Source organism: Coffea arabica, chromosome 8c (genome assembly GCF_036785885.1).
Source record: "Coffea arabica cultivar ET-39 chromosome 8c, Coffea Arabica ET-39 HiFi, whole genome shotgun sequence".
Taxonomy (NCBI): Eukaryota; Viridiplantae; Streptophyta; class Magnoliopsida; order Gentianales; family Rubiaceae; genus Coffea; species Coffea arabica.
In genome coordinates this window covers 41154656-41217479 of record NC_092325.1, presented here as the reverse complement: position 1 = coordinate 41217479, position 62824 = coordinate 41154656, and the positions used below count along the sequence as shown (strand labels likewise).

General features: G+C 34.9%; 4 protein-coding genes and 2 long non-coding RNA genes across 7 annotated transcripts; 5 read left to right on the top strand and 1 right to left on the bottom strand.

Moving 5' to 3' along the window:
* Positions 1-21204: 21204 nt before the first annotated feature.
* Positions 21205-25239, top strand: LOC113706293 (eukaryotic initiation factor 4A-14). The gene is made up of 5 exons (XM_027228165.2): positions 21205-21446; positions 22628-22697; positions 22916-23025; positions 23672-24102; positions 24343-25239. Exons 2-5 carry the CDS (start codon positions 22630-22632, stop codon positions 24976-24978), a joined length of 1245 nt encoding a protein of 414 aa, XP_027083966.1. The 5' UTR covers positions 21205-21446; positions 22628-22629; the 3' UTR covers positions 24979-25239.
* An 11234-nt stretch (positions 25240-36473) lies between these two features.
* Positions 36474-44076, top strand: LOC113707424 (probable magnesium transporter NIPA9). Its single transcript, XM_027229754.2, has 9 exons — positions 36474-36723; positions 38835-38933; positions 39139-39268; positions 40170-40258; positions 41758-41814; positions 41925-41983; positions 42814-42934; positions 43251-43399; positions 43653-44076. Exons 1-9 carry the CDS (start codon positions 36613-36615, stop codon positions 43867-43869), a joined length of 1032 nt encoding a protein of 343 aa, XP_027085555.2. The 5' UTR covers positions 36474-36612; the 3' UTR covers positions 43870-44076.
* LOC140013637 (uncharacterized) lies at positions 40271-41266 on the top strand. The gene is made up of 2 exons (XR_011820458.1): positions 40271-40750; positions 40804-41266. It is a non-coding gene; the product is annotated as an uncharacterized lncRNA (long non-coding RNA).
* Positions 44077-44944: 868 nt separating the features above from the next.
* Positions 44945-48330, top strand: LOC113706161 (uncharacterized). Its single transcript, XM_027228054.1, has 3 exons — positions 44945-45069; positions 45593-45648; positions 47495-48330. Exons 1-3 carry the CDS (start codon positions 44945-44947, stop codon positions 48328-48330), a joined length of 1017 nt encoding a protein of 338 aa, XP_027083855.1.
* Positions 48331-54292: 5962 nt separating this feature from the next.
* LOC113706286 (cytokinin riboside 5'-monophosphate phosphoribohydrolase LOG8) lies at positions 54293-57441 on the bottom strand. 2 transcript variants are annotated; one of them, XM_027228155.2, is made up of 7 exons: positions 56788-57441; positions 56199-56296; positions 56047-56080; positions 55627-55726; positions 55477-55547; positions 55250-55393; positions 54293-54694 (listed from the first exon to the last, which is right to left on the bottom strand). In XM_027228155.2, the coding sequence occupies exons 1-7, from the start codon at positions 56899-56901 to the stop codon at positions 54605-54607; spliced, it is 651 nt and encodes a 216-aa protein (XP_027083956.1). In that variant the 5' UTR covers positions 56902-57441; the 3' UTR covers positions 54293-54604. The 2 variants fall into 2 exon arrangements, with proteins under 2 accessions (XP_027083956.1, XP_027083957.1); XM_027228156.2 differs by having other exon boundaries at positions 56047-56077; positions 56788-57435.
* A 2818-nt stretch (positions 57442-60259) lies between these two features.
* LOC140013819 (uncharacterized) lies at positions 60260-61561 on the top strand. Its single transcript, XR_011820635.1, has 2 exons — positions 60260-60367; positions 60901-61561. It is a non-coding gene; the product is annotated as an uncharacterized lncRNA (long non-coding RNA).
* Positions 61562-62824: the final 1263 nt, after the last annotated feature.

Below are 62824 nucleotides of genomic sequence, written 5' to 3'. Positions count from 1 at the left end.
GAAATTTTTGTATGGTTTAATTCCAAGTTTAAATTTGTTACTGTATGGTTCATATATATGCTGTATTTTGATTCTGAACTCCATATTTTATTTAGACACAAGGGTAGTTTTTTTCTTAAATAATCTTAAAAACATCCTTTTGTTGTAAAATATTTTGTTATGCTTCTGAATCTTCTTTTGAGTACGTACGTTAGTGAACTAGCAATGTTCTGTCTATTTAATTGAAATTACACACTGTAGGATTGAAAAGACAATTTAGACCTTAGAAGACTGTGGATTGGCCTATATTCAAACATGAAAAGGAAAATCAAACAGATCATAATTTGTACATGGTCCTACCATATGCTAAATAGGATCGAGTGAAGATGTTTTTTTTCTTTTTTAAAAATAATGAATATTTTAATCACTACTCCACCAACCCTACTTATCACAATTTTGCTAGCTCTAATCCAATGCACCAGTTCAATAAAATTATATTGCATACCCTAATCCTATTCAATCAATTAATATATAGGTGATCAATTAACCTGTGAAACAGAATCGAATACATAGGAAAACCTAACCCTTTTCTATTGAAAAGAAAAAAAGTGAATCAGATTAACAAAGAAAATAATAAAAAAAAAATATGCCCAAATCAAATAAGAGTATCCAATCATAAACTCTAGAAATCCACCAATAGAATACATAATTAAAACATTACAAATCAAAACACATTATATATATAAAAAAAAACACTTATTATTCCAAACGTCTATTTTTGTCTTCTTCACTTCTTAAAAGCTATCATCAGCTCATTGTTCAATAGTGATAATGGGGTCCTCCACAGCCAAATATGAAAGTTTTAAAATTTTGAAAAACAAAAATTAGTAGATTATGTTGAGGAAGAACATTAAGAAAACAAGTGAAGAAAAACATAGATTTTATGAGCAAGGAAAAATAAATTTGGGGCAAAGAGAGCGATATAGGAATGGAATATATGAGGTCAACGTAGTGATTGAGAAAAGGTGCAGAGGAGTTAGGATTATCCGATTAAGTGTATAAGTCGTAAATAAAAATATGTATGTTTAATAGGTTTTCTAATCTAATTTACTATAAAATGCTAAATAATTATGAATTAAATCATGACTACTTATTACTTTAAGCAATCCTACACATATATAGGTTCGGGTAATTATAATTTTTAAAAATAAAAAATCATACCCTAGCCTTTTTTTTTTTTAGAATGTTCGAGTAATTTTGCCATTTACAAAATTTTTCTATTGGTCAAATTTTACCAGCTAGGTTTTTTTTTTTTTTTTTGCAGTTATCCTTTTTTTTGTGGTTCTTTTGTTTTTCTTCTAACACTACTACTAGTTGCATATCTGATTAGGCTTGGTTTTGATAAAGGGAAAAAAAAAATTGAAGATGAATCAAATAGTGACGTTTGACAGACTTTGTATAAGAGAAATCAGAGCCAAAAAAAAAATTCATGGATTTGAATCCCATAATATGCCACATACTTCTCTTCCAAACAAACGAGAAGAAATAAAAAAAAACAATTATATTGTAGATTTACTCGTTTATATTCAATTCTTATTGATCGAAAAAAGGTGGAACACTGATGACTAAATGTGGAACTCACTACTTAGCAAGCCTTTTCGACCAATACAAATGCTCCAAATAAAATTATAGAATTCACTAATTTCACATAATCATATATTTATTTATTTGTATATGTGTGTGTGTGTGTTTGTGTGTGTCTATATATATATATGGTGAATAGAGTATGTGGTCATACGATGTTCCAAAACTTAAGTGGTGCCATCACCTAGGTCAAGTGGTGGGAACAATTGACAACATACTCTCATAATATGATTGTGTAAGTGTATTGTAAGTCGAAAGGTTACAAAACTTTGATGATGGAATAAAAATTATGTGGAAAAAATGAAGTGCAAGAAGATGAGGTAAATGAAAATAAAAATGACTTTCCTATAATTAGTAATATTTTTTTTAATTTAATTTTTCTGCCAACTAGACATGCACAAAAGAAAAAATAACTAACTTATCTTTACTTTTCTATAGTTTATCTTTGCAACCAAACATTACCTTAGTATCTATTTGAATAGAGGAAAAGTCATCTGAGAAAGTGAAATTTGGGAAAGCGTGGTAAAGGAAAATAAAATATCTTTTGGAAAAACGTTTGTTTACCAAAAACATTGAGAGAAAATTAGAAGTTAATGATACTTAGTTGTAGTTCTTAAAATTTTTGCTTCTAAATAACCATTTTTTCTCAAAATTCTACAAAATTTTTACAAGACACAAAGTGCAGGAAAATTTTCTTATTTTCTTGCTAAGCAAACACACACACACACACACACACACACACAAATAATAATAACTAGTGCTAAATGCACACTCAATGTGTGTGTAATAAAAAAATACATATCACGTATGGTTATATATTTTATATAAAATTTTTATTTGCCTCATCTTTTAAATCTTTTTCATAAAATAAATTTGTGTTGGTAATTATAATGATTAGGAATAATTATGTTGAAAACATATGTTTTAATAGTTTTAACTTAAAATTAGTTATAGATAGTTATCTTGATAACATATGTATAAATAAAAGTAGTTTTATAAGGACAAAAATGGATGTTCATATAGTGACTTTTAATGCTCACCTCAAACCCCTTCCTCCTCTGTAGAGGTGTCAAAATTGATGACTTTGGGCGGGTTTGGGTTGGGTAAAATAGGTAATGGGTATAAATGAGTCAACCCATTTATATCCATTTAATTAGATGAGTATAAATGGGTAAGTCAAAAAATGAATTGGGTAACCCAATTACCCATTTATAACCCATTTATTTTAACTTTTGTAAACTCATTTAAATTCATTTTTGCAAACTAAGTTATCAATTTATACCGCTTTTTGCATCCATCATTAGTTTTAAATATGTAGTTATAATGTTCAATAAGCCTAATTATCAATTTTTTTCCTATCCGTACTTTATGTCGCAAAATTACATGCTATTTAATAATTAAATAATAAGAATATAAAAATTTGAACTAAGCACTATAAAAGTTAACATAAAAACTTAATCCAAAAATTTTGAACCCCTAACATTTTTTTCATGTATAAATTAAAATTTTGATTTTGGAAAGATAGGAAAAGAGGTTAAAACTTATCATAAATTAGTAATGCTGAAAAATGAGCAAGTTAACAAACTAAGAGAAAATAAAATGATTAGATAAAACCAACAAATAATAATAATAATGAAACAAAAGTAGTTAACATCATGACAAAATGAAAATTTTGAAAAAAAAAAATGGGTGAGGGAAGAGAGGAGACTTGGAGAAAGACAATTTTAAATGGGTTAATTGAGTTTGATGGGTTACCCATTTATACCCATATACAAAATTTTAAAATACCCATACCCATTTATATAAATATGATATGAGGCCTATAAATTTTGAGTTAAAAAAATTAACTTTGGAGCAAATTTCTATTTTGCTTCAGTATATCTAGATTACTCTTTCGTTTAATTAAGATTGGGTTTGTCTAACGCTAAGATATATTTCAGGTGTCATATTTTTAGAAATGCAAAATTAATTATGAAAAGTAAATAAATATAATGGATGGTAAGTAAGATTAAATAGGAAAAGTATATAAATGTAAGGGATGGTAATAATTATTAATATATGTATATACATGCTAAATTAAGTAAATTTTAAATGTGTTAACGAGTACCTATTGAGCAAGAAAAAGTCATTACGATTTTGTAGATATGAATTAATAGGGCAGCATATTGCTCCAACTTTTCTTGAGCCTGCTCTCATGCTTGACTCTTTGGGAATTATTCAATAAAAACTCAAGACTTCCATCACTAAAAAAAATAAAAATAAAAACATCTCGTCATCATTTATGTCATGTTTTAACCTGGATAACTTCCATTTTCATTTCTGGAAGGCGTCTACTCATGTGGTGTTTCTCGTTCATGTGATTAAATTTACACCATTAGTGATTAGTAACTTGATTAGTCTGTAATAATTGGAAAGTTTTGAGTGGAAAATTTTTCCAGGACAAACTTTGGAAAGTAAACTTGAGTAGTCCCAAAATACTGTTATCCTTTTCTTTCTTTTTTTTTTTTCTATGGGGGTAAAGCAAGAAGAATTTTTATTCGTTTAAGTCACTAGCATTAAGCACAGTGGGAGGGAAATTAATACACTCTTTTTGAGATTTTTTTTTTTATTTTTACAGTTTCATAGTTGAGGACATGAGGTAATATATAAGTTTGTCTTCATTTCGCATAATCAGCAAAAAGCCATTCACAATGGTTCATAATCTCTAAGCCTGCGAGAAAATTTTTCGATTACGTTGTTAGTTCACATCATTGAATCTTTTAACCAATTGAGTGAAGTAAACTTTTTTCCTTCTTTTTATAATCTCATAGTGGTTCACCCGTAGTTAATTGTGGCCAAGGTTTAAAAAAAAAAAAAAAAAATTTCTTGTGCAAGATCTTTGGTTCCATGAATTATAGATTTATGCACCCAGATTGTTACTCATCAATCCCAGCAAAAGTAAAGTTATACATTATTGCCCGAAAAAAGAAAAGGGAAAAGCCTATTGAATGTGGGGACTTCTGCAGTCTCTTGTATGTATTGTACCGATAAAATTAAATGTACTATTGGATATAGAATAAAAATTATCAATCCTTATGTTATTTCGAGAATTTAAATTACTATATGATATGTCAAGATATAAGTGCATTAGAATAATGGATTTGGTTTTTCTCCAATGGATTCTCTCTCCAAATCCTAACCCTTGGTAATAAATAAAAACACGTGTCATACATCCAGATATGTATTGTGAAAAAAAGGGACGAAATCTACCGGAGATGAGCAAAGTTCTAAAATCAGGTATCACATCCAAAGGGACTATAGCATTTTCCTTTGAATCTTGGGTTGTTGGACAATTAAGTTGAAAAATATCATGTGACTATAAATTCTAAGGTAGTATTTGTTTGCAACTTGCAAGGAAAAGTGTGGCAAAGTAAAGGAAAGTTAATTTTCTATAGTATACTATATATAAATGCAGAGGCGGCATATAGGTAGCAAATCAACCGATTTAATTAAATGTACCCATAGATCCACAACAAAAAATAGTGATATTTGCTAGCAAAGCAGCTTAAAGTGGATCCTGGTCTACCGGAAAGAGGAACTGTTAGAAGGATTGAGAATGCGGGAGGGGAACTAGAAGGAGAGAGTCAGCCCGGATCGGGGGGCGCGCTAAGCTTACCCACAAGTTCAAAGATATGGAATTCTGTTTGGCAAGAACGGAAAAAATTTAATCAGCCATTTAGTCAAAAGATTAGGTTGCAAACTTCACAAGAATGTAAAAAAGTTTGACCAAAATAAAAAGAGAAAAGAAAAGAAGTATTTTATGTTTCTGAACTTGGGATGAAAAATCTGCATCAGTAGTGGTCCCAAACTCCAGTCCTGGTTTTTTTGCTACCAACTAATTTGACTGTATCAATCTTTTGAGGAATAATAGTCAAGCTTCCAAGTAACAATGCACTGCTAATACTTACATGCGTGCTCACTTAAATCCTAAAATTTGGAAACTCATTATATTTATGTCGTTTTCTTTTCCATAATAACTTTCACAAAATGGACACTTTTTGCGTAATGGATTTTCTGTGGTTCCGATTGTTGTAATTGAGTAAGTTCTTGTGTATAATTTTTTTTTTTTTACAATAGCATGTTTAGATCATGCCAAATAACATGAATTTAAATTTGAAATTCAAATCATGCAAATATAACATACATCTATAGCTGCTAATGCAAAAAAATTATTACACTGTCAGTGCATAAAAAGTTAAATCAATAATTTTATAATCATTAACGAATCATGGCTCCTCTCCCAAGTCCTTTCAAGTTTCAAATTCCCCAATTGTTGTTCTTCACTTTTTTAGCCAGTGCCGGATATATGCTTCTTGAGCTAGCATGGATTTGATTCCAATTGAAAAGCACGTCAGAATTTGAGTTTTTGGAGCTACATTTAGTTTCTGATTTAAGAAAATCAATATTTTGATATTCTCAGCTAATTTTTCTTTGAAATTTTGACTTTTTTTAATTAAAACCCAGGAAAAAACTTGAGTCAAAAGCTACAAAAAATACTTGTGATTTTAGATTTAGATTTTAGTTTTTCAAAAAAATCAGTTGAGAACAAGTCAGTGCATCCCTATATATAGTTGTATCTGCACATGTTGTGCTTCAGATATTCCTTTGTTTATATGCATGCATTGGTGATGAAGAAAGGAAGAAGTCAAGGGCATTGAACTGAAAAGAAACAGAGAATCATGAGGGAAGGGCCCCTTTCTTTGGACAAAGATAAAGAAAAAGAATTAAAGATAAAGGCGTATAATTATTTATAAATTGATGAACCAATGAAAGTTGAACAGGGCCTCAACCGCATGAACCCACGCCAAGATCTTCTACGGCGCTAAAGCAGCTTAAAGTATATATGCTTTGTATAAATTACCTGTAATTAGTGCAAAAGAATCATTCACATTAATGCTCGAAATAATCAGTACAAAAGCGGGATTTGCAGGGCGTCACACCCTGTATAGATTGTGGTTCGATTTAGTAAACCGTGATTAGGACTATAAAGTATAGCTAAAGTCTTATTAATCAATAAAGAAACCCTTAAATCCCTTAGTTGTTAGAGCATAAGCATTTCTTTAATCATGCATGCGTGCCATATAAGGTAGGGATTACATCATTTGGGGAGCACATCAATTAAGATCTTCGTTTGGGGACAAATTGACATTGTTCTTAGTGTTCGTGTCTCATGGCTTTTGCTGCTTGGATAATTATATTTAATGAGTAGGGTTTGTCTTAGCTTCCTAGGCTGAGGAGTTATCAACTTCACTAGGGAGATCGATCTTTTAATTTTTTTTTTTGTAAGGTAATTAAGGAATCTGACTATGTGGAATGTATTTCATGTTTAGTTCAGTGGTGGGAGAATGACTTTGTGACGATCATCATCCAATTTTCAAGCATCATTTCATTCTCTTCTATCCACTTTACATGTGTTTAATTTGCTGTTGTTACTAGTTGAAAAATCTTCTTTACGGGTGTTATTTCACCTAATTAATTAAAGGGCCCTTGGCTAGCTATTTGAGTAATTAATTTCTTTTTGTTGTCAAGCAGGTGTGTATATATAGTAGCTAGGCCTCCATGGTAAAATCAAATGATCGAGGAGCCTCACAATTGAATGTTTAACTAGGGTTTTCGTTAATGAGTGCTCGTTAATGAGTGATCGTTAAATCGTACCGAAGAGAAATATATGCGAATACATACATTTACATAATAAATTGTGTATAATTTAAACGTGTCAACGATTGTCAAAATTCGTGACTGCAATCACCAAAGCAGCCACAGCCCTTGAAATGCCTCAAATTGGTTGAAAATGGGAAAGGCGGTAAGTCTAGCTATATGTAGAGTGGAATGATTTTGCGATAACTAAGCAGTTTTTGCGAACTTATATGTGCCACTCAATTGTAATTTCTTCTGGTCGGAGATGCACAGTTACGTAGTTGTAGAATGGAATTGCTTAAAATTAAATCCCAAATGCACAACCGCAAAGCTGCCCAACAAACTAATTTCATGGCAAAAGGGCCACATAATTAAGTAGGCACATCGCAAGACACGATTTCTTGTCAAAAAAGCATGACAATCATCGTGATTAAATGATTGAACGATACTACTTAGGGTTGCGCGAGGAATTAATTAGCAAAGCTATAAGGTCTAATCACCAAATCTAGCCAGCAAGTAATAGCAGAAGTACTTGCTAACTGATCCCCAAAGTAGTCTTGCTAATACTCTTGCTGCAATGATGACAAGGAGTGGATACAAAAGAATGATTAAAAATACTTTCCCTTTACGGAAGTGGGAATTTCTTTACGATGGAGTTGAATTCTCTGGACTTTCCCTTTTCAGGAGTGGAGGATGAGAAGATTGCTTACATACAACTGCACGAGTTGGATTCTCTTCTTTCATGTTACAATGATCTGAAACATTTTTTTGGTTAAAATATCCAAAATGGGCATCCACTAGGACTATTGATGATAAGCATCTTCTGGCAAATGAATCTGTGAATGGCTGGTTAATAGTCCATCTGGCTTACTGATTGGTCTGCCATGTTCTCACCCTATCTTCTTTCTTCCTTTCTTCCTTCTTTGACAAAGAGGCATTATAGACTAACTTTTTGGTGGCTTTGCCCTATCCACATATAAGCGTTCTATTTATTTTTAACTTGGTCACTAGTTTGTAATGTTCATACATAGTTGACTATGTACCTCCTACATGCTGAGATTGTTTCTACGATCAAATCAGACTGATAGAGATACCTATGGAAGCTCTTAATACGTTAATTTGCTTTCCTCACAGCAGTTGAAATAGTCGAAAATAATTGAGAGTGAAATGGAAGGGGGATGGCGGGGTCCGGGAGATTCTCTATTTTCTTCTTGTCCTCTAACGCACGCGTGAATAAGATCGATGTATTTCAGCCATTGGATTGTACTAGTATATGATAGATAGGTTTGGAAAGAACTCCAAGGGAAGTTGAAGCATCTAGTTTTGTTACGCAACGGATCTCTGTCAAACCGCAACGGATTTTCTGTCCCACATTCTGTGTCACTTTTTATTATATTGCTATTTCTCCTCCATAAACATCATCTTTTAGTTCTTTTTTGTTTCCTTAAGATCCAATAACTATTAATTCAGTAATACACAAAATTTATCAAACTCAAAAAATCAAAATGCATAAAAAATGAAATTTTTTATAAATTTTCTACTGTATTTTTTAATTTTCTATTATATATTACTTTTTTGAAGCTGTTGTATTTATTTTTTACTGAATTAATAGTTATTAGATCTTAAGGAAACAAAAAAGAACTAAAACATGATGTTTATATAGGAGAAATAGAAATATAATAAAAAGTGGAACAGAGAGTAACACAAAGTGTGGGATAGAAGATCCGTTGCGGTTTAGTTCTCACCAATAATTGTTAGGTCAAGTAATAAGAAACTTCATAGTATCTTGTAAGCAAGGTTTCATGTTCGAATCTTGCGAATAGAAAAAAACGCATTGGAAGAGCCATTCTCCTAAAAGGGATTTAACAGTGCTCGATTCCAAGTTAATATGCTCTAAATCGAGAGATTTATATGAAAAAAAAAAAATTTCTAGTTTAGTTCTCACATGTCAACGTTAAGAGCCCGCTTTTTATCCAGCGTGACTCTAGAAACATAGAAGAAAAGCAATTGAAGCCTAAAATTAATTGCTATCCATGTTGTGGCAGGATAATCTCAATTTCGTAAAATTGAAAGAAAGAATAAATCTATTTCTTTTTAAGTAGGAAGAAGAAATCTTAGTGAGAAAATAAGGATAAATCCTTTTGAATTTAGTGTAAGCAAATAGGAGGCTTCTTTATTGTTGTTGTGAATAAAAAAGGAAAAGAAAATTAACCCTAAAAATTTTCACGTGAAATACCATTATCTATAATAGAAGAAACGTTCTCCTGAAACATAATTTTCATGCCGTATTAATTTATTATGTGAACATCCATCCTTTATTCACCCTTCTTTGAATTGAAAATTGTGTGTACATTCATGATCTCGATAAGGATGTAAAATTGTTTAACTTGTAATCATGATGGGAAGACAAAAGGGAAAAAGCTCACTTCTCCTAAATAGGGATGGCAACGGGGCGGGGTTGGAGCGGGGGACCTCTCCCCCATCCCCCGCCCCGCTACCTACAAACTCCCCCCGCCCCATCCCCCGCCTCCAACTCCCCCTGCCCCGCCCCGCCCCGCTTCCCCTGCGGGGGCACCCGCGGGGTTAATAAAATTTTTCCCACTAGGTTAATAAAATTTTATTATAGTTAAATTTTAATAAATAATCAAATACTAAAATATCAACACATTATCAAGTTATTATTCATTTTAATTTTACAATTGAAACTCATAAAAACAATCAAACAAAAATTATTTGAATACAATCCAACATGATGAAATAAATACAACTAAAATAGTTAAGTTTTCACTTTTGGTACAAATACAATCACTAATTCATTATTGTGTTTGTGCTTTTTTTTTTATAGAAAAAAGTGTTATTCTATTAAGTATAATTAGAAATTTAGTATAAATGTATTAGTAAATTTAGTAAAACTAATTAATAAATTCTATTAGTAGACATGTCTAATTATTCGTATAATTGATAATATTAATTATATTACATGCACTAATATACATTATATAATACATCTAACTAATAATATCATTATCATAAGTTTATAACTAATTAAATTACATATTATATATAATTATATATATAATTTTTTTTTGCGGGTGGCGGGGCGGGGGATGGGGCGGGGGCATACTCCCCCGCCCCGTTTCTAAACGGGGGGAAAAAATTCCCCCCCGCCCCGAGAGTCCCCCGCGGGGACCCACCTCCATTGCCATCCCTACTCCTAAACAAACATATAAAGAATTCATATTGTAATTTTCAAAAGAGAACCTAAAGATTTATGCAGATAGACAAATACAATTCAAATTGGCATACAGGTTGAGTTTGTCCAAGTAACTTGTATTTAGTAATAAGGTTTTGACTTCTCTTGCATATGGAAATTCTTTGATCTTTATTCTTTTCCTTTTGAAAAAGACTCTCAAAGAGAAACAATTGCTTTATATTCTTTTTTTTAGATAGAAAACATTGAGAACGTTGAATTTAATGGTCCATTAAAAATGGGGATAATTTTACAAACCTCCCCTGAGGATTCTAATAATTACAGAGAGCTTCCCTTAAGTTTTAAAAATTACATATACCTCCCCCATTTTTATTGTTTAATAACAATGTAGATCCAACAAGTTAAATTTTCTTTCACAACTCCTAAATTGCCCTTTATACAAAACTAAGAAAGAAAATATAGTATACGCAATTATTTTCTTCCATACTTTGCATAAATCAAAAAGTGTAATTTTTAACAACAATCCAAATATAAGATCTAAAATCAAGTAGCAGTCCAAAAAATCCCAAATTACACATACATTATTAATACTTGCTATGATAAAAAAAAAACACATAAAACCCCATTGAAAACCAATTTTGTATCCCCAAATTAAATATCAATGCTCAAATACCTTTTCAATATAACCTAATCTGACCTAGAACCACCATTACAACCCTCCTATGGATTTAAAAATATTAATATCTCAAAATTAGAGAATAAATTCTACCTCTATAATAAAATCATAATAAAAAATTTCTAATCCAATGAAAGAAATCCTTATATAATTATTGATATTTTATAAAAGTTTTTCTTGACAACAAACAAAACATGATAAATTCTACATCTTTAGTTCTTCTTTCTATTTCAATCATCAATTTCATTATTTATTTCTTTATTACTGTGAGTCTTTTCATTTTCTTTTAGTTTCACACATAATCTACTCCTTTTGTAGATTTTATAATTTCAAATGGCTAATATTCACAAAATCGAGAAGATAATAAAAAAAGGTTATATTAATTGAAAAATAGACAAGAGACAGAAAAATAGATTTTTTTTAAGTTTTGTAAATTTATTGCCTTAAATTTAAAATTGTCTACTAAGTGGAAGATATTATAGGTATTTTACTACGTCAAGGGAGGTAAGTGTAATTTCTTAAACCTAAGAGGAGCCAAGTAAAACTGTTAGAAACCTCAAGGGAGGTTTTTGAAATTATCCCTTAAAAATGGCATGAAAAAATATCTAGGTGTACCTAAACACAGCACATGTTTAGGTACCTAAATACAAACTATATTTCCTAATTTTTTCCCTCTACTTGCATAACTAAATGTAGGTGCAACAATACAGGGGAAAAGAAGATTGAAGATCCAATGATTTCAGATCTCCACAAGGAATATTTTGTTGCTCTTCTTATTATGGAAAAAAGTTTCAAAAACATTTTTTTCTAAAGAACAAGGTTACCATATTGTATGAATACACTAGGAGGGGAATGCCCGTGCATCGCGCGGGTATTTGGTGCCTGTGGTTAAAAAAGATTTTACGGTAATTCAAGTGAATATCAAAAAACTCACACATATTGAATAACACAATGAAGTAATAAAATATCTAATGTATACTGGGAGATGGAGAAGGAAATCATGCATGCTATCTTGCTCAGTTCATATATTTTGAAACAAACACTTGTAGACAAGCTTTTCATTAACAAGACTAAACGAACTTTAAACAGATATCCAAACAATTCAGATAATGGCAATAAACAAAGTGATTATCCACTTAAAGATGCATCTACATAACATTCTTGTTAATGAAAGTAGCCAACTATGGTGGAGGCTTTTTGATCATAGTAGCCAACATTATTTTTTATCAAAGTAGCCAACATTCTTGTTGATCGAAACCTATTCCAACAAAACCACACCATTTAAATTATATAGAACAACTAACTTTGTGGGGAAACAATAATATCAACATTAAATTGTGCTAACAAAGTATCCAATTTTGAAATGAAAGCATTTAGCTAACAATAGAAATTGAGATTTTACAAAGCAAATCATACCATTAAAAAAAAAATGAAACCTCACCTCAAGTTCAACCACCAAGAATAACTTCACCAGAGAAACATATTGAAATCCAGAGTACAATGACAATACAAATAAGTATTTACCGGAAAACGAAAGGAACATAACAGAAAAATGTGAAGGGGCAGACATTTGAAGAATTGAAGTTGAAACTAATGCTCAATCATAAATTCCTTAATAAACCACATTGTCCTTGCTTTAATTGAGATGAAAATGACGTTTGAAATTCTTCAAGTTATAATAGCAAAGTAATAATAATAATTGATACAAACCAAAATGAATGTCTCTATAAGGACATTTAAGTAATTACACCAATAAAGAAGCTATTATGGGTTGTATCCATTATAGAAAAAATGATCAAATAATCTCACATTCCCAAACTACCCAAACATTTGAACAAATCATCACTGTATCTTTTATAATACAAGGACATTTCAGTAAACACAATAATACACATGCTATCTAAAGTAGTACCCAATATTATAACTACACTTAAAACAATCTCACAATCCCAAAATACCCCTATTCTTGCGGTTGAAATTCAAAGCCATTCTTTGACCCAAACTCATTCTTATATAGTACTCCCTCCGTCCCGTTTTGTTAGTCTTGGTTTTTTTTTCACACAGATTAAGAAAGTGTAATTAATTTGGTTGGAAACATAAATTTAGATTAATAATTTCCTAAAATACCCTTATGCTAATCACGAAGAGTGCCAATTAATACCAGTTACAGCTAATGTGTTAGTATTGTAAAAACTCAATGTATTTAATGTAGTGGGTTAGTATTTAATAACAATGTATTAATAACAAGATATTTAATAAGGATATTTTAGACAATTTGAAAGATTACTACATTTCTTAATGGAAAAGTGGACTACAATTTGGGACAGACGAAAAAGGAAAACAAGACTATCAAAGTGGGACGGAGGGAGTATAAGGATACAAAATGCAGGTTATCCAATCTTTCAGGAAATCAGAACATTTGGCATCTAACAAAAAATTCCTCTTTATATACACGATAGCTTAGCTTTTGTGGATATAAAATTTGTAGAATACTATTGTTCATAAAGCAGTGCTTGCATGGATAACAAACACTGAAAAACTTACTCCTCAAGCTAAAGAGCAGCTGTTGAGACCATGTCACTTAACTCTTGTTAGTGCTTTGATAGTAGGTATCGTGTGTGAAGTATGGTAGCAAGATCGATCAGTCTGGGAGGTGCGTGCAGAATTTGTGATGTCAACCATACAATAAAAGTAATGGCACTCTTTTCTCTAGCTTTTTTTTTTCCTCACTGATTTTGCTTTTGAATATTTAACTTTAGTTTCTATATATACCATAGTGATTTGATGTATATAAATTGAAAGGTGATTGAAAATGTAGCAAGGAATATTTTCACAAGTTCTCTGCAAAAAAAACTGGCAATCTAATCATCAGAGACTTCCACTTCGAGTCACTTTGACCAAATTGATATTACAGACTACAAAGTGAACTCTTCCTGGACTAAGCAACTAACCTAATTAAGAGAATATACAACCATTATTGTGAACATCTGTTATCGTCAATGTGACAATTGTTAAGAAAAAAGTTAAAAGAATATGCAACATTTATTTTGTTGTCTAGGGAGTGAACAATTATTTTGCTGTATCCCATAAGCGAACAACTTCAGGTGCTGTAAATCATCTGAACGATTCTTTGCGCCAACTTGAAATGTTAAATTTCATCCAGGAAAAAAAAGGACTTGTTTGAAATGTTGAAGATTTCTGAATATCTATGGGCAAACTTGAAGCATCTCTCTAGACTTCAGTAACTCTTTGCCATTATTGGATAAGATTGACGAGATTTCTCAAGTAGTGGAATTAGGTCGAAGATATCATCATCGAATGTAACAAGTCTATGGTGGGCTATCTTCAGTGGACTAGCCGATCAGTCATAAGCACATTTTCTTTGCTTTTCAGAAATTCGCTTTTAGCCTTTGGATCCTATCTCTCAAGTGTGATTGTAATCGAATCGAATCCAACTCGAATTTGAGTATTATTAAATTTGAACTCGAATTCGATCCTAAGTAGATATACTCAAACTTGAGTTCATCGAGTATGTATTTTCTTGACTCGAGGCATATTTAAACTTGAGTTCAAACTCAAGTTGAACAGTCCAATTTTTCAAATCCATACTTCAAAAGCTAGAAATGTCGGTAAAATATTTTTCTAATCAACTTCCAAAACAAAAATGTATAAAATTTGTATTTTCACATCCTTCAAAAAATCAAGAAATTCATCCTTATGCAATTTTTCAAAAGAACTGACCAAAAATTAATATTCAAATAGCAAAAGAAACAAATTTACCATGTTCAAGTGGAAGTGACTATTACTCATCCGGATTAATTGTCACTTTGAATCTGAAGCCTTTTGCAATCTGTTCTTTTGATCGAGATAAAAAGGTTACTAACCTTGTCTAAATAGACTAAACCATCTCGAGTGATTACATGGAGGGAGAGAGGTGGACACTGATATATAGAGAGAGGCGGGGAAGCGGCTTGGGAGCGATGATAAGAGGATTAACGAAAGAAAAAGAAAAATGATGTAAGAAACATAATTGGCGGAAAAATATACGAGAGCCTAGTATATATAAATACATGATAAGGCTCATGACTGCTTAAGCCTAGTATATTTTGTTACTCAAGCTAATCAAGTTCGAACTCGAAATGAACCTAGTATATTGGAACTTGAACTCGATTGGATTTTGTTAGTCAAGCTAATTGAGTTTGAAAATTGAGTTGAATCTACCTTTTTTCAAGTCTAGAATAGTTTGATTTTTTTTTTTAAATTGTAAGTGGGAGGGTTCGAATCCAAAAATTCTGATTTACACTCCCTCTCTCCAAATTATTCAACCTATCCAACTCCCCGAGAATAGTTCGATTTGCTTACACTCTTACTCTCAAATCTCTTCTACCAGTTAGGAGAAACTTCAAATGTTAAACGAATTTTTTTTTGGGGTCAATTGTCATATCCTACTCCTTTTTCTTTTTTCTAACCTTTTTTTTTTTTGTTGATCATCATATTCTACTCCTACTCTAACTTATATTAGGTAAGGATCTAACTGGTTTTGGGGGGAGAATGGGGGAGAGATTAGAGGAAGAAAATTCCTCCTCTAGACCACAGGAGTAAGAGAGAGAATCCCACATTTAGACCAAAAGAGTGCACTATTACACGCCTTTTAGATTTTATTGTAGGAGCAGAGACCTACACTTTATATTTCACGTGGTGGCCTGCTCGTCTAAAGAGAGTTGATTTGCTAAGAAAAATCTCAAATATTAAATTTTTGCAAAAGTGAATCTTATCTGAGGAAGTATAATAAATATGGATGAGTATATGCAAATGAAAAATTAGTTAGGTGTAGTTTAGGTAATCAACAACACGGGTATCCGTTCGAAAAATTTTATATAATCCCAAATATTTGGCGTTTATCTGGATTCGGAATATGTTAGCGTTTCACACGGTAGTCTTTATTGTATTCTAGATTTATTAGTTCTCGTGGGTTTTTAGATTTAATTATTTTACCTATGACATCTTCCATGTATTTTCTACTGTTAGGGCACATCTCATGTAGCGAAATTGTGTCTTTTATTTTAGTGCATTTTGGCAACGTAACGCTTGCCATAGCCGTATCTGTGCTTCTGAGCGTGGGGTGGGACTTTAAAGGGCAGGGAAGATGGGTAGGAGGATGATGGCAGATGGCTCATCGCTATCTGCAACGAGAGGAGAGCATATGCAAAGCGATGGGATAGACGAAGGGCCATCATCAACCCAAAGCTCCTACCAATCACACATCCTTTTTTTTTTTTTTTGGAAGGAACCAATCACACATTAGATGAAGTTGAAGTGACAAATCCAAGGACAGCAAGCATAAGAATTAGACATCCCCTAGGATCTCTTTCAATGAAAAATTCAATGATTTGTGTCAAGTGTTTCGCCACATTATATTTGAGGAAATTTTGCCATCCAAACAAACACTTTTCATGATTCAAGGGTCATGTGTTCAGCTTTTTCTCATATATGACACTCTATTCTCCTATGGAATGTTCAATTATAGTCAAATAAATCTAGAGAAAAATTCTGCTAGTTAACCTCGGAAAGTTAAAATGATCCATAACAAAAATGACCTGTTGATTCAATACTTTTTTTTTTTTTTGGACAAATCCTCATATTATATTCCTGCTTCTATTCTAATCGGATTCCAGCACGAGCAGTTGCCAGGTCAACCATATTTGCTAGCTTTGTCCAATTGTACGAGATATACATTCATTTCTTCATAATGTAACTCATTTTAAACACAAAAATAAATATAGAACAATTTTTTTGTGGATGGCGTTAAAAATAACGCATATACAGTGATCTGAATCTTTTTTTTTTTTTATCAATCATGACCATGAACCTTTCGAGAACACTGATGATCGACCCTACCCCAAGGCTTATTCATCTGTACTAAGAGAGGGCCCAATTAGGCTAACAGAAGTTAAAGGAAAATAATCCCACCTCTAAATCAAAGGATTGCATTATCGCTCATCATTTGGACTTTAACGCATATGCAGAGGTTTGAACCCTAAACCTGCGATGCTGTATTTCATGTTTCATGTGGTTCATTTTAAGTTATCTAACACGTTAAAATTGCTTCATGTGTAACTTTTTTTTTTTTTTTTTAATTACCTACCTTCTTTTTCTTAAGATAGTGATAACTATAAGATGTACACTTCTTGGAAGGACCACAAAATTCATTGTTTTGGTAATCATTCTGCCCTTTATTAATCCTAGAACTAGCTGATACGAGTTGAATTGAATAATTAACGTACTAACAACCATCAAATGTCTTCTACTCTATGTGTATAAAAAATAAATGTCATCCTCTTTTATTTTTGTTTTTATTTTTTGGGACCTTGAATTTTTAATATGAAATTGGAAATAGAAAAATTGCATCAATCATCCCTCACATATCACTGATGTGAAAATATAATACCTTAAAATGAAAACGAGTAATTTTAATCCCTCGTATATAAATTGTGGTCGTATTTTTAGTCCTTCGATACTTTTTCGGACTAATTTTAGTTAGGATGAGCCATAGTATCACTGCTTTATATTTAAAGAGTAAATTTGGCAAATCACTTATTCCATTGACCTAAATGTAAAGAACCAAATGGCTAGTATACCTATGGCACTTTAAAAAATTAGGCTTATATACCTATGGCTAGTCTTTTTACACATTAACGTAATGCCCAACCAAGTCAAATAATAAATATTGGACCAATACATATAAAATTACCGATTTAGAATCCAATACCTAAACGTCCTTTTAAAAAATCTAGATCACATAGCTTTCTCTTTTTCTGCTAATCAAAGTTATACAAAACTCTCCACTCCTAAATAAAAAATTTTGCAGTTGCAGCACACCAAAATTTCAAATTCAAACAGTAAATTCATATTTACCCAAAGGCAGACTATTTCCATGGCAACGGAACTTGGCTGAGTTCGTTTATTCCTTCCAAGGAATTTTCAATTGCTTTTGTGGGTGGCCATGATGACAATGGGCGGCAGCAGCATGAGACAGAGGTGTGGAAATGGAATTCGTAGAAGGGTTTTAGAAGAATATTTCAATTGAAAAATCAGGTCATGGAAAAGGGAAATTTGGGCGGATACAGCAAAATCACAGGGTCAAAAAAATTGTCTTTAGTAGCTTGTTACTTGAGAATCCAAAGGAAGAATTCAATGGAGAATGTGAGGAAAAGTCTACAATTGGATGTTCCTCTAATTACTTGCGAATCAAAAAACCTCAGCTTTCCTTTATGGTATGTAGGAGAAAGAATGTAAGTGAAAAATTTCGAATCTAAAAAAAAATTCAAATAAATGGCATGGTTGTTTATTGTCCATGATATCTACCATCAGTCCTTTTACATTTGATTCAACGCAATAAATGATTTCTCAAGTTTATCCTTTAAATACGGAGCACGTGATAGGTCAGTAGCTCATTTCAAATAAAAATAGCTTGAAAAGGCGTTGAGGGCAAAAAATAAGTACATTTATATGTTAGGAATTAAAATTGCTCATTTTTTGTTCCGAATGACTAAGGGGGTGCTTGTTTCATAGATTGGAATCGGAAATGGAAATGGAATCATAGACTCTGGTTTTCGAATTAAACTTTTCATTCCAATATTTAACTTGGTTCACATATTAGAATTAGCATCATTCCAATCCCTGATGCTTGGTTTGATGAGTGTTTCGAAATTAAATGCAATTAAATTCCAAATTTACCCCTGATATAACAATTCTTATAAAACAAAGGGATAATTGCAGGAACCTCCCTTATAAGAACAGAGTACCCATTTTTCCATAAACAAATTTATTTATCGGATAAAATAAAAATAAATCCGTTTTTCAATAAAACACCAGTTCTTTATGGCTTTTCTCCATAATAAGAACAGAGTACCCATTTTTTCATAAATAAATTTATTTATCGGATAAAATAAGAATAAACCCGTTCTCCAATAAAACACCAACTCTTTATGGCTTTCCTCCATTATAAGAACAGAGTACCCATTTTCTCATAAATAAATTTATTTATCGGATAAAATAAAAATAAACTCGTTCTCCAATAAAACACCAGTTCTTTATGGCTTTCCTCCATAAATTGTCCATTTTCCCATTTTTCCATAAGCTAATTTATTAGTTGGATAAAATCAGAATAATGTTAAATCACAAAGCCTACAAAGTCTTGGATTTGGGTTTCCAATCTGTAATTGTAGATTTATTGCAGATTTGAGTTTCCCATTCTTATCTAATGACATAACCCATTACTCAAACGACTGCTTCATGTTATTCCAACTATGTGACATCATCCAATCGGCGAAAAGATCCATCAATCCTTGAACATTCAGGGTATGCGATAGCGCTTGCAATCGAGAACCCGCCTATTGGTTGAAAATCCCCAGCGGCATTAGGGAGGAGGAATTCTCATTGAGGGATGGCGGGTAAGGGTTCCGCTAGTTCTGATTGTAAAGCGGATTGCCGGAGGCCAGGTTAGGAGGCAACGACATCGCAATGGTGATGGTTTGTGACGAAGATATTAGCGGAGGTGGTTCGGCAAATTGAGCTTCCTGGGAAAGAAACGGAAAAATGGAATTGGTTTTGATTATGGTGAAGTCATGGTGATGGAGAGAAAGAGAGGGTAGAGGAGTCATAAATGTTGTCCTTGGGAATAAGTTGAGGGTTTTGTCCAAAACCTCCCAATTTGCTTGGGAATGATTTTTTAGAAATGATTCCAAAAATTGTATTCCAATAGACTTAACCCAAGCAACAAATAAGGGATTTATTCCATTCTTTGATTCCCAGACCCTTTAACCAAGCAGCCTAAATTTTCACATCATTTACGTGATGGAATGGACAATTGGTTCAATTTTTCCATCGGAATTCTCCACCAAATCATGGCGTTGAATTTGATGTTTTTTATCTAATCCCCTAGGAGTTACGATATAGGGCTCTAGTAAACTGGACATATCTGTTCTCGCCCTGTTAAACAATTCATTAAGCTGTTCTTGAGAGATGTTTTGGCCCAAGTTAAATGCTCACTGTGGGCCTACTCCATTTAGCCGACGGTAGGAATACATGCTATTGCAAGAAATATAGACCTATGGCTTTTGTGCAAAATCAGTGTCAGATAATGTTCAAGTCCATTTTCAATAGTAGTAAGATTTGGGAGTTTTTTTTTTTTTAAAAAAAAACCCTTTGGGAATTTAACTCGGCATTAGCAAAATCCTAATGATAAAGAGGAACATCACTTACATGTTTTTTTTTAAGCACCATCTTCTTGAACTTACATGAAGATTTTTAGTAGCTGTTTCTTTTTTCTTTTCAAAGTGGTCTCTCTCTCTTTTTGTATAATCTTTTTTTTTTGTTTCACGAAGATCGTGGATTAAGCGATTTTCAAATACGAAACACAATTCCATCATAATTTACATGTAAAATTTCCCAAACTAAAATATATCCTCAGGTGTTGTAACTTGGCCTTTTCTTGCACCTTTAGCTTATCTTACAATAATATTTTTATTTCTTGTTCAACAATAGCTCATCACACTTCAAGAAAGCCTATGTTGGAAAACTTCAACTTTTATAAAAAATAATAATGTCCTTTGACTTTCTCCCCCCCCCCAACAAATTTGTGCTTCCTTGCAGATCAAGAAGTCAAAAAGCTGAGGCACGTTGAATAGGTTGAACCTGTCTTTGTCAACCAACTGTTTCTTGGGTTAGGAGAGCCCAGATTTGCCAATGGAATTACCCAAGGGCCCAATCATCAGACCCATAAACTTTCCACCCCGAGACGCATATAAGAACCCACAGCCCAATCACGGTGACTCCAAGCGTCACAGGTTTTAACCAGCCCAATCAAAACGACATCGTTCACACCATAAATCACTCAAACCGACATCGTTCAGAGCAACCCTGAGTGGCAAAATTGGAAATTGACAAGAAGAAGACAAAGCACCAGGGCAGCAAATCCAAATCCCTAAAGGCTTTTGTGCTTTTCCTCCCCCCTCTTTTTCCCCTTTCAGCGTCCCCGCAGCCCACCGCCACTTCAAGGCATAAAAATAAACAAAGCAGCAGTCTTTGTTTTCCCTCTTTTCATCCGTTCACAATTTCTTTCTTTTCCTTAACTCCGCGGCGTAGATCCGAGGAGTTTCGGAAACAAAATCACAGCTTTAGCAAAACCCTATTTCGGCCTTCTTTCGCAAACCTTTCCTTTTCTCTTCAGATCTTCATCTCATCGCTACTATTTGCGAGGTATTCATCACATCGCTGTGTTTCTTTATCTATTTATTTGTTGTTTTATTATGTGTAGCTCTTCTCTTTTATTTTGCGGGCTTATTTAGACTTGATTTACTAGATTTGTGGAAGATTGGATTTTGATGACCTTTCTGAGATTGCATATGATGGTCCGTATGGGTTTTCTTCATGTTTTGATGGGTTCGTCTTGTTTTAGTCGTTAAGTTTCGTGATTTCTTTTTTTTGGGTCTCCGTTGATTGAAGATCTATTTGCTTAAGATGTTTTTTGTTCAAAATTTTTTGTGCTTTTTGTGTTTGTATTGTACCTGTTGATGCGTCTTGTTGCTTTTTATATGTCAAATAAAAGATGAGTCCTTTGTGGTGGTTTTTTCGTTGAAGATGGATTGTTTTGGCGCATGTGTCTCTTCGTATGCTTCTATAATGAAGGGTTGTCGTTCATTATGGTGGGTCCGACTTTTTTCTTTTCTTATTTCAGCTTTTTGCTCTTGGTGGAATGTTTAAGGGGTGTGTCTATGTTTCGTTCTTTGAAGAGTCAGAAGATTCAAAAATAGTTGCTTGTAAATTTAATTAGGGTCATTGTGTAGATATTCTGCAGAAGCTAGCTTAAGAATTGCAGTGTGGAGCGTGGGATGTTAATCCATTGACGTAGATTCTCATCCTACCGTCTGCATGGAGATACCCAATTCTATTAAGAAGCTACCAACTTTTTGTCCTGTTTGTTTTTTTTGGGTTGCTTTTTTTCTTGTTGAGTTAGATGGTTATGAGATGATTCTGTTGGTGTGATTGTTCTCTATGCACTACAATGTTTGGTAGACTTGGCTTACGTTTTCCCCTTGTTTTCTGGATCATTGGTTTGTAAGAATTGGCTTTGTGGTTTTCCCAGTAATCCATGAATACCAAATCATGACCCTTTGTGTCTAATAAGTGAATTAGGTGACTGGAGCTAAAGTATGATATTGTGATAGATCTCATGATTTAAGGAGATGCAACATGAGCTGTTGATGCACTGGACTTGAACTGTATTTCTGTAAATGGATATATGAATTTTTCTTACGTGGAAGCGTCTTTCTGCAAGAACTAAATACATAGCTCTTTATTTCTTGAATTGTATCTCTAACAATTGGAATATTCATGTTATTGCTTTTTACTCAATTGATACTTGGTTGTTAATAATGCAGTCATGGCTGGCCTTGCACCGGAGGGATCTCAATTTGATGCGCGTCAATATGATGCTAAAATGACCGAGTTGTATGTCCTTCCTGGCATTTGTCTCCTCTCATAAGAACAAAATCAAAATTGAAAATTTTTGGATTCCTAGTTATGTATTTTTATATGTTCGTTTAAAATACACCACTATGTAGTTCTACATCCCATTAATTTATTTGTGCTTGAGACTGATTAGCCTATGATTTGGTTATGATGTTTTAGTCTATTTCTTATTGTTGATTTTTGTTTCATCTGCATAGGCTTGGTACTGATGGTGGTCAGGAGTTCTTCACTTCTTATGATGAGGTTTATGACAGTTTTGATTCAATGGGGTTGCAAGAGAACCTTCTCAGGGGCATTTATGCTTATGGTAAGCTGTGGCTGGGAATCGCTGTTTGCCTAGTCAATCATGTGGCATAGGCCTAAATTTAATCCCTTGCAGATTGGTTAGCTTGTCATAGTTGGTTAAGAAAATTTGTGTAACATGTGGCATATTGGTATCGAGTACAGCTACAATAATATATCCTAATAAGATTGAAAAAATAAAATCTGTTGATCACCAATAAGGGTTCTTGAATAAAGTTTTAAGCAGATACATGTGTAAATTAGTATACGATTGACGTAGATCTGATTTAAGATTATTTATGTTAGCGGTTATGTGAATGGTTAGATGCTTCTATCTGCCCCATAATCTTCTGGATTACTGCCTTAGCGTTGTGAGGCACTCTACTTACTCAAGTTGCCATCTGTTTTGGTTTCCTTCACATCAAGCTAATGCTTCTTTGGTTTTGTGATGACAGTTTTGTTTTCTATTGCTCAATATGTTACTAGGCTGCTAATTTTTTCCATTCTTAACTGATTTTGTTTGTCATTGTGATTTTATGTTTTTGATATGCTATACATGCCTCCTTGTACATTTTGTTTGTTATGTTTTCTGCTATGAACTTTTTAGTTTGGCTATTTTGATAGTTTTTCTAAAAATATTGACTAATAAATTCTGGATTTTTAATTCAAAGGTTTTGAGAAGCCCTCTGCTATTCAACAAAGGGGAATTGTTCCTTTTTGCAAGGGACTGGATGTTATTCAGCAGGCACAGTCTGGAACCGGAAAGACTGCAACTTTCTGTTCAGGAATCCTCCAGCAGCTAGACTACAGTGTGGTTGAGTGTCAGGCTCTTGTTCTTGCCCCCACCCGTGAGCTCGCGCAGCAAATTGAGAAGGTTATGCGTGCTCTTGGTGACTACCTTGGTGTGAAGGTTCACGCTTGCGTGGGAGGTACTAGTGTCCGTGAGGATCAGCGCATTCTTTCCAGTGGGGTTCATGTTGTAGTTGGTACTCCTGGTCGTGTATTTGACATGTTGAGGAGACAGTCACTTCGCCCTGATTACATCAAGATGTTTGTGCTGGATGAAGCTGATGAAATGCTTTCCAGAGGTTTCAAGGATCAGGTTCTCATTTTTGAATAGTGTAGTTTTGTTGGCTTCTGCAGCTAGGTTTACATAATCATATTTGTCATTTCCACCTTTTGTGTTGTGCATGTATATGTTGGAAAAGTTGCCTCTCTCAGCCTTTTAAGAGAGGTTGTGTGTGTCATGTGTGCATATTTCTAGATTTCTTGAAAGACTGTTGCGGGTTGCAGATAATTTCAATATAAACTGCCTCTGATAAATTTACTTTCTTTATTTCAGATTTATGATATTTTCCAGCTCTTGCCGCCCAAGATTCAGGTTGGTGTATTCTCAGCTACAATGCCACCTGAGGCACTTGAAATCACAAGGAAGTTCATGAACAAACCGGTAAGGATTCTTGTGAAGCGTGATGAGCTTACTCTTGAAGGTATCAAGCAATTCTATGTCAATGTTGAAAAGGAGGAATGGAAGCTTGAAACACTTTGCGATCTTTATGAGACCCTTGCCATTACCCAGAGCGTCATCTTTGTTAACACCAGGCGTAAGGTGGACTGGCTCACTGATAAAATGCGTAGCCGCGACCACACAGTCTCAGCCACCCACGGGGACATGGACCAGAACACCAGAGACATCATCATGCGGGAATTCCGCTCTGGTTCTTCTCGTGTGCTTATCACAACTGATCTTCTGGCCCGTGGTATTGATGTCCAACAAGTCTCACTTGTTATCAACTATGATCTCCCAACTCAGCCAGAAAATTACCTCCATCGTATTGGTCGTAGTGGACGATTTGGAAGGAAGGGTGTTGCTATCAACTTTGTTACTCGTGATGACGAGCGCATGCTCTTTGACATACAGAAGTTTTATAATGTTGTAATTGAGGAGCTGCCAGCCAATGTTGCTGATCTCCTTTGAAGAGGTTTTGGTAAGGGCAAGGTAAATTTTTCCTTGTTTGGAGTAATTTTATATCTTATTTCGTAGGTTTAGCTAAAAAAGTGTACCAGACTTGAAATTGGGAGGTGCGGGTGCAATGATTTACCAAGGGCACTTGCATGTCTCAGTTTGGTTTAAAATCAGAACCTGTTCTTGGAAATTTTGTTGGTTGTCTTTGTATTGTAAGTGCTCAAAATAACTGCTGATTTGGAGTTGTTTGAATATTATTGAGTTCTACAGTTAGCTTGTCTTTGTGTTTGACCGTATATATGCTGTTCACAATTTGGTAGGAATTGTTCTTTGATGTTAGCATGCACGATGGTACGTTATTTTTAAGCAATGTGCTTGTTATTAGACCTGCTTTGTGCATTGACCAACCAATTGGCCGTAGGATGAGCCTGCTGGAATTCTTTGTTGATTGCTTGGGCTGCTGGGTGAACTAATGTTAGTTAACATGGTGGTCTATGTTTTGATCGGAGGCCACAGGGTCCTCTTGCAGCTTTTGGTGAATTACCACAAATGTACGTGGCGTGTTCACGGGGAAAGCTAGAATTTTGGACATAGTTGGCAAGGTCTTTTTTGAGCAGCGGTGGCGGAGCTCAGTTATGAATTTCCCCTTTTTTTTTTTTTGTGGTGGGGGTTTGGGGGAGGGGGTTGATGAGATGATGAAAAATTGGACATGATTTGTGGTATAGGGACAAATACATGCAATTGTGCCCCTTGAAAGAATTACATACGCTTCAATGGTGATTTTTGATCCTCATTGTCTAGGGAGGCTTCTGGCCGGCCTATATGCAGTCGCCTAAATTATTCATTTGGTTAATGATTTGAAGTTCGTTAGTTTTTCGAATTTGAATTCAAGGAAATTCGTACCATGTTTCAAGCCATTCTTTCCAAGAAATGTGGAAGAGGCTGCAAGGGTTTTGAACCAGCAACTTTTTTTTTTTGGGGACGCATTGGTGGCGTTAATTGCGGTAAAAATTTATCCTCGTCCGTATGGTTCATTTTCTCAAGCGCTGTGGTGAGTGAGACCTTGCCAGGCCAATTGAGCCGGGGGAGTTGGGGGACGAGTAATCTACCGATTGATTGAAGAAATAGTTTGAAAATAATGCAGCAAGTACAAAAACGCCAGTATAGATTGGTCCCATTCAGCTCAACGACGTTTTGTTCATTCTGGCTTGATTGTGTGTGTCATAGCTCCATCCATAATTTGGATGTAGATTCATCGTTGGATGAACTGCATTGCTGAAATTGAAGTGAAAAAACAGACGGTAGGCACAGCTACGAGTAGCAAACCATGGCATGGTAGAAATTCATAATCATCAGGTGTAAAAAAGTATAGAACAATTGTTCCATCCGTAGGACTTTCTTGAAGACCCTAAGAAGAAGGAAGGGGTAGTAGGAGTAGAAGATCGGGAGGACGAGTGGGACAGATTGATTTTTTTTTGTGTTTCAATCGATAACAAAAGGGACAGATTGATTGGTAGCAAGACTTTTTAGCAGCAAGAGCACATGCATGAGGAGTGAAATGGACTTTTGTGAAACCCTCATCATTCCAGCCCTCCTGCTTCATCTTTCACCCGAATATGGCCAAAGATTTCTCTTGGATTTCATGGAAGACTCTATTCGCTATGATGATTATACTCCACAAACCCAACCCCACCCCACCCCACAGCTAGGCATGGCCATGGTTCCACTTGGAACCGGGAACCGGACCGGAACCGAACCGTTTGGAACCGGACCAGAACCGGAACCAGAACCGTGGAACCAGAACCGTAGTAGAACCTTGGATAAAGGTTCCGGTTCTGGTTCTCTAAAAAATAGAACCAGAACCAGAACCGCCGGTTCCAGAACCGTTAAAAAATTTAAAAATAATTAATATAAAAAATAATAAAAGTAGAGGCATCATGATGACCAAGGTCATCATGATGCCACCACAATTTTTGCTCTCAATTTTTGCTCTCGGGGGCTCCTCCTGACTTGCACAAAGGTCCTCAGGCTCTCAACGGAAGAAAGAAACAAAGCAAAGGATAGAAAAAAAACAAGAAAGGTGGCTGCCTGCTAAATTTGACAAATTGGGGGTTAGGGTGAATTACAAGTTTACAACGTTACAATTCAACGTTGTAATTTTGTCCAAATTTTCAATACAACGTTACAAATTTGGAACGTTACAATACAACGTTCCAAATTTTTAATTTCATTTTGTCCTATAAATAAGACTTGAAATTTTATTTTCTACTACACCAAAATCAATCTTCTCTCTTCCATCTCTAAACTACTCTCAATTTCTTCATCTATTATCTATTTATTATTTCGTACTTTGTAGAATAATAATAAAATTAAAATATGATATTTATTTTGTATTTATTTTTTTACATTTTATTTAAAATTTTAAATATATTGTTATATTCGTATTAAAATTGGTAAGGATAAGAAATTAAATAAAATTGTATATAACCATACGGAACCGGAACCGGAACCAGAACCAGAACCGGAACCATAAGGAATCGAAATCAGAACTATGCGGTTCTGGTTCTACCTTTTTGAAGAACCAGAACCGCCGGTTCTGGAACCAGAACCAGAACCATCTTATATGGTGCGGTTCTGGTTCTACCTCTTTGAAGAACCAGAACCGGCGGTTCTGGAACCAGAACCGTTGGTTCTGGAACCGTGGCCATGCCTACCCACAGCTGTTAGTTAATTGATGCTTCTGGGCATGCCGGAAAAAGCAGCTCATGGCCATAAGAGAGGCGGCCCCAAAACCCCTTATCCTGCTGAAAGGCTTGAGTGGGGAATGGCACGGTTCCGCTGATACCTGTACAAACACCCAAAAATAATTAGGCAGCCACCCCATCATAGCTGTGATTTGAAAGAACCTTCACATTCGTTGTCGTTCCTCATTTATGCATAGGCTTTTTGTGTGATGCGCCCTTCAAAGTCCTTTTCTTGTATTGAAATGTTTAGCTCAAGAGTTCATGTGCAATCAACTTGAAATGTTTTGTTTGAGCATTGAGCCATAATCGAGTGGCTTTAATCAAAATTACCAAGACACAACTATTGTGTTTGACAGTCTTTTATATAGTTTTTGGAGCAAAATATCTCTCGGTTTTTTTTTTTATATTAGCCAACAAAGTACGGAGTACTGTTTATTTGTCCCACCAAAATGCACAGGTTAACATCTGACTCGTTTCTTTGCTTCTCAAAATTTTGCCCTTGTTTTTTGTATTCTTACCTTTATTATTATTATTATTATTATCGTTTTTTATATTCTCAAAAAGTATGGATTACTGTTTTTGTATTCTCAAAATTCAAACTATTCATGTTTTCCGATCGGTAGTTGGTTACAGAAATACGGCACGTATAGAATAAGAACAAACCCGTGTCAGAGGTGCATTTGGCGGATGTTTTTTTTTTTTTACCTATCATCTAAGCAATTAGCCAAATATTACTTGGTACACAATTTATTCAAATGGCAACATTCTTCTATGATGAGATTGGTATTTAAGTACATTCAGATGCTCGTTATCGTCAACGGTACTTTCTTATATATAAGTCGAAGTACATCAATCGTTAATCAACTGATAAAGAAGGATGGATGGACAAATCAGATAGATAGTTAATGGATGTAATTAGCAAATGCATGAGGATTTTTTTTTTTTAACAAGTGTTCAATATGCACTCATTAACACACCTAAATTCCGTCTAAACTATCATGTATACACACATGCTTACAATTACTACATACCCTTACATTTACATGTTTCCCCTGATTAATCTTATTTTTCAAGAAATCTAACGCCTGAAACACATTTTCACGAGTGTTCAATCAACATCCGACTTTCTATCAAGTTAAGTAAAAGGGGGGAAAAAGGATAAACCTTTTTTGAGAAATGGTTCGTGTAACATGTGGTACCAGTGAAGATACCAGGGAAAGATTATGTAAAAATGCATGTCTGGATATTCTTTTATGCCTTCCTAATATTAGATGCTAGCTAATGTGTCTCTTTCTCGTCCTATGAACACGTCAAAAAAGAAAAAACGCTGAAGATAAAGAAGGAAACGGTGGAACGAAAGCAACATTCATTCGGCAACATAAAAACGCAGTAGAGCAACGTTTCTTTGTATGTCCTTTGCTGGATTTAAGTACGTATGTTTACTTCAGGTACGTCAATGGGACAGATTTTACTCAAATTCAATCTAGATCCAATATATTTTGGTGGGATTTGAATTTAATTTCTGAAATCCATATCCAAATCCTAGAAGAGAGTTATGGATCTGGGTAAGGTTTGATTTTTCGTGATCCATACCCAAATCTAGACCCGTGTATAAATAATTCAATAGAGTAAATTTCATATACACCGTCAATGTGTATGCTCTCATGGTTGGATAGATGATACATGAGCAAATTTTAAATTTGAAATTCAAATTTTACGTATGTGTCATTTATTTAATAGTGATAGTGTATACACTGATAGTGTATATAAGATTAATCCAATTCAATAGTATATACATACATACATACATACATACTAGTAAATTTATAATTTAATATTCTATGGTCATTAAATCGAACATAATAAGATTTCATGATTGTTTTCTTTTTCAAACTAATTGCAATGGCCATTATAATTGGTACAAACTTTTTTTAGAAAAAAGAGAAAAATAAAGACAAACAAACGAAAGATTGGACATGGATACAGAATTTTGACATTAAATAGAAATAGTCAATAATAATTCTTTTTTTTTGTTCATCATATAGCATTCAACTTACTGAATATTAATTTCATTATTCTAAAGTATAAATTGGATGGTATTTCTATTATTTTTAAATTATATATATTTTTACTTTAATATGTTTAGAAAAATACAACGGATGTCTATTGAATATCCAGATCCACAAGGGTCTGGATCTAAATTTATTTTTTTTAGACTTATAAGGATCAGGGTCTAGTTTGAATTTAATTAAATTTAATGGGTCTGAATCTAGATTAAATGAATATAACCCAAACACTATTAATTGACGTGCCTAGTTTACTTGTTGAAGTAACTGCCACGTTGGTCAATCAAAATTTTCAGAAGAAAGAAAAAGTTGCTTTTGACTATTTTTGGTTTCTTTCAAGTTTCAATTTTTCATACAATTTCAATGATAAATTTTCAAAAGTTGAGGCGCCTTGTGTTTTTTTTTTTCACTCAATGAGCCAACTAGCCGGCGGTATATATCCAGAAAATTCTAGTGAATGCAATTAGATGTTGTACTTCGTGCCATTCTCGTCAATAACTGTCAGTCACAAATTTTGAATTCTAAATTGGTTAGTGGGAAATATACTTAGAAGCTACTAGTATTAGTATCAGTGTATTAATGTATAGTAGCATCAATCCCTATTGATCATGTCAACAGAATTTTTTTTAAAATAATGAAAAATACACTAATCTTACTTTTTTGAAATATCAAATTTACAAGATTTTATTGAAAATTTTTCTTTAACAATGATAAGAGTACTTGGTTTCACATGGTAAGGGACCATTTTCAAGTTAAACACTCCCAGACACTACCTAATATTCACAAGGCAATTAGGCAACACAACCAACCGTCATCAGGTGGATCGCTTCTGAGCTGTTAATGGTCAATATTTGACATCAAAAAATTATACGGTTCAGATCATTTCATGTATTTCGTTTTTAATAATGTGCGTGGAGTCCATAAAAATTTGTTCTAAAGTTATACGTCATGCAAAATGCACATAACCGTTAGGAACGGTTGCATCCCTGATCCCAACCTTAGGAGATATTGAAAAAAAAAAAAAAAAAAAACTGCACCAATGGTTTCTAACAATTGCAAATTTTTCCTTTCATATTTAAAACGTTGCACTCATTCCTCCCTCAATCAAACCAACTTTTCATGTGCATATTTTTCAAGTTGCATGGAAAGTTTTGCATTCCAATTTTGCTACTCTAACTTCTTGCTTGGTACTCAGTCTTCGGACGAAAATGCCTCCTTTTTCTTATGGTGACAAAGAAGTAATAATTAATAAATGGGATTTAGATACTTGAATACAACTCTTTTACATGTTAAAAAAACAACTACTGTTTTAATAGTATAAAGGACCAATAAAAGAGAAATATATTTCCATACAACCCCACAAAGTTAAGCTGGTAGTATTAGGTAACTTTTAAATATAGAGATAAAATTATTATTAGCAATGCGACTACCGAAAAAGACCTTGAGCAACTCGATAAAACGGCCTGATTGACTGGTCTTCAGTTCAGATTTCGAATGATTTCCATAAAAAATAAAAAATAAAAAATAAAAATTACGCAATCAAGAATCACCCATGCCTGCCAAATTCAAACATAAACAATGCTCCACTTGCTACTATTATCCACCACCATCCTCCACTTTCTATAGGCAACAACCAGCCCCAGTATTTTCTTGTTCTCTCTGTCCATTTTTTTCCTGTAAAAGCAGGCAGGATTCTTTGCTGCCTGCTTTTACTAGTAGGATTTGTCAAAGGGTCCATAGTCAAAACTCAAAAAACTGATCATACTTTTCTCCTTCATCCATCCATCCATCCATCCATCCCCATGGCAGACTATAATTATAACAGATCAAAATCCTACTCTTATTCGAGCCATCACAGGAATAATAATATGCAGATGGACAACTACTACAACTATGGATCATCATATGATGGACCAACGTCCATTTCTGCGTATCCTAATAATAATCCTCCTCATGACTTCAGGTCTTACAGCGTTTCATATTCTTCTTCCTATGATGCACCGCCGCCTCCTCTGCCGCTGCCGCCTCCTCCTCCTGGACCGGCCCAGGTGAAGGACTGGAAGCTCAAGAAAGGCAAGAGCATGGGTGGGTCAGCTTCAAAATCTTGGAGCTTTAATGATCCAGAGTTCCAGAGGAAGAAAAGGGTTGCTAGCTATAAAGTCTACTCTGTCGAAGGCAAAGTCAAAGGGTCTTTTAGGAGGAGCTTTAGGTGGCTTAAAGACAAGTATACACAAGTTCTTTATGGTTGGTGGTGATTTATACTTATTTTGCTTGTTTTTCTGCTCTTCTCAATCAAAAGAAACTACTCCTATGTGATTTGAAACGCAAGAGCTTGTGTTTTTTTTTTTTTTCTATTTCCCCTCTGTGATCAAACATAAAATTTCACAAAATTGGACTTAATTTTCTTGATGTCTGTTTATTTCCTGCTGTAAATTTGGTTCTGCAACAACTTTTTTTTTTCTTCTTTCTTCTGGGCTCTGTTATTATTAAATGCCTCCCTTTCTGGAGTAATCTAGCAGTACTACTTTACTTGATCCTGGTACGCTTCATTATTCTCCATTATGATCTGATTTTACTTTTTTCTTCTGTACCATGCTTGCGTGATTAGGTATGCTTTGTTTATGTAATAGTTGCTTGCGTGATCAGGTATGCTTTGTTTATGTAGTTGCTTGTGTGATTAGGTATGCTTTGTTTATGTAGTTTAAATAGTCCCTATTTTTCTAAGATTCCGCCAGCCAATCACAACCCATTGTCTGCTAAGCGGATGCAAAATCGAAGGAAATGCAATTTTTGTGGTTATTTGTCCTTGTTGGTCATGGAAGCTGAAAAGCTTCTATCTGAAAATTCTTCACATTCAGAATTAGAAGTTGTTAGTGAAGATGTTGGTACTGTTAGCTTAACTGGCTTGATAAATGACAGACATCTCTGTAATCTGCATCGGAATGGAGAATTTACAACTGGCAAGATTTTGTTTTTAAGGATATTTGGAATTTTGGGTAGTACTTGTCAATTTGTCAACATGGAATTAGTTAATCTTTTAATCAGCATTGATAAACTAAGATCAATCTTGTGCAGTTGGCTATCAGGCATGAGATTTGTCCTTACAGAATACATGTATCCAATATGGTATATTAACTTCTGTGTTTTAAATTCCTGGACTCAACCAAGTTGGGCATCTTCTGGGTTTCAATTTTCACCATCAACTAATTCCTCTTTTGGGTTGCATACTTGGAGTTGGTTGCTTCTGCAATTTGGGGATTGAGTTCTGCTTGGGACATGGTTGATCTTGTGCACATTCTCTTCTGAATTCTTGCTCTTTCAGTGTTTTCTTTTCCAAATGCCAAATAGAGAGAGAGAGAGAGAGAGTATTTGGAAACAGGTTGGAAGAAAGGGAGATTGATGGAGTGATCTGGATTAAAAATCCTTGTGAACTCGATGATATCGATGACTGATCTTCGTTTATTTGCTTGCCAAATTGGTCCATAACTCGCTTAAGATTTTTGTACCCTGTCAAAACTCATAATGTTGTGGACATCCTGCATCCAATCTGGTTCTAAATATTACTCTGTCTTGGATTCTTGAATGTGTAGTCATTTGGGATCGTCAGATGCGAATTGTTTATGCTTTCATCTGCAATCAACACAATGCAATCTAATTGAGCGGCTTAAAATGTCAAGGCTGGTGAGCTGATGATTTAGCTTACTACTTTTGATTCCTATTAGAACTATACATAACTGTTGGATGACTTGTATCATCACTAGTCCTTGATTTTATCAGCCGCCAAAGTTGTAAAGAAAGGACGTCTTTTGATTCAGGTCAGAAAATGTTGTGATTCTCTCAATGTGAATGCTTGAAATTTTGCAGTCTTCGTTGAATGATCTGAAGCCTGATCATGATATGATGCATTCAGCTGTGAATTTGTTGATGTTTCACACTTCCCTTTTTTTTTTTTTTTTGTTGCGTTGAAGGTTTTAGACTAATAACTTGAAGTTTCAAGAACCATTCTCTTGTGCAAAGGACCCATTTTATTAGTTTCAAAGAGAAATTAAAGTATTTAAGGGTCGTCAAAAGATGCTTGGAATGATAACGCTTCACCTGTAATCATTAGCCACACGTTCTTATCAAGGGATAGTTACAGGTTTGAGTCATCAATCAATTGAGAATCGCTATCCATCCTTTTTAAACAAGAAGCCAAAAAAAAAAAAAAATCAAAAGGTCTTTGCAATGTCCAAGTTTACTGAGTCAAGGAAAGTTATCTCGAATTGCATCGAGGGATGAATTTAATATCTTGAAAAAGGGTACTGTGCCTGGAAAGGTCAAAGAATTAAGGGGCGAATTTTGTCTTGTTGGATTTTATCAAGCAAATAACTCACGGCACCGGTGTTATCTCCAAGGTCCAATGCAAAATCATACGTAGAAGCGCAGGGTGTTGTGAGAGAAAAGCACTACCATTTAGTAGTATCTACTAATCTAATTAAGGTATTGTTTGGATAGCCATTTTTCGGTGAAAAATGGTCTTGTTTTCCGTGAACACATTTTCCTATCACCTTTTTACCTCACATACATCAAATCGCTACAGTAATTTTCCAACGAAAAATTTATGAAAAATGCAATCCAAACACAACCTTCTCATTTAGTCGTGATATTCCATAATAGTGACAACGTTTGATCTTTCCAATGTCTTTCTAACTTGAAATTACGGTAAAAGGGTTTTTCTAGCGTGTGTCCCTCATTAACGCATCTAGTATTCATCTAGCATATCATATATATATATATATATATATATATATATATAATTATAATCCTTTCTTATGTATTTTTTTCTATTTAATTTTATCTATCCTCCTTTATATATTATTATTTTTTCTAATTAATTTTATATTTTTAAAAATATAACACTTGATATATATTTTAACAGGTGCCCTAGACGAACCAACGGTAAACTTGGGAGGATTGTGGATGTGTAGAGTTAATGGTTGAATCACTGAAATGAATTTAAAAGAGGGGAAGTGCACTTGAATATTCAAGAAACGGTTCAACTTGCTGTGCCTAAATTCCATCTCTTAGTTTTAGGGGCAAGTTGGTTTGTCGCAGCGGTGAGCCATCGTCGTTGGTTGAATACAAGTTCAACTAATCGGGGACTAAATATGAGAAATACAGTAGAGAATAGGGTGAAGTGAGATTGGATATGAAAAAATTACTTCAAAAAAATTACCTTTTGTATTTATTTTTTTAATTATATATATATTTTTTCTTCTCTCTCTCCTCTCACTTTTTTCCGTGACACAGAACAATTAATCTCTTGTAGCAATATACCAAGTTGACAAAATTGCCTTGCCACTTAAAAGAGAGAGTTGGATTCGATAATAAAGCGAAAAAAATTATAAATTTAAATTCTCTCGCTTATTAAAAAAAAAAAAATCACTCAAAAGCGACACGGTCTCGGTCAAACCTCTAACAAATGGACAGTGCAGCCCAACTTAAAACTTAAAAGCCGTTTGTTTGAGAGAAGGATCTGAAAATTTTGGGAAAAAAAGAAAAAGAAAAGGAGAGAAAAAAAGAAAAAAGAAAAAGAGCCACTTGAAAGAAGGATCTGTATAATTGAAAGGGAAAAAGGAGAAAGAACAAATAATCGCATACATTGCCGAGTAACTCCTTTGCATTATTTACTACTATATTCTTATCTAACTTTAATCTTTTTAAATAAATATATATTTTGACTTTCAACCAAGTGGTGGCTTAGTGCTGTTTGAATACTCACCACCAGACATATCCTTCAGGAATTGTACTCATAAATTTCTGCCCACTCGAGACAAGGGTTCAAACCTTGCTTCCCCACCGTTATCACATTATGTGGTTCTTCTAAAAAATTTAAATGGATATGTAATGCACCTGTTTGGTCCCGTGGTGATTCTGTCCCTATCGGTCTCTCGTAGATTCAATTCGGCTTTCCCTTAGTTAAATTAAAATAGAGTAGGATATAGATAAAAAAAAAGTGATGATTGACAAAAAAAAAAAAAAAAAAAATTTCTGCCCACTTAACTATTAAAATTTTCAAATAATTCCCTGAATTATCAAAATAAGACTATTAAAATTTTCAAATAACTCCTTAACTCCTAAAATTATATACTATTATTCATTTTTTTCTATCTTCACTGTTAATTTTCTTTATTTCTTTAAGTTTTAGGAAAGTCTTTGTATAGGCATAAATGCCTTTCAATTTATCTAATTTAAATAAATTGAACTGCAGAAGTAAAAATAGACATAATTGAACCACTAAATAAATTGAACTGTTAAGATAGACAGAATAACGATTAATTAACACAATTAAGGATTTGCAAACTATTTGAAACTTTTAATTATTGAATGACTGCAAACTTACAATAAAAATAATTAGCTGCCTCCAAAATTTGACTATACTTTTTAAATTTTGGTTTGATTTTTCATTGCAAGCAAAATTTGGATAAGTCTCTCACCTGCAAAATTATATGACAAAAATTATAATAAATAGTCCAAGAAATAGAACTCAAGATTAGAAACAGTAAATTAATGATTTTAACGAGGCTTTAATCTGTTAGATAAAAAACTAAAAACTAAAAACACAAATTGAGGTTACTGTCTTTTTTTTTTAGCGCGGGGGTTTGGTTGTTTGGGTTGATTTGTAATTAGTTGTAATAAAAACTTAAAAAAGGAAAGCAGCTGAAGAGACCTTTGAAAGCAAAAGCCTTGGGAACGTATTGATAACAGGAAATCCCACCGGCCACCTCATTAAATCTGGCAAGTACAAGTATAACCCAGTTCCCTGGTGTGCTCGGGAAAAGATTGGCCGCGAAAAGATGTGGGAATCGATCTGCCTAACCATAGCAGCTACCGCCGGTAACAACATCGGCAAAGTTCTTCAGAAAAAGGGCACCCTTATTCTTCCCCCTATTTCCTTCAAGCTCAAGGTATATCTGAATATTCTCCCTGGGCCTTTTCTTTCCCTTTCTTTTATTTTAATAAACATTTTCTGTGTTTCCAGTGCTAGCTGCATTTTTCTTTCGAATTCCTCTATGCTTTGAATTGAGTTTTCTATCTAATGTTTTATTTATTGGTGAGTCTTGGTTGATCCCATTTCACATTCTGAGGTTCTGTATTCAAAATGCCCATTTATTTGAAGGTTTGGTTGTGTGGAAGACTGGAACGTTACATGATTAGAATCTTGTATTGGGTTATCTGATGATTTCGGTTTATTTTGCTTGTTGATATACTGTGTGGGTAATATTAAGTATAAGAATTGTACTGTACCTTAGTAAAATCAAGAAGGGTATAGATGGTACAATGGTGCTTGTCAAAGAGTCCTGAGACAGAGGCCGAGCTCTGAAGCCTCCCAATGTAACCTTATCAAATGATATAGTGTGGGTGGATATGCCTAGCATTTGGATTTTCACAGATTGTATTTTGGAGGGACCATTGTTTCTTGTTAGCAAATGCTTAAGCTTGTAAGAGTCTGATGACTTGTTACCAATTCTCGAAACAAAATAATGGCCTATTTGGATTCTTTTATTTTACTTTTTGGTTTTAGAGTATGATTTTTGGTTCTAATTTTTTCCTTGAACGTTGGGGTACTAATTCTATTTTCATAAAAGTGATTCAGTGCAATTGTGCCACCACACGCAACAACATGTATGGTATAGTAATTTGTCAATAAGGACTAAGAAAAGTAGGGTATTTGAAAGTATTTTGCAAGTGATATTTATGCTGACTCGAATTCTGATTAACTAACTTGATGCTGCCAATAGTAGTAATATTTTTTTCTAATGACTAATTATCTCGCAAATAACTCCGTCATTATCAATTTTTTTTCTTTGACTTAGGTTATCCTGTTTGTAATGCACATGAAACATTTCCTCTGTACAATTTATTTAACAAATTAAAAAAAGGCTGCTTGGATGAAAATTCTTTTGTTTGGATCAAAAGATTTCTTGTTACTGACTTCTCCTATGAGTTACATTGACTTAAGTGTACTTATCAGAAATTTGCTGATTTTTTTTTTAAAAATATTTCGGAAATTTATGTTTACTCTCTTTAACAGGCTTAAGAGTTATTTTTTCGTGAAATGCTTGATTCGGATTGGAGTAGATATAAATGACAGATGGAGAAGGATATATGTAGATCCATAACTTCTACACTGAGATATCGTCAGCTTCACTAGTTAGAAAATTTTTAAGATTTTGTGGCTATCTGGTGGAATTTGAAAGTCTTTTGTTTACACTGTGCATATAATTCATTTTTGTTTCTCTTAAATGGCAAATCTCCCAACATGCCAATGCTTCTTTTAGTTCTATGTGGTTAGACTGTTACTACATTTTTATCAATGACAACTATACTTACATGTAGCAATAAATCACTCCAACACTATGTGCCTTACTAGCTTTTCTGTCAAACTTACATTCGCTATGTCAAAAGGCAAGGTTTTGAAAGTCAACTGATTATCATAGATGTAATTGTAAGTTATACTTAATGAATTGCAAATTAATTTTTGCTTTTAAACAAATCTTATGCTTGAGATAATGTTTATCGTTAATAGGGTGGAGGGGCGAGAGAGTTGTTTAGAAAAGTTGGTATTGGTTCACTGTCATAGTTATATGTTTGCAGTCATGGAAATGCCTAATGTTAACTTTTAAGATGTTTAAAGCAGACAAATTGAATATGTTACTGAATGGGAACCGAGTTTCGAACTTATTTGTCTCTATCTCTTGCTTTCTTTGCAAATTTCCATACTCTTAAGATAAACGTAATTATGCTCGGTGGAAGCCACCCTTTTCGGCTTCCTTTTGCATCTGTGGAGGACAATTGTAAGGAACAAACATATGACTCAGTTCAGTAGATAGATTAGCTGGTGAAATAAAGTTCTTTAAAGTTTAGAATATAGTCCTGTAATTCCATTATAAGCTGAATTTGGTCAACCGGAATTTAGAACTGAACTTGGTGCAAAATCTGCTGTATTTTATTTGCTACTGCCAATGTCGATAAGAAGTTATGTGTGCGTTGTATGACGAATGATCTGTGTATGTAGGTAATAAAAGCATATGCTTTTAACAAAGCTTGGGTTATGGGTTTTCTGCTGGATATTTTTGGAGCCATGTTGATGTTGCGAGCACTATCCCTAGCTCCTGTAAGTGCATCATCACCTGTAATTTCTTAGATTACTTGTGCTTAGTTTCAGTGTTCCTTGGAACTGTTTTTCCTGCATATCAATTTGCACTTAAGGACTTTCTCAGTAGGACAAAAGGGTTTAAGGTGATGAGGAAAAATTTACCAGAGATTCAGATGCTATGGATGTTGCTGAACATGTAAATTTCCTTTAATTATGATTTCAGGTGTCTGTTATTCAACCAGTTTCTGGCTGTGGACTTGCCATACTTTCAATATTTTCCCATTTTTATTTAAAGGAGATCATGAATGCTGTTGACTGGATTGGAATAGTTTTGGCTGGCATTGGAACCATAGGTAATGCAAGTTCCTTTGGTATGTCTTTTCTATTTTCAGACAAAGAAACAGTCAATCTTGATTCTGTTTGGTAATAAGATGACCTCTTCCCCTAGCTCAAACTAAATACTGACTTAATCAGTACAAAAATATCTTCAAACATAATTTTCAGCTTTTCGGTGGCAAAATTGCTACTTTCTTCTTTGTGTTCTATCTATTCGGCTATTCTTTGTTGTATGTAGGTTTTTAAAGACCACTGTATACTTTCAACATTTCTTCTTGTCCAATATATTAGAACATCTTCGGCCAAATTTTATCTTCACATCAGTTTGTCCAAACAATCTAGAAGAACTAAAGGTTGGAGACAATTAAATTTTTTTTGTTTTGTGGACAACCATAATTATATATGTTTATGATGTTTGATGTTATAATTGCTATTGGGGTTTCTTTTACTGTTGTCTGCATATTTGATGAGCCACCGCTCTCATGCTTTCACCTCAAAATGACCGTTGCATTCAAAATGGATACAAAAGAGAAGGAATGGAAATAGGTATAAGAAACTTCATGAGAGATCCTCATTATTTCCTTTAATATTTTTCACATGCCAGAAAAGATAAGAGAAGCAAAATGGAACTTATGAAGTACCTGAGTAAATTGTTAAGGACAGAAAAGTCCATTTTCTGGTAACAGGATTAAAATAAATATCTTCACAAGAAGTGATATTTTGAAGTTTTCTTTCATGGAGATGCATATTGCTTGCCTCATGTATCTTCTGTCACCTGATGCCTAATGCAGTTTGCTATTTCCATTTTGAAGCAAAGTGTGAACAAGGACTTGGAAAAAGTTTGATGATTAATTGCATCTTCTTCAATGATTAGGTCCCTTCTCAAGCTTTAATTTGTCAGTATCCTCTGATATGCAGGTGTTGGTGCCGGAGGAGAGGAGCAAAAGTCATCGTCAATCTCAATGTTCCGTATACTTTGGCTAGCATGTGCTGTTGCAATCTTGTTTGTAGGTATCTTACTCTTTGGACCATCTTTTGTATATTTCTGTTTACAGGATTTCTAGCTACCAAAAAACCTAAGCTTCTTTGATTTTGGGTGAATTTTTTTTTTTGTCTTTGATTTTGCAACTTAGTGAATCATTTGTAGAAAAAAGGGCATATGTTACTTGAAACCTCAACTTAGAAATGGTAATCAACAATCTGTTAATCATTTTTAAATCTTTTATTGTAACATGGAATGAGGAATGAGGTACTTCAGAGTCATATGTTTTTCTGTTTGAGGCACTAAACCCCACGGCTTGCTGGCCCAGAATTTTGCAGTCCATCTGGGTACAAATTTAGTTAACATTTTTTTGAAACTTTGTAAACTATTCTTTAACTAGATGACAAAAGCCCATTTGCTAGCAACCATTGGTGTTGCTTGCATTGTTTGGTGGTTGTGGTTTATGTCTTCAAAACAATGCAAGTGTCAAGTCTAATGGCATTTTTGGCTCTAAAAGGTTAAACTAATGAATTATTTTATGGAGATGAATGGATAAACTGATGGCTAAAGGTTCCACTAATATCCTGTTTGTTACATGTGAAGATATTATTTGCATGGAGAATGGCCATGAAGAAGAATAAGAAGAAAATGAAGAAATGATGGTGATATTTTTGATGTGGAATAATAGATTGTACCATCAATTCAGAAATATCAGTTTCATCAGTTCAGCCACTTAATTTGCTTAAGATCCAGATGCTAAATGCTGGCAAAATTTGAGAAAGTAAGATTATGGAAAAACAGGGAGTGAAACTAATAGGTCAATTTGAGCCATTACATAGTAAACTATCAGGTTCAGAACAATGAAGTTCATCCAAAACTTTGATTATCATATATAGGTCCAGAATTGAGATATTCTGAGGACTTTTAGCAAAACAGCAATGCTAGTGGGGCGTACCTTTGGTTGGATGTTAAAGTCATTATTTGCAGGAAGATGTTGGCTTAAAAAAGTATATTAGAAAAAAAAATATGAGAAGCAAGTGATTCAAGTTGCTGTGAGTAAGGTTCTAAACTATAGTGTAAAGAGTTAGTTTATAAGTTCCTAATTCTTTTAATGCCCTTTGTGGTTACATTGCGTTATTGTTCAGGAATCCTCATACATATAATGTTTTCTGTATGACTGGAAGCATCAATACTTGGAAAACACATTCTACTAAGATGTAAACAGAAATTCTCTTTCTTACCCTTTTACTGTCTAGTGCATGTTGTCCATTGGGATAAGAGAACATCTTGCTTGGAGATTTCTGTGTCTTAATTTGAATCTTTGTGTTGCGGACAAGAAGTTTCAAATGGGAGTGCGTTTCATTGAATTATAACTGGTATCTTGCATATCTAACGAGTTGCAAGAACACATCTATATGTATGTTGGAAAAGATTTTTTTTTTGGCGTGTTGGGTGGGGGGGGGGGTGGTGCGTTTGTACTTTTTGTACTAAGACCTGTTGCATTTACTAGTTTGCTGATTACAGGTCCTTCTTAATGGATGGCTTCGAATGTACAGAAGGCAAAGAAGGGAGCACGAATTGGTAATCTCCTTTAGTCTCTACCTTTTTATTTTATTTTAACTCTTTGATCTGACTGTTGCATCTAATCTTCTAAGAATTCTTTATAATGAGAACCTTTTTTCACTGTGCAGATGCAGTATGAAGTTGTTGAGGAAATAATTTATGGCTTGGAATCTGGCATCTTATTTGGGTACTTTTTGAACTGGATTTTAAGTAAAAAGATAAAATTCTTGGTTTCATATGTAGCTTAGACATTTTTCTATTACTTTTTCCTTATTATGATTTTAATTACTATGTTTTCATAATTGAATTTCTAGTTACTAACTTCTATTTTTTCCCCCTTCCTTTCTTGTCCATGCATTTGTACTTCTGATTGTAAGCATGCGATCTCTTTTTCTACTTTTGCCGTGTTAACTATATTATAACGTCATTCTTTTCCACAAGAGAATTGGCTCTGAAAGTTTCAAAACTGGAAGTTTCTTTGTTTGATCAATTTTCCTTCTAATTCTTAGAGTGCTGAGTATTTTAGTTTTGCCATAGATTTATGTTTTCGTTGTGTATCTATTTTCCAGTTTTCTCCTGCAAAGCACTATAGGGTTCAGCAGTAAACTTAAACCTAAAGAGATTTCTGGACTGCCTTCTAAAAAAAGTTTCTAGTGCTGTTGGTGATCCTTTTTTTGGGCAATGTTTTAGGTTTACCTAGCAGAGTAGGCAAGTATAGTTGATCTTTGCTTGGCTGATTATTTGCTTTAGTATCAGTGATGATGTTTTCAAAATTACTCCGGATTGTGAATTTTGTGGAATGTAAGCAAATTTCTGCCCTGAATCATGAGGTCCATATATCTGTCTACTGACGAAGATGGACTGCAAAGTGCCTTGATCTGATACCATAGAGATGTTTTAATTATTAAAGGGATGCAAATTGCTTTTCATTTTTTCCGATAAAATCTTACCTGTTGAAAGTGTCCTCTTTGTTTCTGGAACTGCTTGTGAGAAACTACTTTGATGATCTGGTTGCAGGATTTCATCTGTGGTGTCAAAGATGGGCTTTGTACTATTGGAGCAGGGCTTCTCCCACTTACTGGTCCCCATTTGTATTTTAATGAGTATATGCTGCAGTGCTTCTGGTTTTGTTTACCAGGTTATTTGAACAGTAATCAACTTCATATATGCTCGATTCCCATGATCTGACTTAGGGACAAATATTAAGAGGCCAAGGGAACTTTTTGTTACGACGTTTGAAAATGCTGTGTTGTCCAATGCAAAGGCTAGCGCACCCACAACGATGTATATAAACTGTGTAATAATAATCAACACTTTTGCTTCTTGGAAGGCAGACAAGTTCTAACAATCAGAGACCCATCAGAACATTTTGAAAGTTAAAATAGATTCTTTTGGATGGATGCTTCTAGTGTAGCCTTAACATTAAGTGCTTATTATTCTCTTTTGTAAAGCAGACACGTGGCTTGAAGCATGGGAGGGCCATTGTGGTGTCCACATGTGCTGCTGTTGCATCAATTGTGACTGGTGTACTGGCTGGAATGCTTGCTTTAGGTGAACGATTGCCTGAAGCACCCATTGCTCGTCTCTGTCTTTTACTTGGATGGTACATAAATTTTCTATGCGTCCTTTTCCTATGTGTTACTCAGCATGTTCTAAATCTATATTCTACTTAATATGCTACTGTATTTTGAGCTTTACCATCAAGGGTGTCTGAACAATTGTAATCCAAAAGATCTTGTCATCATGTTTGACATTGCCTGTGCATTTTTCTTAATATTCAGGCCAAATAGATAGTTTTCATATTTCTCGTTTATTATCTGGCGATTTCTTGTTGACACAGAGAACATCTAATACAGGTTATTGATTATATCCGGCGTGGTTCTACTAGTAACTTCAGCAAGGCTGGTGCGGTACCTTCCACGCCCTTGGCGACGTGTTTTACGAAGCAGTGTTGAGAGGAACGTTGGCATTAGGCATTCCAGTTCAATCCGTGGTAGAGAACAGAGTCCAAGTACTGTTATTCAAGCGTCTGCATTACATCATTTGATAACATCTCCTAAAGAGAAAGCTTAAATTGATTAACACTGCACCCAGTTAGCATGCACCAAATTTTTTTGTAAATGAGCTTGATTTTGACTTGACATAATTTTTGGTGTTTTTGGTTCTGGAGCGTATAGAGCACAACCGCATGTTACAAGTGATACTAAGGGTGAAGTTCACTATGATGAGCATTTTAGGGCATGCTCGTATAAGCCTCTGTTTCAAAAGAGTTTCAGTTGATTCCTTTGCTGTCTTATACGCAGTCCTCTTTTCTGCATTCTTTTTGGCTTATGGTAAAGAAGGGTCCACCCAATCTGTGTCTGTGTGTGCTTTAAGCACAAAAGGAAGCACATTTGAATCTTGATGATCAGATCAGTAACTATTTGCTTTCTTTTTGGTATGATTAGGATACATTTCCTGTGAGAAAATTAGAGGAAAGAAGCAGGAAAATGCCTTCCCTAGTTTTACCTACTTTGATGTGGGGTAGAAAGCAAAAGCTTCAGTATAGCATCAGCTGTTGTCATTGCTGATTAGCTAGAAACAAATGTCTGCTTAGCTTTAGGAAAAGTCGTTGAATGCACTTAATCCCAATTAAGCACGATTGAGGTGGCGGCTATCACTTTTTTTTTTTTTTTTTTTTTTTATCTTTATTTGATTTATCTCTCTGGTCATAGCCTCGAAGGTTCAGCCACCTGATCCTTTTCTGTAAACAGCCAAAAAATAAATGGGTCAAAAAGTCACTGCCCTTGTTTGGAAAAACCTCTTTCTTATGATGATTCTCTTGATTCCATTCAAAGGACAATTCAGGGCCTACTCTTCTGAATGGCCCCATTTTGGCAGTCGATTCACACGTCAATTCAGTACCTTTATCGGCCTTTCCATGATAGAGTTGAAAGTTTAAAGAAGAAAAGAAACCTGAAAGACAGAAGAATGACATCAAACCGAAAAAGTCCTATCCACCCAGCTTGGCCACAGACAAAATTCACCTTAAAAGCCCCAAACAAGAAGTAAGATTGAATCATTTGATGTTCTCTCCTCCCCTCTTTAACATTCTCAAAGGCAACATGGATTTCAATATCCAGTCGGACCAATCACGTTTGTAACAATGATGGCTGTCATGGAACCAGCAAAAATAGCTCCAACAACTAAAGCAGCTCAGTTCGAGAAGATAAAAAGAGGAGCTGTGCTGGGCGATTTGGTCCTAGAAGTACACAATGCCAGAGAAAAATGCATGTGAGAGCTGCAATGGCACATGCAAAACGGACAGTCTTATTTAAAATAAAAAGCTTCAGACATAAACTGAACTCCCACAGATGTGTCGAATGAGTTTGGTTCCTAAACTGTAGGACATGTGGGTTTCTTGTGTCAAGCTCGAATGATGTACATTAATAATTTTAAGATGAACACACTGTGTACAGTTCAATAGTTTGAGCTCTTTTTTTTTTGTTCTTTTTTTGTTTTCTAGTTGCTTGGATTCGTATGAGGCTCAAACTCGAGGCCTTGCCTGGAGATGACTCGAATACCACTAAACTGAGCTCATTAGTAATGATTTTAGGCGTTTATCTCTAAAGAAAAGGCATCATTGACCCCACAAGTAATTAACAACTTCAACGGCTTTCCGTGATCAAATAATCCTCTTATTAGTATCATCAATTGTGGCAAAGTTAATGCTCTCTCTGAAATACTTTGATAAGTGGATTGACTTTGTCTGCTTGACGTGCCACTCTCTGAAACTGAGTTAACTTTTAAATTGTAGAGTAGATGACAGTGTAAGGTGCAGGGAATCCCTTAACAATTTTCCAATTGAAGGAGGTTAATAACCTCCTCTCCCCTAATATGATCTTTTTGTGTGAAACCAAAAGCAAGATTGAATATATGGAGAAGGTAAAAAGTAGGTTGAACTTTGAAGAATGTTATGTAGTAGAGGCTCTGGACAGATCTGGTGGTATGGCACTACTGTGGCATAGTAACATTAAAATGCTGGAGATCTATCATACAACTTTCGCAATTGAAATTCATGTGCAAGATCTAAAGACGCAAACAGATTAGTGGTTCATTGGCATACATGTAACTTGCTTGAATCAATTAAGAAGGGAGCAATGGAAAGTGATTGGAGAAAGAAAGGGACTCTGGGAAAACAAGAGGCTAATAGCTAGAGACTTTAATGACATTGTGTCAAATGAAGAAAAATGAGGTGGGAAAGCAAGAGAAGAGTGGTTTTTCAATCAGTTTAGGAACTTCATTTCAGACAATCAATTGGTGGATGTAGGTTTTGAAGGGTACCTACAGACTTGGTGTAATAACTGGGGCAATGAAGGTGATGCAAGGCAGAGACTAGATAGAGCTTTAAGTGGTCATGGCAGGTCCCAAACTTTTGACAAAACTAAATGTAGACATGTAGAAAACTTTGGCTTAGACCATAGCATGTTGATGATTGATACTAATCCAAATACTCGTAGGAAAAAGAAAAAATTTTACTTTGACAAAAAGGTGGATACAAAAAAAGGGGATTCAGCAGGTGATAAAGGATAATTGGAATAGGGATTTTGAAGGTTACAAAATGTTCAAAGTGACCAAAAAGATAACCAATTGTAGAGAAATACTTTTCAAGACAATGCGAAGCTAAAGATAACACAAATCAAACAATAGTTGGAGGAGATGCAAAGATCAGGGGGAGAAAATAGAAAAGAAAGGAGAAGAGAACTAAAAAACCAATTGAAGCAGGCACATGCAGCGGAAGAATTGCACTAAAACAACAAGGCAAGATGCACCTGGTTGAAAGAAGGAGATAAAAATATTCAATTCTTTCATGCTAGTTTCACAAGGAGGAGAAAAAGATATAGAATGCAGAATTTACAGAGAGGAGATAGGACATGGACTGGAAATGAAGAGGAGTTGGGAGAAGAGATAGCCAATCACTACCATCAATTGTGTTAGCAGCTTAGGGGTGGACTATCTAGATGAGATTTTGGATGGCATACCATATACAATCTCCCAACAAATGAATGACAAGCTAACTAGGAAGGTGGAGAAGGGGAAATAAAAAAATGCAGTCTTCTCCATGAACCAAATAAATCCCCACATATTGATGGCATGAGCCTTTTATTTTTTCAAAAGTTCTACTCCTTCTGTCCCATTGAAGGTGTCATACTTTTCTTTTTTAACTATCCCAAAATATTTGTCATGTTTGACATTTCTAACTACTTTATACGTTGAAATTTCCCTTATGCCCTTCATTAATGATGCATAAAGACAATATGATGTGATTGTTTTCTACTTTTTACTTTGATCAGCACGTGATTAAGGATAAAAGTGAAACAAAAGGAAAAACTTTTTGGTGGAGTGTACTATGCATAAAAAGTACATATCCCCAAACATGACTAAATATATGGGAGATAGGGAATAGTATATCATAAAAGATGATGTCATCAATGCCAATCAAAACTTTTTCCATTCTAGTCACATGCTCAGTCCTTAAATCATATTGTGATCTCACTAATTCCTAAAGTAAATAACCCCACCACCCTAAAGCATTATAGACCTATAGTTTTTGCAAGGTTTTGTACAAAATAATATCTAAAATCCTTGCAAATACACTAAAGAAAGTGTGGATATGTGCATCAATAGAAATCAAGTAGCATTTGTCCCTGGTATGCAGATCTTAAGGATGGAAGGGTCAAATCGAGGAGAAGGGAAGGGATGATGGTCCAGAAAGTGAGTGAGCTAGTTAGGGACGGGAGATGGGATAGGGAGCTGATCAAGCAAGTCTTTGAGAAGGAGGAAGGGAGGAACATACTGAGAATCCCGCTTGGGGTACAACCTCTAAAGGATAGAATATATTGGAATTTCTCTCCTACAGGTATGTACACAGTTAAGTCAGGGTATAGATTGGCTAAGAAAAGGAGAAGGAGGGGGTGGCAGGGCAAGGCAGATGCTGGATCTAGTTGTTCGAGGGTGGGAACTAACCTGAGCTGGACTTTTCTGTGGGGCTTGAATATGAAGCATAAGTTGAAGCATTTCATTTGGAAATGCTTGCATGGGGTGCTGCCAGTGAATGCTGTGGTCAGAGAGAGGTGCTCGAAAGGTGATCCTATGTGTATAAGCTGCGGGGAGAGCACGGAAACTATTGAACATTGCTTGTTTCTATGTCATCACGCCAAGGCTGTATGGAAGATTGCGCCTCTGAGTTGGGATGGTTTAGAGATGTTTTCAAACAGTTTCTGGCATTGGTGGGAGGAATTAAAGGGGGCGGCAAAGGAGGAAAATGGGAGGGAGCGTATTATCTTGTCTGTCAATTTGCTGTGGCAAATCTGGAAGTCTAGGAATGCTAGGCAGTTTGATGAGAATCATGGAGACCCAAGGATGGTAGTAGAGAAAGCACTAAGGGAGTGGAGGGAGTATCAGGAAACTCAGGAAGAAGTGAGAGGAACTGGTGAAAGTCAGGCGAGGAAAGATGAAGCAGTGTTAGGTTGGAGGAGGCCAAGGGCTGGTTAGGTCAAGGTGAATTCAGATGCAGCGTTACACCTTGAATCTGATAGGGCAGGCTGGGGGATGGTAGCAAGGGATCGGCTAGGAGGATTGCTGAGGGCTTGGGCTGTTCCTAATTTTAGCTGTGCCAGTCCAAAGGTGGAAGAAGCAAAAGCGTTAAGGGAGGCTATGGTAATTACCCATCAGCAAGGTTGGCGAAGGGTTGAGTTTGAAGGGGATTGTAGTCAGGTAGTCAGAGCAGTGTGCAGTGAGGAGGAGGACGTAGCTATAGCAACAATTGTACATGATGTCAGGATACTTAGGTCAAATTTTGATGAATGTTGTTTTACCCTTACAAACAGGGTGAACAACTTTGTTAGTCACAAGATAGCTAAAGTAGCTATTACTTTGAAGCAAAATACTGAATGGAAGGAAAACTCCCAGTTTGGCTGCTTGAACAAGTTCGAGCAGACTGTACGGGCAGTTGCCCACCTATACTGTAATGTTTCCTTATTAATACAATGTTGCAGATTCAAAAAAAAAAAATTATAATGTCATTATTTCTCATCAATTTCTGCACTACTTAAAAAACAAAAAGCAAAGAAGAAATGAATTTTTCGCTTGAAAATTGGATATGTCTAAAACTTATGACAGGATAAAGTAGAAGTTTCGAGGAAATAATGAAATGAATGGGTTCATGTGAAAAGTGGATCAACTAGATTATGAACTGCATCAAAATAGTCACCTACTCTTTCAATGTTAATGGTGAGATAAAAGGCTATGTAACCTCAATGAGAAGAATCAGACAAGGAGATTGTTTATTTCCTTATCTGTTCTTACTATGTTCTGAAGGCTTTACCAACTTGCTCAAGAAAGCAAAAAAGAAGAGGAAAATCATAGAGATGAAGATTTGCTGGTAAGGACTAGCAATTACTCATCAATATTTTGTAGATGACTTCTTTATCTTGAACAAAGCAGAACCCAAGGAAGTAGATAAGCTTATGGAGATCTTGAGAAAGTATAAGCGAGGCTTAGAACAAGTGGATAATCTAGAGAAATCTTCGATCTTTTTCAATAAGAATATTCCTCAATCACATCAAGTGGAGGTGTGCAGTAATTTAGCAAGATACAAGTAGTGGCTTAGGGAAGATACCTTGGATTACCTATAGTATCTCCTTATCTGTTCTTACTATGCTCTGAAGGTTTTACCAACTTACTCAAGAAAGCAAAAAGGAAGAGGAAGATCATAGGGATGAAGATTTGCAGGTAAGAACTAGGAGTGGTAATTTGGGTTCAAATCAGGTTGACAGGTCGGATCTGACCCGACTCGTCAGAAAATCTGTTGACCTGAACCCGATCCGCCAACCCGTGACGGGTCAGGTATACTGACCCGAACTCGAAAATTTCAGGTTGACGGGTTGGCGGGTCGACCCGAAATGACACGAAATTTAATTTTAATTTATTAATTTATCACTGTAATTTCTAATAAAATTAATTTCTCACAAAACTAATTACATGATCAAGTAATAAAAATTTAAATAAATAATTCCAAATCAAATCTAAAATAAATGAAACATCGTAAAAGTATTTTATCCCAAACAAAATATAAAATAAATTAAAACAGTATAAAAGTAAAAAATAATATAATATATTATTTGTCCAAATATAATAATTTCAACTTCACACAAATTAAATAAATTCATTTAGGATTAAGTAATTAATGCATTTGAAAAAAAGAATAACTTAGTTTAGTTAGATAAAATTATTTTTATGTTTATTAAATTATTTTTAATTCGTAAACGGGTCATATCGGGTCATATCAGGTCACCACGGGTTGACCTGAAATCGACATGTTTTCTTTTCGGGTTCAACCCGATTCTGACCCGAATTCCCGAAACCTCAACCCAAATTCATTAATTTCGTGTTAGGTTCGTGTCGTGTTTTCAGGTCGTGTCGAAAATTGCCACTCCTAGTAAGAACTAGCAATTACTCATCAATATTTTGTAGATGACTTCTTTATCTTCTACAAAGCAGATCCCAAGGAAGCAGAAGAGCTTATGGAGATCTTGAGAAAGTATAGGCGAGGCTCAGGACAAGTGGTTAATCTAGAGAAATCTTCGATCTTCTTCAATAAGAATATTCCTCAATCACATCAAGTGGAGGTGTGCAGTAAGTTTAGCAATATACAAGTAGTGGCTCAAGGAAGATACCTAGGATTACCTGTAGCAATATCTAGATCCAAAAAGCTAGTGTTTAACTTCATCAAGAAAAGCTGTGAAAAAAAGATGCAACATTGAAAAAATAAGCTGTTCAGGATTGCTGGTAAAGAAGTTCTCCTCAAAGCAATAACTATGGCAATGTCCATCTATGCAATGTCATGCTTCAAACTATCAGTTAGACTATGCAAAGAAATGAGCAAAATGATGTCTAATTACCAGATGGAAAAAGGAAAATGTATTGGTGCTCTTGGCAAGAAAAAATGGTGGCTTAGACTTCAGAGACCTGTATAATTTTAACAAGGTTTTGCTAGGTAAGCAAATTTGGAGGCTGATAACAATGCCAAACTCCTTGGTAATTAAAGTGATGAAAACAAAATACTACCCAACAGAGACAATCTTCAACTGTAAGGTCCATAACAATGCATCATGAATCTGGCAAAATCTAATGGCTATGAGAGAAGATGTTCAGAGAGACACTAAGAGGAAAATAGGAAATGAGAGAAGTACAAAAATTTGAGAGGACAATTGGATACCAGAAAATCTTTAAGGGAAGCCTGTTTCAATTAGACCTCAAAATTGCCAAATACGGAAAGTGAAGGACCTAATCCAAAACTTCAGATAGAAAAGACCCTTAGTGTTCAGATTATTAAACGAAGAAAAGGCAAAAAAAGTCTTGAGAATACCCAGAGGTCTAGCAAATAGAAAGGATTGTCATTTCTAGATACATAGTGTGAATGGCCACATGGTTGCATCAGGATACAAGAAACTCAGTAAGCAGGGAGGCAATTAGAAGCAAAAAGAACAATCAAGAGAAGAGTCCAATTTGGAGGAGAAACACCTTTGGAAACACTTGTGGAAACTCAATGTAAAGCACAACTTGAAGATATTTATCTGGAAATGCTTGAAGAAAGCCCTGCCTGTGAATGAAGTTGTTTTCAACAGGACAAAGAAGGGATCTCCAATATGTGAAAGCTATTGTGAAGGCATAGAAACTATGGAACACCAATTTTTTCACTGTAGACATGCTAAGGAAGCATGGAACCTATTACCAGTGAAATGGGATACAATGAAGACCAAAAAAGAAACATCAAAAGATGGTGAAATGCTTTAACAGAAACTAGTAATAGACTTGAAGGAATGGAACATATTGCACTAACGGTAAATATTCTTTGGTAGATTTAGAATGCCAGGAATGAGAAAATTTTTATTAGAACAGAAGATCATCAATCAAGAAAATTCAGAGAGCTTAGTTGGAGTAGATAGAATTTCAGGATACAAATGCAAATGAGAGCAAGGTAAGCGTGCCAGAAACAATAGCGACTAAAGCAACACAAAAAGAAAGCAGAGACATAGATGCCCTAATACACATTAGTTTTGCTGTAAAAACTCAAGGACCAGACAGTCAAATGGGAGTTGGCATCTATGCATTGAATGAGAACAACCAACTGATAGCTCAATGGGCAATAAGGGAATTTAGTGTAGGGAACAGTCTGATGGACAATGTAGTGGCTCTCAAACTTGTGGGAAAAATTGCAAAGAACTGGGAAATATTGTAACAAGAATCGCTTCAAATCGTGATAAATATCACTTTCCTTTAGGCTTTATTTATCCGGTATAACGTGCAATAACTTTGGACAAATATCCTTTAGGATAAGATGAAGTTTGTTTGTCTTAAACTCTTGCACAAAGCAAGACAAACCCTTTGTGAACTAATGAGTGCTTTTTGAGAGAGTATAGAATAGTAGGAAAATGATTTTCTGCAGCAAACAACTCTCTATTTGATCTCTTTATATAGGAAGATTGTTTGGGAAACAAAAGGACTCATTAAATACTTATATGAATAGATTCAAAGTATTGTGTACACATTCATGCATTTTAATTCATGCATCTCATGATCTTTAAGATCAAACATGAATCTATCCTTTCATTCAAAAATTTCCATATACATGAATACATTCATAAATGAATGTACATTTTAGAAACATTCACAACACTATACATGTACCAAAACTATTAATGAATATACATTAATTACATGTATGTACATCATACAAATTTTGAAAAGTTTCCAACAAAACTTACAATGATCAAGGCAGGAGAACAACAATAGAGGAGGATTGAAGTGGGAATCCCACAACTGTAGCTGGTGAAGATAATAGAAACCAAGACCAGTGATATTAGACTGTTCTCTCATTTAAAGGACATTAAAGATTTAAACTCTATGTTTGTGGAACGCTCGTTTGTTTTGGTTAGGAATGAGAATAATATTAGGACAAATAATATTTGTAATCATGCGTTAAGCACATCTTTTGATGTGGAGTGGTTAAATCCTTAGTGTCTTTGAACACTTGTATAGATCTAATTAAATTTTTGCTCCCTAAGTGTATAGTTCATACATAAATCTGATAAAATTATCTACCAGCTGGGGGTGGGGGGTGGGCGGGGGAGGCGAGGGGAAAGAGTAGATGACAGTCCAAATTTGGTACGGACACTACAAAACACATCAGAAAATCAAGATTCAGTTGTGGAGATCAATGAGCACAAGTTTTGGCCCTATCTTCCCCCAAGAAAGAGCAAAACGAACAAGACAGTGAATTTCCGCATCATGAAGTTCAACAGAGATGATGGACTCGGGGCACGGACAATTTTAGTCATTATCAACTGGGCGTAACTTTCTTTGTACATCGTGTAACTTTTTTTTCACAGGATGTATTTTCGCAACAGATAGTGATGGACCCCACATTTGATGCGAAAATCGAGTTACATGGTGTAATCTCAGCCACACAAAATTTTAAAAGCAAATTTTGGCCCTTAACCGTGCAGGGACGGTCATACTGATGACCGTCTCTGCCCCAAATCCAGAGATGATGCAGAAATCCAGTCTGAACTTGATGAATGATGACGATATATAGATGCAGGGCAGGTAACTGGCTTTTCCTTTGTGTCTACACTTGTTTAGCATATGGAAAGACACGAGGCACAATGCGTGTTAATGGATACTACAAGAGATTTGAAATTAAACACGGTACCGTAGTTTCTCTCAAATCGTCATCATGGGAACCTTTCAACTTCCAAAACGACATCCCTCAAGACACAGGCCAAGCTTTCTTTAACGCGGTTTGAACTAATTCTATGCATCATGTCAAGCTCAGCCAGTTGGTTGATTGATAACGTTGTCATTGTCAGTAATTGCACCAGTGAAACGTCTTCCCTCAGTAGCGAGTTTAACTAATCAAAGGTGCATGAACACCCTATCCACTTCCCCACCAAAAGACTTATTAATGTAGTACAGAATTTCCCTTCTGTTGTAAAGTCAAAACCCATTATATTGAATGAACATTTTTAAATTCGGAGGCGAAAAAGGGCAATGCATCTTCTGTATCACTTTGCACACAACCCTCAAAAGATAACAAGAAAACTCGTCAAAAGATGACAAGAAGGTATGTTTTCAATTCTGATTACTTCAATTCTGGAAATATTTATCTGCAATGTTCAAAATACGGCTTAGGAATAAAGATTAGTAGGTTTTTCTAGTATGGAGGAAGTCAGCACAGACCCCACAAGTTGATCTGGCAGAATTTGCAACTTTCTAGTTGAGAGGAACAAAGTTTTTTTAGTGGCAAAGGAAATGGGGCTCTCCAAGAGAACCTTCTAAAGCCAGGATTTGCAATTTGCATCACTAAATGTGGTATGCCAGATTTACTACTAAATGCTAAGTAGGACCACCACCACCACCCCCCCCTCCCCCCTTTTCAAGAAAAGAAAAAAAATGCCACTGTAACATTCTGTTTTTAAACAGTTGTATAGCTCTTCCATCAAATGTGCATCGCAAAGGCTAACAGCCAACATCACTACTGAACAGTTTACTGATTGAGCATTCTAACAATGCAATCCAGAATTGGCTGTGCAAATCAGGAATGCCGACTCTAATTAAATGTAAACCACAAAAAATGAAAGGGGCACCTAGTAATTATAGTTATACGTGGCCCCAAAGAACCAGAATCTCATACAAAACTCAAATGACGGTCAAATCACATCAGGAATCTATTTTTGACATAGGCCTACCACAAACAGGGATTTCACTAGGGACTCTGCTCACTTGGATAGTCACCCAGTTTCTCCAGCTGCCAGCTTTCATGAGGGGCAACATGATCATGAGAAGGGGTGTATTGCTGCAAAATTAAACAGCGATTTAAGATTCCAAGTATAATAGTTCCACTTCTATCTAGATCAGTAACCATCCTCCGCAGCTCTACGCAGCTAATGCAGTAAAAAGAAAAAAAATGGCACAAGTTGTGGCTGGCTCATACTTGACTTTTTCATGACCTTAAAGAACCCCGAGTCAAAGCAAAGCTAAAACAACCCTCAGACAGTACGCTGTAAGGCTTTGATTACATTCTTATAAAACAAGTATACCAATCATGTAACTTTAAAAAAAAAAAAAATGGCATACTAATCACGTAAATCAAAATCCAAAAATTATTTTCAGAGGTAACTTATGATCTGATAGTTATAGTTGAAAGCCAATTCTACTATTCAATTCTTATCCATTGTCGCAGAATGGCCCAAGAATCTTAATCAGCATATGAAGCAAATAGAAACTTGATCTTGCCATCTGTACATGGCATTGATCTTCAAAGCAAGTTCATCCGAGCTCATGAAGGAAAAATAAGCAATAAAACTTGGAAAACACACACACACAGACACAGAGGATGGGTGGCGAGTACCTCCATTTTGTCTAGAAGTTCTTCTGCTGTAGGAGCAGCGAGGACTATGTGCCGAGCACCTGGCTTGATGAAGCCTTCTTCAACTCCATTGTCAAACAATGCCAGCAAGGAATTATAATAGCCATCCACATTAATTAAACCTACCTGTAAGAATAATCAACTAGTCATCATACGGAAATCTAACACTTTATATCATTAGAACTCACAGGTGAAAGCAGATGAGCGACCGGCTTTTTATGGATGCCAAGTTGTGACCATGTTATCATTTCCAGTGTTTCTTCCATAGTTCCATATCCCCCTAAAACAAAATAAATAGACTTCATAAGTTTGTTTTAAGCAACAAATTTTCCTATCAGTACTTTTTCTTTCATACTCACCAGGAAGAGCAATAAAAGCATCAGCATGTCTAGCCATTTCAGCTTTGCGCTCATGCATGTTGGAGGCGATTCTCACATCCCCAACAGTTTCACCAGATATCTGTTTAGCTTCTTGTGTTAATAATAACCAATTTCAACTGTAAGTTTACATCTAGGTCTCAAAATCAGTTCCACCAGCAAGAGACTAGTAAGAATTCCATGTATTCTGAACCACATTCCCCTTTCAATGACCTTTGAAACAGCTAAGATTGTATTGCGTAACTTACATAAACAAACGAGTAACTAACAAATGTTGACATGATTTCTGAATACTTGAGCACATGAAAAAATTGCAACAAGTGCAAGGGAAAAAGTTGGTTTCAATTAAAAAACAGAAAGAGAAGGAAAAAAAGCATGATATTGCAGAGTGAATGCAGGTACCTCAATAGGCACGAGAGCTTTTGGAATCACCCTGCTTGTTAAGAGCAATCAACATTATAGTGAAACCACATCAGTAGAACAAACAAAGCCCCAGGCATAATACCAATAAACAGTAGTACATAATGCAATTCAAACCAGATTGTATTGCTTACCCAAGAACATGGCAACCTCCATCATAAACTCTCTGGGAAATCAATCCCATCAATCCAACACTTCCGCCCCCATATACCAAGTCTATCTTTCTTCTCACCTGAAATGAACATCCATTTACAAAGTCAAATTAGCAAGACACGGCAAACATTCTGCCCAAAATATAGTCAAACCAAGCAGAAGAAACAATCCAACGAGAAGTACTGCTAACAGAGTCTAAATAAAGTATAAAGATCCTAAGAAAAATCAATCCAGCCTAAACCATAATCCTATTGTCAAATGCAGGAAACCAGTTTACTAAATAAAGGAACCACCGACTATATCAGAACTCCATTAGTACTAAAATGTGTAAGATTTTCTAACTCTCTTGTTAAAACTTAAAAGTCAAAACCCAAGAGTCCCTTTTATCAGCTAGGATTGAGACTTTGTCAAAAACATCAAAAACCCAACTCAGAAATTGTCACAGTTTTCACAAAACAAAGACTCAACCTTTGACAAAAGAAACATAACCTTAAACAAAACTGTCAATCAACACAAAAGACTAGATTGGTTGTTTGACTAGGATATCCTATATAAGTAAGACCAACCAACCAGTTCATTCCCCAATTCAACAGCAGCATCACTGAATACTTTCCTGTGGCCTGGATTGCTCCCGCAATACACACAGATTCTCTTGAATTGGCTTCTGTTATTGCTCTCCTCCATATTAAAACTTGTATTGTCTGTCACGGCAAATTTACTGGTAAAATTCTCTACTATTGCTTATCTGTTGTATTACCTCTGTATAGTAACAGTATTTTATGATACAAAGGAAAAAGAAGCAAATCAAAAAGTAAAGATGGGGTGTTATTAAAAGACAAGTGATACCGAAGACAATCTGGACATTTCTTGATAGAGTGAATTGAAGTCAAGAAAAATGTGCTTTTATATATGTATATCTATGCTTCGTTTATGGTTATATATCTGACAGCACTAAAGCCCACATCACCCTTTTCTTTATTCAATTTGTCGGCTTTCAAACATTGAATTAAGCAAATAGATTGGCAGCAGCAACAAAAAATTGCTACACAAGAAATCGACAAGAGGGACTTCGTGATGGGCGTTTCTTCTACTTCTTTTTCCCCCCTTTTTAGACAGGGGAAGGAAATTGAACCTTCTTGATAGGTAGCATATCACTCGTAGCATGCAGTTGCACTAGAAAAGTGAATTTCCCAAATTCTTCCGCAATTTAGAAGTCGGCTGTGGTGTGGGCAGTGGACTGGGAAAGGACTCACGTCCCTTTCTTGCTACTTGTTTTCTCATCATTCCCCATATATTTGGTTCCTAAAGCTATTTCTTTTTTTTTTTTAGTATTATAAAACATTTTTTGTATACTTTTTCTAATCATTTTTTGAATTAATGGATTATAGTTTTTCATCAAAAAATTTTTATATTTTTTTTGAATACATTTTTCAATCACTTTTTATTTCACATATGTCAAGTTATTATCGTATTTTTTTTTAATAAAAACTCCTAAAAATAGCAATTCAAACGATCAATGTGACAAAGTTTATAAGTAATATAGGAAATAAACCATGTAATGTTTCATGCCCTTTATGACTTTTTGTGTATGTTTTGTTATTTGTTTCCTAGGTCATGTGGCCCTTGTGCCCATATTTTGTTTAGGAGTAACAAATTTGAGGAAACCCTTGAACTATCATCATCGTTTACTTTTGGTTTTTGATCTATTTTTTTTGTTTCTAGCTAGCTTCTGAACAATTAAAAAAACATAGTTTAAGGATTTTTGGCCATTTTAGACATAGGTCTAGCCAGAATTGAAGGGCCTTTTTGTCCAATATTAATCAAAAGTATCGAGAACTTAATCAAAAGCATCTAGGGTAGGAGAAGAAGTTGTAAATAGAAACCTTCATTTTTCTTAAACTCTTCATCAAATTTCTCTACAAAATTCCTAAATTCATTGATTTCATACCTGAGAGATACATAAAAAATCTGAGAGATTTGAAATCAATGAGTTTAGGAATTTTGTAGAGAAATATAATGAAGAGTCTAAGAAAAATGAAGGATTTTCTCTTTTCAAGACTTATACTTCTATTCTTGATACTTTTTATTAAGCTCCCATACTTTTGATTAAGATTCCAAAAAAATGCCCTTTGATTCTGGTTGAACTTATGTTTAAAATGATTAGAATTTCTTTAACCATGCACTTTTAATTGTTCAAGATCCAATCGGAGACAAGAATAGATCAAGGATCAAAAGTGAACAATAATGATAGTTCAAGGGTCCCATAGGCTTTTACTCTTTGTTTTAGCCTTCACATCTTTGAATCTTTGATGAGGCTTTAATTTTTTTTTAACCCATTTGGATTGCTATTTTTTGAAGTTTTTATTAAAAAAAGTATTAGAGTGATTTCATTTATGTGAGGTAAAAATATAACTCAAAAATATGTTCATGAAAAACATAAAAATTTTTTGAAAAAAAAAAGCCAATACAAACATAGATGGGCTCAATCCAAATATAGAGTATTATTTGAAATAATTACTATACCATTTTTTGTGATGTGATGTATGTGAGATAAACAAGTGATTGAAAATATAAACAGGTGAGTCAGAAAATGTATTTACGATGCAAACGAAATATTATTTGAAAATTTTGGAATTCTTTTTCCTGATGCATCAGAAACGGTTATCTTCTCGCATTCCTTCTTATTTACAATCTCTTTGTTTAGTTATATCTTGTGGGAACAGAATTGTATTCATAAAGATCCATTTTGAGGTATGAAGAAGCGCAGAGCTTCCCCTAGGAGAGCTGACCTGATCAGCTCGGGGTGTTGATGGGAGAGCTGATCCTAGACCTGCAAAACAGAGAAGATGAGCTAACAAAGGGGGCCCGAGGGTTGTCCCCGAGGGCACTCCGACGGCCAAGTTAGTTTTCCGGTGAGTGAGGTTCACGGGAAGTGGTAACTGTCCAGAGTAAGTTGTCAATAGTGAGCGTACCTTGTACAGTGGATGTGTGTTATTATTTATACCTGCAAGGGAGTCCGACCTCCGCACGACGCGGGACTTGCCCAGTATAGATAGTATCCCGCACTCAGGGGGATTACCCCCGACCTCTTCGGGATGGACCTTCGCCTCCCCTGGGAGCCCTAGTCGGTACGGCCCGGGGCTGCTCCCAGGGGTCTGAGGGCCAAGGCCCAGCTCGGCCATTCCTGGGCGGCCACGTATCTGGGACTTCAATCCCAAGACCCTTATACACAAGGACCAGGGTTCGAATCCTGGGAAGGTCCCCCTCCACGCACCTGATGCTGGGGCGGACAAAACACACAATTGGTCTCCACGGGGGAAGCTCCGCGCTTCTTCAGAAAAGGCCCTCAAGTGGTACCAGGACTTCAACCCCAAGACCCTTATACACAAGGACCAGGGTTCGAATCTTGGGGAGGCCCCCCTCCACGCACCTGATGCTGGGGCGGACAAAGCACACAATTGGCCTCCACGGGGGAAGCTCTGAGCTTCTTCAAGGTACATTGTAATGTCTTGACTCTTGAGAGGCTACTACAGTAAATTCTGAAAATTTTGGGCAGGTTCCTATTTGCATTTGTCGTTGGTTGTATACAATGCTCAGGGAAAACTTAAGTTGTGTTTTGCATCCTGCAATAATTTTCTACTACTCCTACCATCATAAAATTGAGAACTTATTACTCTTTTCTTTTCTTCCCAAATGGGTTGAAAGCTACTTTAGAAAGCTCTTTAAATTGACGTCTTTAAGGGTACGTTTGGTTACCCAAGGAATTGGGGTTTAGAATTGGAATTGGATCCCCAATTCTAATTCTCGCGTTTGGATCCTAGCTTTCGTATAGAATTAGAATTGAATCGCAATTCCAAATCGATCGAATTCCATGGTTCCAATTCTTTGGCTGGACCAAAGAATTCCAATTCTAATTCCACGGCCAGATTCTCGTTAGGTCAACACGCAGACTTTAAATGGGTCAAAACTCAAAAACGGGTCAACTATAAAGCTAGATTAAGGAAACAAAGCTAGCTTCTTCCTCTGTCTGCATTAGCAAATAGCCATCTGCTCCAGCGTTCTCTGTCGCTGCCGCCGCCGCGCCTTCTCCTTGTCCCAGCATCTCTGCCGTAACCCTTACAAGCCTTTCCTCCCTCTGCCGCAACATCGAGTGGGTGAAATTTACAGATTGAGTTATATTTTGGTCTCCTTTCTTTCGTTTCCTATTAATCTTGAATTGTGCCTCCTGCTTTTACCTTTGCCGCCGCTTCCATTGCCATCGCCACCACCACCGTCGCGTCCTCTCGTCCTCACTCTCCTTCCGCTCCTTCAATTCTCAATTCTCGACAAATTTAGGGTTTATGATGTTATATTCATTTTTAAATTTTTGCCGATCAAAGATTGATTTTTTTTTGTTGTTCCTCTGATAATGTTTGCCATTAATGTTATAAATTTGCTACTGTTTTTTTGCTTCTAATTCAACATTTGGACGAGGATAGAAAAAAAGGTAGCACTCTGTTGCCCTGTTCTTCTAGATTTAACGTAACCAAGCAAAATCTTTTTTGTTTTTGATACAGTAGCAACCAGGTTTTTGTTTGAGATTTTTCCAATAGCTAATTTGGTCTTTTGAATTAATAGCTAGTTTGGCATGATTTGGTCTTTTGGCTTATCTTTTCTTATTGTTGTTGTGATTTTGAATTGCAGAATTTGGATATTGACATGGATAAAGAAGGAGACGAGCAAAAGGCAAAAAAGAAAAAAGTGGGAATGTAAAGAAGACTTGTTAGAAAATGACATGGGAGACTTGCCTTTGAGCTCTTGCCAAAAGGTGGATCAATGTATGAAGAAACATTGGAGACTTACAAATTTCATGATTAGATCTCTTTGATGCTGGAGAAGTTGCTTCTTGTATTGAATTTCTCAGTTTTAGCTGACGTTAACCACATTAATTCTTCATTCATTTGTCAATGAGCTGAATCCAGAATTATGCACCTTTTGTTGTTCTGCATCAGGGGCCTCTCCGTACTTTATTAGTTGAGGCAATCTGTCCTTACAGCGAAATTCTGCGCACCAGTCCCTACTGCAAGAAGATCTCCTCACGCAATCTTCTGAAGAAGTGATGTTGGAAATGGTGGTCAACTGCTGTGGTTTTTAGAAAAAATGCTACAAACTTTGTGAATAAGTGTTAAATCTCTTTTTGGTGTGGCCTTATGTATATTACTTGACCTCGTTTCCTTCATGTTCAAGTGTGGTGACAACTTCTACCTTAGCCGGAGAGAAACTTGTGACTCTTCCTTATGTTGTAGTGTTACTTGTCAAATACTTTACATAGGAGATAATGCAGGCAACGAAGCTTCTGTTGTTACCTGTTCTGTATTTTTTTGGATAATGTTTTTTCCTTGCATATAGTAAAGGAGCCTTATTTTGACTTTAAAGTAGCACGTGAAATATATCTAAGGCGTCTTTATCATGGAAACAACAGAGTTTATGTAGAGCAACTTCGACTCAATAAACATTGTCTTACTGTTTTATGTACAAATTTAAGAGAGCATTGTGGGTTGAGGGATACTATAAATATTACAGTTGAAGAAGCAGTTGCAATGTTTCTCTATGTTCTTGCTCATAACTTTAATAATCGCACTGTCAAGATCAGGTGAGACAGTTAGTTGATACTTTAATATAGAGTAGGTTTTTAATTTTCTAAAATTTAAAGTTCCTAACTTAGAAAAAAATATCAAGGTTTTAACTTGATAAATATGTACTTTTTAAGCTAGAATATGTAATTAGTTTTTATTTAATATAATTTAATTAAGAATTTTTTTTTAGAAAAGGAACTAATTAGCTTTTTCTTTAAAACTTTAGTAACAATTAGTTAAATGCAAGAAAAAATAAATTATTAAAGGCACTAATTGGTTTTTTCCTTGAAGTTTTAGTAACAATTAGCTAAATGTTAAAAATTTACTACAGAGGAAAAAGAAAAAAGAAAAATTTTATGTAAACAAATGTTAGATGAAAACAATTCTAATTCTTAATGAATTCTTCTCCCGTCCAAACAAAGAATTTGGGATTCGAAATGAATTCTGTATCAATTCTATGCATTTCTCAAACAAAAGAATTACAATGTTTTGGAATTCCAATTCATAGTATTCTAATTCTATAGAATTTCAATTCCAATTCAATTCCAATTCTGTAAAATCAAACGCACCCTAAGAGTTTTTTGGATGACTGCTCACTTAGCACTATATATACATATATATATATATATATATATATATATATATATATATATATATACACACACATATAGTCGCCTAAAGAGTCCAGGCACACCTTGGAGAAATCCATCTTTTATTTATAAGATAATAACCAATTATCACTTACATAATTCTTGCTTCCACCCTGAAATCTTTTTCTTTCTTTTTGGATATAGAGATTTTCTTTTAAATTTAAAGGGGTAAACTATCTAGGGAATGCCTAAATTATTTCAACAGATAGTTTTTTGCCCCTCATCTATTTTAAATCTGAAATTGACCCCTCAATAATAATTTTAAAAAAGTCATATTTTGATCATTTAGTCCATTTCTACCATTGGAGCCTAGCCATTAAATCTATCACCTTGAATGGTGGA

Excerpts from the sequence above, each read along its gene's own strand:
- LOC113706293 (XM_027228165.2), top strand. The coding sequence starts at position 22,630 with ATGGCTGGCCTTGCACCGGAGGGATCTCAATTTGATGCGCGTCAATAT. Across the intron at positions 22,698-22,915 it reads GATGCTAAAATGACCGAGTT|GCTTGGTACTGATGGTGGTC; the intron begins GTATGTCCTTCC and ends TCATCTGCATAG. Across the intron at positions 23,026-23,671 it reads CAGGGGCATTTATGCTTATG|GTTTTGAGAAGCCCTCTGCT; the intron begins GTAAGCTGTGGC and ends TTTAATTCAAAG.
- LOC113707424 (XM_027229754.2), top strand. The coding sequence starts at position 36,613 with ATGTGGGAATCGATCTGCCTAACCATAGCAGCTACCGCCGGTAACAAC. Across the intron at positions 38,934-39,138 it reads GAGCACTATCCCTAGCTCCT|GTGTCTGTTATTCAACCAGT; the intron begins GTAAGTGCATCA and ends TTATGATTTCAG. Across the intron at positions 41,815-41,924 it reads AAAGAAGGGAGCACGAATTG|ATGCAGTATGAAGTTGTTGA; the intron begins GTAATCTCCTTT and ends TTCACTGTGCAG.
- LOC113706161 (XM_027228054.1), top strand. The coding sequence starts at position 44,945 with ATGGCTGTCATGGAACCAGCAAAAATAGCTCCAACAACTAAAGCAGCT. Across the intron at positions 45,070-45,592 it reads AATGCCAGAGAAAAATGCAT|AGTAGATGACAGTGTAAGGT; the intron begins GTGAGAGCTGCA and ends TTTAAATTGTAG. Across the intron at positions 45,649-47,494 it reads CAATTTTCCAATTGAAGGAG|ATCTTAAGGATGGAAGGGTC; the intron begins GTTAATAACCTC and ends CCTGGTATGCAG.
- LOC113706286 (XM_027228155.2), bottom strand. The coding sequence starts at position 56,901 with ATGGAGGAGAGCAATAACAGAAGCCAATTCAAGAGAATCTGTGTGTAT. Across the intron at positions 56,297-56,787 it reads TTGAATTGGGGAATGAACTG|GTGAGAAGAAAGATAGACTT; the intron begins GTTGGTTGGTCT and ends TGTTCATTTCAG. Across the intron at positions 55,727-56,046 it reads AAGCTCTCGTGCCTATTGAG|ATATCTGGTGAAACTGTTGG; the intron begins GTACCTGCATTC and ends GAAGCTAAACAG.